The following is a 63,052-nucleotide window of genomic DNA, read 5'->3' on the forward strand; positions in this document are numbered from 1 at the left end:
ACTGTAAGTCGCTCTGGATAAGAGTCTGCTAAATGGCTAAAATGTAAAAATGGAACGCTCCAGACAGGACCAAAAAAAGACGTCCAAAAGACGTTGGTCCGTGTTTAGTGGGGTGTGTGTTTGTGTGTACTGTTATTTCATGTCGTGCCATCTCTGCCCATGTGTGACATGCTTAGTGATCAGCCCAGTACATTTTCTAAAGACTACGAGTAATTGTGCGTGCCCTACTCCCTGCTGTGTGCTTGAACATACACAAACAATTAGGGTTGGGTAGGTTACTTTTTAAATGTAATCCGTTACAGTTACTAGTTACCTGTCCAGAAACTTTTTGGATGGCTGTCCACTGGGGCGTAGGCCTATTCATTACGTAGATTCTGTTGCAAAATGTTCTAAAACGGATGCAAACGGAATGAAACTGGGAGAGACCTAGCCTACCTCAATTTGTCCAATAGAAACTCTTGTTTTGCTCCCGTTTGGTTAAACAGTAAACAGTTTCCGCAATGAATACACCACTGGTCGCAAAAACAATGATTGATAGGCAGCTTAAACTTAATAAATTCAACCATTATTGGGTTAAAATACACATATAGGCCTACATTTTTGAACAGCCATCCACAACAACCCCAATCTGTAAGGCGCAAATAGCTAAATGAGAAAGCAGTGTGATTCACATCAATGCACTATGTAGCCTAAATATCAATAATAAGTGATAAGCTATCCATATTGCCCATAGGCTGCACACCTGCACCATTGCTGTCATCCTTACCTCCAAGCATTTATTCAAGTTGGATCATCTTTGGATGCTGACAACAGTCGCACCATTGGAAGACAGCTTGGCTGTAGCATACAAAAGCCTATTCCTGCTCTTTTCCTGTGATCCATCAAACACATTTGGTGTGTCATCATAGTGGTCTCTGACTTGTGGTCAGACTCGCTCGGCTGAAAAAACTTTAAACTTGCACCTTTTTTCTATGCTGATTGAAATATCATTGAGAAAACAGAAAGGTGTCAAATAATTTAAAAGTAATCCTAGAAGTAATCATCGTTTTTCAAAAGTATCTGTAATCTGTTTACAATATTTTTGCTGGTAATGTAACAGATTACTGTTAGTTTTTTTGTAATTACATGTAATGGATTGTTACTCCCCAACCCTGCAAATAATGAGACAATAATGAGACAATTTGTAAGTCCCTCTGGATAAGAGCGTCTGCTAAATGACTTAAATGTAAATGTTCAGTCTGTCGACAAGCATTTGTCTTAGATTCTAACACCCTAGTCTAAAGGGCTAATGCATCAATATTAGCTACAATTAGTGACACAACACATATTGTATACAGCAGAGCCTTGAAATTAGTTAGTGTTTCAGTTGGTGTTTATATCTCACCACAATGTCAAACATTAGCATATTGTGTCACATCATCATTCAGTTGCACTCTTATTAAAGGCTTTGACAAACTAATGACTAGATGAACATTGGTGGACTTAGCAAGTGTGAAAAAATAAGGTTTGGTGTGCTGAAACACTTTTTAAACCACAATTTATATATTACTTACACTTAATTGATGTTTTGATGCCTGTACCTGGCCTCCTTGGATTCAGTGACACAAAATATCATGGACACCTATAAGAACAACAATGTGAATATTGGTGGGGAAACACACAAATGGTAGTAAAAATGTGCAGGTAGATAGTATGCATAGTAAACGAAATACCCCCTTGAAAGGTAAACCGTCTGAATTCAGATAGATGACAAGCTGCCATCTTGTCTCACCCTCTCAAAGAGAATGCCTTTGAAATGGGAACCCTGATTTAAGCTTGTGACCATATTCAGGTATTGTGTCAATGTGGGTGTATGACACTAATGGTTGCCTCTTCCTGCTGCAGGTCCTTTCATGATGTGATCTGAGGGTGACTGTCGTATCATCCCCCTACTCACCACACTACCTCAGCGAGAAAGAGACTGTGTCAGAGAGAGAAGAGACGAAGAAAGCAGCCATGGGGTAAGGAGCGAAACCTCAACAAACATAGTATCATTATCATACTGTAAAATATAAATATATGTTAAATGGATAGTTCACAGGTATTAGAATAATTTACATGGTGCCAATCTTTTCCATTATGTTTTTCATTGAAGCCTGCATATTTCTCCTTATGCTTGTGGAGAGGAATATACACAAAAATGAAGGTGGAATATGGACTCAGTTCAACATTAGACAACTTTTGAGGCACGATAATGTCAGACTAATTTAGATTAGTGTTATTTTTTAAATTAGATTTTTTGGCAAAAACAGTGGCGTCGACAAATTCGAATTGGGGCAGCTTTTCTATCAAAGTGGCTGGTTTCCTTGAAAAAATCATGAAAGAAATACATATCCTTACAAATGTTTACACAATTCACTAATTTCATGACATCAAGCTTAGCTTGCTCATTTGAGCAAATTTACTGGGTTCATTATTCTACATCAACCAAGACACTCTGTATCTAATTGCCCTCCTTTAAAATGACTTACCCAATATGTAAATGCTCAGAGAATGTAGGTCTCCTTTGATCTGTTCAAATGCAGCACTATCATTTCTGATTCACCCCCAACAGAGACACAGTAAGGGGTCTGGGGCTTTTAAAATTACAACTATAATTTTTTCCCCCTGTTTTGTCTGCAATGCAGGAAAAAGCCCCTGATAATGTTTATTCCCCCCAAAAAAAAAATGACAAAAAAAAGATAGAGAAACGGTTCCACTTTGGGACCAAAGGCTTAGGATGGAGTTGAAGATGTTCCTTTATTAAATATATATTGTACTTTTTACAGTTTTTCTAAACAGTTTGAAATGCTTCCTCTTCTGGGTTTTAGGCTGGGTAACTGTAAAGCACTTTGTGACAACTGCTGATGTTAAAAGGGCTTTATAAAATGCATTTGCAAGGGAGCAGTGTATGTGACTGAAGCCGGGAGTGTTACAGCTAGACCAAGGACTCTGTAAAATATTTTTACAACAACATTTGTCACAAAATTATTTCCATTTAGACCGTCATTTTTGTGTATATGAGTAAGTGGATGAGTGAGTGAGAAAAAGAGAGTGAAAAATTCAGCCACCACAAACCAACCAAACCAGCACTTCCTACCCTCTGCGGAGCAGGCTTCTGCACTTTAATTGTGCTTTGTCAACCTCTGACCAAAGCTCAATCAAAACACTGTGAATAAAACAATGAGGCCATTCTGGAACAATAGTAATCCCGTCATGCACTGGTGTATTGTGAAGTTACCCTGGATGCTGATATTGGGTCAGTTTAGCATTTTCCCCACTAATAGTTATGGTGAACTAACACTCGCACTTGACTTTTTCCCTCCTTACTAGCTCTAACTTTGCTGATAGCTACTTTATTGAGGAGAAATGTACTTACTAGACTGTGATCTGTGGTTGTCCCAAAGCCACTCCTGCGTTGGCTGTGTGCTTAGGGTTGTAGTCCTGTTGGAAGGTGAACCTTCGCCCCAGTCTGAGGTACTGAGCGATCTGGAGCAGGTTTTCATCAAGGATCTCTCTGTACTTTGCTCCATTCATCTTTCCCTCGATCCTGACTAGTGTCCCAGTCCCTGCCGCTGAAAAACATCCCCAAGGCATGACGCTGCCACCCCCATGCTTCACAGTGGGGATGGTGCCAGGTTTCCTCCAGACGTGACGCTTGGCAGTCAGGCCAAAGAGTTCAATCTTGGTTTCATCAGACCAGAGAATCTTGTTTTTCATGGTCTGAGAGTCCTTTAGGTGCCTTTTGGCAAACTCCAAGCAGGCTGTCATGTGCCTATTACTGAGGAGTGGCTTCCGTCTGGCCACTCTACCATAAAGGCCTGATGGGTGGAGTGCTGCAGAGATGGTTGTCCTTCTGGAAGGTTCTCCCATCTCCACAGAGGAACTCTGGAGCTCTGTCAGAGTGACCATCGGGTTCTTGGTCACCTCCCTGACCAAGGCTCTTCTCCCCCGATTGCTCAGTTTGGCTGGGCGGCCAGCTCTAGGAAGAGTCTTGGTGGTTCCAAACTTCTTCTATTTAAGAATGATGGAGGCCACTGTGTTCTTGGGGACCTCCAATGCTGCAGAAATGTTTTGGTAGCCTTCCCCAGATCTGTGCCTCGACACAATCCTGTCTCGGAGCTCTACGGACAATTCCTTCGACCTCATGGCTTGGTTTTTGCTCTGACATGCACTGTCAACGGTGGGACCTTATATAGACAGGTGTGTGCCTTTCCAAATCATGTCCAATCAATTGAATTTACCACAGGTGGACTCCAATCAAGTTGAAGAAACATCTCAAGGATTTTCAATGGAAACAGGATGCACCTGAGCTCAATTGTTGAGTCTCATAGCAAAGGGTTTGAATACTTATGTAAATAAGGTATTTCTGTTTTTCATTTTTAATACATTTGCAAAAATTCCTAAAAACTTGTTTTTACTTTGTCATTATGTGGTATTCTGTGTAGATTGATGAGGGACATGTTTTATTTAATCCATTTTAGAATAAGGCTGTAATGTAACAAAATGTGGAAATAGGGAAGGGGTTTGAATACTTTCCAGAATACACTGTAGGTAGGGATAAAGTGACCATGCAACAGGATAGATAATAAACAGTAACAGCAGCGTATGTGATGAGTCAAAAGAGTTAGTGCAAAAAGGGTCAATGCAGATAGTCTGGGTTGGTTAACTATTTAACTAACTATTTAGCAGTCTTATGGCTTGGGGTAGAAGCTGTTCTGGGTCTTGTTGGTTCCAGACTTGGTGCATCGGTACTGCTTGCCAAGCGGTAGCAGAGAGAACAGTCTATGACTTGGATGCGGTGTCCTGCTACGCACCAGTGTGTTCTGTGCACCACATGCGTATTACTTTAGTATTCTCCCAGCACAGTGCACAATACATTGTAAAGTTATAATCTGTTCTGTTTAGGGGTAGGTAGGGGAGACAGGCCTGCACCTTCACAGACACCCCCCCACTCCGAGCCAGCTTGCTTCTTCTCTTTCTGTCACTATCAAACTATCAAGGAATTCAATAATAAAAAAGGAATGAAAATAACTTCTTCCTTCTTTTCTTTTCTTTTTTAAGTATCTGAAAGGGGCTTTCATGGACTGCTGCATAATGTAGGTTGTCATAGCAACAGCCTCCCTCCTGGGAGGGGAGAGGCTGCAGAGAGTGATCCCCTTAGTAACCAAGGCCACGCTGCAAGTTGAGCACGCACGGGATAAAGTTGAACATCGAAGTGAACAAAACTTTTCACAATTGGAGTGTCAAAAGAATTGCCCAACATGTGTAGGCCTATGTGATTTTAGAGTCAAAGTTTGCAAACTTTCATGAGTTTGATTAGGCTATGTGAAATAATTATTGTGGGAAGGAGCTATTTCGAAATTATTAAAATAAAACAAATCTATATATAATATTTAATATTTATCATCTAAATATTTGTATGTTAAGGCATAGGCTACAAATAATAAAATAGAAAACAAACAAACAGTCAATTCTCCACCCTGTCACAAAAAAATTAAATGAAATCACAAAAGCAGCATACACTTGAATAATGTATGAAATATAGTCTATTTTTTTACATCTGCTGCGCACATCCAATGAATGTAATATTCATGGCCTTTTTAAGCGGATTGGGTTAATGCATGTGTGTATTCCACTGGGATTGCCTCCCTGCCTCGCTTTTTTGTCACAACAGATATGCATTTAAAGCTGCAGCGTAGAACCAACCCACTGCTTCATTTCCACTGAAATTGACAGAGAAGGCAGGGTGCGCACAGTTTTTGCTCCTCTCTCGTAAATATTGCCCTGACGAGACTGATTGACCATACACAAATGCTCTAACAAAACGTGAGTATTTCTCAGTTTATTCTTGGAGGGATACTTCGAGATCTGTTCAATGTGTTCGTTGTTTGATGCGTCATTGTAAATTATTGCAATTTGTTTTATCAAACGATGCATGTAGTCTAGAGCGCATGCATGGGACACTTGCGTTATTGTATGAAGATTGAAATAGGCTACTCAAACAATGTTGAAATGTTGTTTCAGTCACTCGTCACTTGCTTTATCAGCACAAGAAATCAATGCGTGTCATATGCAGTCTTGTTTGATTTAATATAGTTTTATGGTTTGACTTGTTGTAGGCTATTCTCATACATTGTTGCCATATAAAAACATTTCTCCACCCATCAGCTACTGGCAACATTTCACCACCCACAGCTTCTTGAATGGCACTCAGGATGGTTTTGAAGGGCCATCCTCTGTCTGATTGGGTAACATGGCATCATAGGTGAGGAGGGATGCATGGATGAAATGCATCTGGGGCCAGATATATCAAGGTTCTCAGAGTAGGAGTGCTGACCTACGATCAGATCAGGTCCCCCCCTGTCCATGTAATCTTATTTATGGTGATCTAAAAGGCTAAACTGACCCTAAATCAGCCCTCCTACTCTGAGATGCTTGATCCATACAGCCCAAGGACAGGACTAGAGTATGTAGGCCTGCGCTGGATTAGAACTATTGATGCTATGTTAGCATTTTAGGTTATTCATTTCTTGTACTCCTTGTTTTTGTTGAATCGTTTTACTTGCAATGGTCATAATATGTGATAGCTTCAGCTGACTTATTTCACTACTCGGTCATTGTAGGTTGCTGGATAAGATGGTATGTCTGTGGTTGCACGTACTACTATCTCATTTGTTGTTTTCTTTCATTTAGACTCATTCATGAAGTTTGTATGAAATCCATTCTTCCATTCACACAGTACTTTGGTATGCTCCAGTAGTCTTCACATGAATTAATAACATTGCTTCAGTCACGGCTTCATACAGTCATTCAATTTACATTCCTTTTCCTCAGACCCCCAGTTCCTCTAAGCAGATTCTGTAATTGAATGCACTGTAAAGTCTTATTACATAACCCTCTCACTTTCTCTCGCTCTCTTTTTGTCTATCTCTCTCTTTTCATCTCTCTTGCTCTGCCTCTCTCTCAATTCAAAGGGCTTTATTGGCATGGGAAACACGTTTACATTGCCAAAGCAAGTGGAAAAGATAACAAACAAAAGTGATAAACAGTCTGAAATTAACAGTAAATATTACACTTACAAACGTTTAAAAAGAATAGACATTTCAAATGTTATATTACTGGCAATGTACAATGTGCAAATAGTTGAAGTACGAAAGGGAATATAAATCGACAGATAAATATAGGATGTATTTACAATGTGCTCTACTGGTTGCCCTTTTCTTGTGGCAACAGGTCACAAATATTGCTGCTGTGATGGCACACTGTGGTATTTCACCTAATAGATATGGGAGTTTATCAAAATTGTATTTGTTTTCAAAATTTTTTTAGGTCTGTGTAATCTGAGGGAAATATGTGTCTCCAATATGGTCATACATTTGGCAGGAGGTTAGGAAGTGCAGCTCAGTTGCCACCTCATTTTGTGGGCAGTGGGCACATAGCCTGTCTTCTCTCGAGAGCCAGGTCTGCTCACTGAGTCTGTACATAGTCAAAGGTTTCCTTAATTATGGGTCAGTCACAGTAGTCAGGTATTCTGCCACTGTACTCTCTGTTTAGGGCCAAATAGCATTCCAGTTTGCTTAGTTTTTTGGTTAGTTCTTTCCAATGTGTCAAGTAATTATCTTTGCATTTTCTAAAGTTTTGGATGGGTCTAATTGTGTTGCTGACCTGGGGCTCTGTGGGGTCTGTTTGTGTTTGTGAACAGAGCCCCAGGACCAGCTTGCTGAGGGGAATTTTCTCTAGGTTCATCTCTCTTTAGCTGAGGGTTTTGTTATGGAAGGTTTGGGAATCGCTTCATTTCAGGTGGTTGTAGAATTTAATGGCTCTTTTCTGGATTCTGATAATTAGGGGGTATCGTGGCTCTCGCTCTCGCTCTCGCTCTCTCGCTCTCTCTCTCGCTCTCTCTCTAACCCCTCTCTCTCCCCATCTCTTTTATTGGATGGCTTCCCACCACACAGTGGCAAAGTCCTCCCTGTGACATCAGTGGCTCATGAATGCAGTAACTATTTCTCAGAAACAGGAAGTAGCGTGGGACGGGTGCCGCAGTATGTTAGCAGGATGCGCGTTCCTCCACTACTGCACCAGTGCAGTGCAGCCCCAGAGCTGGACCTGAGGGATTGTTTTTCTCTTCTCATGGCCTACATATATTGTATATGCAGTGTTTCTCATTTCAGGAGTAGGGAGAAGTTGCCCCTAGACACTGATCTAGGGTCAGTTTATCATTTTCTCCAATAATGGTTAGGATTAGGGGTGGTAATACCCAGGAGGTGCAGGTTTTTGTTATTTCCTAGTATTAACACACCTGATTAACTTCATCAAGAGATTGGTGATTAGTTGATGAGTTGAATCAGGTGTGAATTGAGAGTGTTGGGCTAGAACAAAACATTTGCACCCCTGGCGGTTCCCTCCAGGAATGTATCGAGAAACTGCTATATAGGCAGGAGGAAGGTACCAGTAACTATGCAGTTCACTCCTTTATATGGGCCCTTGTAGATTTTAAGGATCGAATGGGTATAAGAAAGTTGTAATAGCGCTGCCTAGCCTTCTGGTTAGCTAAATGGAGTTTCTGGCATATTGCTTATTCACATTATCCTCTCACCAGATCTAAAAGGAGACATCAATAAGACTTAGTGTCTAGGTTAATCTCTCTAATGCATGCATGGAAAATAGTGATATCCATTGCATGTTGCTCAAACCATGCTGCAGTGTGGCAATATTGCCTTGCCGGTATTGATAGTTAGTAGTGGCTAGGCTACTGGACGGTTGACCACTTATTGACTTATCCAGTTTGGACACAGCCTGTGGGCCCTAAAGGCTTACAACACTGGTGTCCTTTTGACGTTTGGTGACCCATGTGAGGATGTGGGTCGATGGCAATGGTTGCTGCTGGAAGCCAGGCTGGTTCTGGCTGGGGGTTGTTAATGTGCAGGGTGACTAGCTGGTGGTAATTGGTTGCAACACACACACTCACACATGCAAATACCCACTCACAACAAGTGTATTTCCCACTCATACCAGTAGGGGATGTCAATGGCTCACAAAAGAAGCATGAATCAATGCATGAAATCCACCATTGTACTGAAAGTCTCCCACACACCTTCACAACAACAAATTAGATGGTTATCTTGGGTCAGTTTTGCATTTCCCACAGTAATGGTTAATGTAAGGATTGGGGGAGGGGAAGCTGATCTTATATCTGTAGCTATATGAAACCAACCCAGAGCATGATGGAGATGCTGGAAGCGTAACACTGGAGAGTTCTCCTGCTGTTTGTTATGCAGTGTATTATGAGTGAACACACACATTGGAGAGGTTAAAATTAATTTGAATATGGTGGTGCTGGAGACGTAGCAGCATGTCATTCACGGGTGGCCTACTACCCTCTGTACTGTATTACTTACATACAGTACCAGTCAAAAGTTTGGACACACCTACTCATTCAAGGGTTTTTCTTTATTTTTACTATTTTTTATATTGTAGAATAATAGTGAAAACATCAAAACTATGAAATAACACATATGGAAAAAAGTATTTGATCCCCTGCTGATTTTGTACGTTTGCCCACTGACAAAGAAATGATCAGTCTATCATTTTAATGGTAGGTTTATTTGAACAGTGAGAGACAGAATAACAACAACAAAATCCAGAAAAACGCATGTCAAAAATTTTATAAGTTGATTTGCATTTTAATGAGGGAAATAAGTATTTGACCCCCTCTCAATCAGAAAGATTTCTGGCTCCCAGGTGTCTTTTATACAGGTAACGAGACTCTTAAAGGGAGTGCTCCTAATCTCAGCTTGTTCACTGTAATAAAGACACCTGTCCACAGAAGCAATCAATCAATCAGATTCCAAACTCTCCACCATGGCCAAGACCAAAGAGCTCTCCAAGGATGTCAGGGACAAGATTGTAGACCTACACAAGGCTGGAATGGGCTACAAGACCATCGCCAAGCAGCTTGGTGAGAAGGTGACAACAGTTGGTGCGATTGTTCGCAAATGGAAGAAACACACAACTCTCAATCTCCCTCGGCCTGGGCTCTCACCTCGTGGAGTTACAATGATCATGAGAACGGTGAGGAATCAGCCCACAACTACACGGGAGGATCTTGTCAATGATCTCAAGGCAGCTGGGACCATAGTCACCAAGAAAACAATTGGTAACACACTACGCCGTGAAGGACTGAAATCCTGCAGCGCCCTCAAGGTCCCCCTGCTCAAGAAAGCACATATACAGGCCCGTCTGAAGTTTGCCAATGAACATCTGAATAATTCAGAGGAGAACTGGGTGAAAGTGTTGTGGTCAGATGAGACCAAAATCGAGCACTTTGGCATCAACTCATCTCGCCATGTTTGGAGGAGGAGGAATGCTGCCTATGACCCCAAGAACACCATCCCCACCGTCAAACATGGAGGTGGAAACATTATGCTTTGGGGGTGTTTTTCTACTAAGGGGACAGGACAACTTCACCGCATCAAAGGGACGATGGACGGGGCCATGTACCGTCAAATCTTGGGTGAGAACCTCCTTCCGTCAGCCAGGGCATTGAAAATGGGTCGTGGATGGGTATTCCAGCATGACAATGACCCAAAACACACGGCCAAGGCAACAAAGGAGTGGCTCAAGATTAAGCACATGAAGGTCCTGGAGTGGCCTAGCCAGTCTCCAGACCTTAATCCCACAGAAAATCTGTGGAGGGAGCTGAAGGTTCGAGTTGCCAAACGTCAGCCTCGAAACCTTAATGACTTGGAGAAGATCTGCAAAGAGGAGTGGGACGAAATCCCTCCTGAGATGTGTGCAAACCTGGTGGCCAACTACAAGAAATGTCTGACCTCCTGTGATTGCCAACAAGGGTTTTGCCACCAAGTACTAAGTCATGTTTTGCAGAGGGGTCAAAAACTTATTTCCCTCATTTAAAATGCAAATCAATTCATAACATTTTTGACATGCGTTTTTCTGGATTTTGTTGTTATTCTGTCTCTCACTGTTCAAATAAACCTACCATTAAAATTATAGACTGATCATGTCTTTGTCAGTGGGCAAACGTACAAAATCAGCAGCGGATCAAATACTTTTTTCCCTCACTGTACATACATACAGTTGAAGTCAGAAGTTTACATACACTTAGGTTGGAGTTGTTAAATCGTTTTTTCACCACTCCACACATTTCTTGTTAACAAACTATAGTTTTGGGAAGTTGGGTACGACATCTACTTTGTGCATGACACAAGTAATTTTTCCAACAATTGTTTACAGACAGATTATTTCACTTATAATTCACTGTATCACAATTCCAGTGGGTCAGAAGTTTACATACACTAAGTTGACTGTGCCTTTTAAACAGCTTGGAAAATTCCAGAAAATGATATGGCTTTAGAAGCTTCTGATTGACATAATTTGAGTCAATTGGAGCTGTACCTGTGGATGTATTTCAAGGCCTACCTTCAAACTCAGTGCCTCTTTGCTTGACATCATGGGAAAATCAAAATAAATCAGCCAAGACCTCAGAAAAAAAATTGTAGACCTCCACAAGTCTGGTTCATCCTTGGGAGCAATTTCCAAATGCCTGAAGGTACCTCGTTCATCTGTACAAACAATAGTACGCAAGTATAAACACCATGGGACCACGCAGCTGTCATACCGCTCAGGAAGGAGACGAGTTCTGTCTCCTAGAGATGAACGTACTTTGGTGCAAATCAATCCCAGAACAACAGCAAAGGACCTTGTGAAGATTCTGGAGGAAACGAGTACAAAAGTATCTATATCCACAGTAAAATGAGTCCTATATCGACATAACCTGAAAGGCTGCTCAGCAAGGAAGAAGCAACTGCTCCAAAACAGCCATAAAAAGCCAGACTATGGTTTGCAACTGCACATGGGGACAAAGATTGTACTTTTTAGAGAAATGTCCTCTGGTCTAATGAATCAAAAATAGAACTGTTTGGAAGAATAAGGGAGTGACTTGCAAGCCAAAGAACACCATCCCAACCCTGAAGCACTGGGGTGGCAGCGTCATGCTGTGGGGGTGCTTTACTGCAGGAGGGACTGGTGCATTTCACAAAATAGATGGCATCATGAGGAAGGAAAATTATGTGGATGTATTGAAGCAACATCAAGACATCAGTCAGGAAGTTAAAGCTTGGTCGCAAATGGGTCTTCCAAATGGACAATGACCCCAAGCATACTTCCAAAGTTGTGGCAAAATGGCTTAAGGACAACAAAGTCAAGGTATTGGAGTGGCCATCACAAAGCCCTGACCTCAATCCTATAGAAAATGTGTGGGCAGCACTGAAAAAGTGTGTGTGCGAGCAAGGAGGCCTACAAACCTGACTCAGTTACACCAGCTCTGTCAGGACGAATGGGCCAGAATTCACCCAACTTATTGTGGGAAGCTTGTGGAAGGCTACCCAAAACGTTTGACCCAAGTTAAACAATTTTAAAGGCAGTGCTACCAAATACTAATTGAGTGTATGTAAACTTCTGACCCACTGGAAAAAAAGCTGAAATAAATCATTCTCTCTACTATTATTCTGACATTTCACATTCTTAAAATAAAGTGGTGATACTAACTGATCTAAGACAGGGAATTTTTACTAGGATTAAATGTCAGGAATTGTGAAAAACTGAGTTTACATACACCTTAGCCAAATACATTTAAACTTCCGACTTCAACTGTACATACATACATGCATGTATGCATGCATGCATGCATGCATGCATACAGTACCAGTCAAAAGTTTGGACACACCTACTCATTCAAGGGTTTTTCTTTATTTTTACTATTTTTTATATTGTAGAATAGTAGTGAAGACATAAAGTATGAAAGAACACAAATGGAATCATGTAGTAACCAAAAAAAGTGTTAAACAAATCAACCTATCTTTTATATTTGAGATTCTTCAAATAGCCACCTTTTGCCTTGATGACAGCTTTGCACACTCTTGGCATTGTCTCAACCAGCTTCATGAGGTAGTCACCTGAAATGCATTTCAATTAACAGGTATGCCTTCTTTTAAAGTTAATTTGTGGAATTGCTTTCCTTAATGTGTTTGAGCCAATCAGTTGTGTTGTGACAAGGTAGGGGGTATACAGAAGATAGCCCTATTTGGTAAAAGACCAAGTCCATATTATGGCAAGAACAGCTCAAATAAGCAAAGAGAAACGACAGTCCATCATTACTTTAAGACATGAAGGTCAGTCAATACGGAAAATGTCAAGAACTTTGAAAGTTTCTTCAAGTGCAGTTGCAAAAACCATCAAGCGCTATGATGAAACTGGCTCTCATGAGGACTGCCACAGGAATGGAAGACCCAGAGTTACCTCTGCTGCTGAGGATAAGTTCATTAGAGTTACCAGCCTCAGAAATTGCAGTCCAAATAAATGCTTCACTGAGTTCAAGTAACAGACACATCTCAACATCAACTGTTCAGAGGAGACTGTGTGAATCAGACCTTCATGATTGAATTGCTGCAAAGAAACCATTACTAAAGGACACCAATAAGAAGAAGAGACTTGCTTGGGCCAAGAAACACGAGCAATGGACATTAGACCATTAGACACCTCCAGGCTGTGTAAGGGCTATTTTTTCCACAATCCCCCGACCTCAACCCAATTGAGATGGTTTGGGATGAGTCGGACCGCAGAGTGAAGGAAAAGCAGCCAACAAGTGCTCAGAATATGTGGGAACTCCTTCAAGACTGTTGGAAAAGCATTCCAGGTGAAGCTGGTTGAGAGACTGACAAGAGTGTGCAAAGCTGTCATCAAGGCAAAGGGTGGCTATTTTGAAGAATCTCAATTATAAAATATATTTTGATTTGTTTAACACTTTCTTGGTTACTACATGATTCCGTGTGTTATTTCATAGTTTTCATGTCTTCACTATTATTCTACAATGTAGAAAATAGTAAAAATAAAGAAAAACCCTGGAATGGGTAGGTGGGTCCAAACTTTTGACTGGTACTGTACATGCATACACACACACACACACACACACACACACACAGAGAACAGCTTGTTTCCATGGCACCCGTAATGTAATGGTGTGATTTGGTGTGCTCCTCTGAGTAGAAAATGGGTTAATGTACCCTGAAAAGCTGGCTCGTAATTGATTACATTCAGAGAAGCAATAGAGTAGATTTAGGAATAGTGAATGGACTGATGAGTTGTCTTAGCGAAGAAGATTGTTGTGTAAATGGACGAGCTATGCCTGACCGCAATGCCGTACCTAGGATAATCGTGTGTGTGTTTGCATGCCTGTTTGTGCGTTTTTCTGTCTGTACATGTCTAGGTCTGTGTATGTGTACAATATTTCCAGGGCTCTCATCTTGCAGCCAATCCAAGCATGAAATAGCATGTATGCTCTCTGCCCACTCCTCTCATCCTCTCTGGGTTCAATGCTAACAGTCTGCTATCGCTCTCTGTCTGCGTCCCAAATGGGCTCTTGTCAAAAGTAGTGCACTATATAGGGAATAAGGTGTCATTTGGGACGCAGGCTCTGTTTCTCTCTCTCTCTCTCTCTCTCTCTCTCTCCAAGCAGATTTAGACCAAATCACTTATCTAATCTCATCTACCGCTGAGGCCAACATACGTGAACTTGCATACATTGAAGTGGCTCCTAACCACTGAATCCTGATCAGATATTGTTCCATTCACATCATGGTTAAGGTTAAAATGGGGATAATTTTTTGTATGTGAAGGGTGATTCTAGGGGTTGGTCTCAATAGTCTAATATGGATTCCTCTCCTTGTTTCCTCTCCTTATTTTGTACTAATCTCCAATGAATGTGGTAAATGTCCACTCAAATGTTGCTTTTGCCCGGCTAGTTATTTCATGTCAGTGCAGATGAAGGAAAATGTAGACTATTGAGATACACCCCAGACACCTTGTACACCATGTTTGGCATGATCACTCAACTATCTCTATATTTCACACTTGCTGTTGTATCCCAGTAAGTGTATGTTTGTGTTCTGCAATGACCAGTGGACATTATCAGAGAAGCCCATCTACCATCTATTAACACAGAGGCTAGCTAGACTGAATGCAAACCTCTGAGTCAACCAAGTACACTCTGTCCTAATGTGTCTAAGTACACATTGTACGCTGTATTCTGTGATGTCATGATGTTTTGTGTTTTCCCAGGACCACAGATGGAAATTAGCTATTTGGCTACATCTGATTTAAATACAGTTCTTGTGCATAGTCCCTGACAAATAAACGAAAATAAAAATAGGCTAAACATTATAACTGTGTATGTTGTTGTAGGCGTGTCCTGGTTATGGCTATGTGATGGTGATGCTATAGGTCATAGTAGGCCTGTGTCTCCATAGACCCTTCTTTAAGAGGGTCTTAATCCATTTAAGTGAGGGTGGAAGTGGTTAGGGAGGATACAAATGCATTTGGTGATTGCTGCAGACATTATTAGGCTCTGCCAATAGCATTACAGTAGGAGAGAGAGAGGAAATTCCCAAGGGCAGGTCTGTGGCATAAGGACATATTGGCTAGAGAGTGTGTGTGTGTGTGTGGAGGGTGTTTTTGAAGGGGGGAGGTAGGGCTAGGGATCTCTGTATTTTTCTATGTCTGCATACGTGCATAGGGTGTGTGATGAGTCACCAGACAACATAAGTGTTTCTTTCATTGTCCAGTGCCGTGCTGCAGTTCCAATGGCTGTGCTGTGAGAGATATAGAGATGGAAGGCTATTTAAGAGGAAGGCTTTATTGGTATCAGTGGCACCAGACCAAAACAGGATAGACTGAGTTTGCCCTACTCCCCTCTGTGCCAAACACTGCAGAGAGGGGTCCTTCTGCTGTCTGACATATACATTCACACAGCACTGTTCACCAGACTCGTGCTGTGTTGTTTTCAAGACCCCAGGGAGCTTCAGAGTGGCATGTTATTATGACCAGTGCTCCCTTGATCATGGTGATTGGTGGGTAAAGTAGTTTTCTGGAAGTAGTACTGTATTTCTCTTCCCCCGTGCCTCAACATCCTGTCTTTGTTTGGGGAGATGGACTGCATTTCATTTCAAAACAGTGGTCCCTGTCCCTGTGCCCTTGTTCACTCCCCTTCACACATCTGAGACAGCTGGATGGGTAAAGGCAACATGGCCAAAAACGAGTTGGAGCTGTTGCTTACACCTACCCTGTCGTTTCAGGTCTGTGAAGGGGAGTGAAGGGGGGCATAAGGAGGGAGCATCTTTCTGGAATGAAGCCCAGCCATGCTCATCTGGGTGTTGTTGCATCATCGCTGTTGTTTACAAAGCTGTAGACTACAAACCCCAGGGCTACTTTGACAACCTGTTGGTTAATGAATGAATAAATAGCCTATGATCTTTGTCCTTACATAAGGGGTGTCAAACTCAATTCCTGGAGGGCTGTGTTTCTGCTGGTGTTTGTTATTTCCTTTCGATTTGTGTCCAGTTAAGACCTAGACAACAAGGAGGGGAGTTCCTAACTATTCAATTACCTTAAATGATCAATCAATGACAAGGGAGTGAGCGAAAACCTGCAGACACTCCGCCTTCCAGGATTTGAGTTTGACACCCCTGCAAGACAAACACGCAGAAAGTGAACTTTTGGACAGCCAAATAATGTATATAAAATTGGTGCTCAATTAGCTCTCTACTGTATTTTAGCATGTTATTCATGAGTATGGCCTTTTAGTAAAGACTTTACAAGAAGTGACAACATAATTCTTAATTGGCACAATTTTAGTCAATAGTCTGCATATTCATTCATCATCCGCTAGTGTTTTGCTCCAGGTCTAATTGTGAGGCCAACAACACTTTCAGCTTTCAGCTGTGTAGCGGCATTGCTTCCTGATCGATAACTGTGTTCAGACTGCCCACACAACTATACCAATGTGACTCAGTACTTTCCCAAAGGATGCTGGGATGTCAGCTGGGTCGTGTTCTTGGTGCATGGTCATTAGGCATCGAACTGAACAAATGGGACTGAAACTGGGAGGGAAATTTGATTTGACTTCCTGAACTCCAATAAAAAAGGCTTGTTTTTGTTTTCTGTTACAAAATGTTTTGCCGCTTTGTACCCCTAATGAACACGACCCAAGAAGGGTCTGAGGGGCCTGGTGCTGGACTCCTAGGCCCTGTTCCATTTTGGCCACTAGACCCTTCCCTTAGCCCCTACCTCTGCTGTTCACAGATCTGAAATTACTTGATCGGTGAAAACAAGTTAAGCATAGCATATTTAGTGAGTTAGGGGAAGCCATTGCCGCATTGCTTCCACTTATCCAGTCTGTCCACATCTGTGAACACTGAATGGGTAAGAATATGGGGTAGAGGCTAGGGACTTAAATAGAACCGAACCCAAAACCGCCACAAAACACTCCCCGTCGATGTAATAATCTACTGATAAAGGCCTATTCCACAAGGACTAGCTTTTCGACTCTCTTGCCCCTAACTTAACAACCTCTTTTGAACCCTACATTTCCCCAGCCTCAGGGGCTTTGCCTTCTATTTGGTACTGTTTAGCTCACTTTGGTTCTTGTATTCAATTTCTCTGGTATAATTAATAACATCATTGCTGAGTCCTTCTCCCGCTGGCCTGCCATATAACAAATAAATGGAAGACACGTGCAAAAAGCAGTTAAGGTTGATTATCTTTTCCTGTTTCTCCATTAAAAAACTGTGCTGTTGCTGCAAGGCTTATAGTGAGTTATTTGACACCACTTTGTGTAGATACCTTTGGGAAAGACATTACTACCATCTTGTGGTTAGTGAATGGTTGGCCAAAACCCAGGAAATGGTTTTTGCCAACCATTTACTCAGACCTATCGTCAGAGGTGTGGAGAAGACCATGAAACCGTAATGGAGGAGAACTCAACGACCGCTTGTTTGGTTTTGAGGGCTAATGGAGCGTGCAGATGTTTTTACCCCCACTCCTCATCAGGGACTTTATGTAGGAGTCCTGAAGTTTAAACCAGTTATTTACCTCAGCAATTACATAAATTCAATGTGCTGCAATGTTGTTGTTTTTAGGCACTGGAAAAGGTGCCTGATTCATTCAGTACTGTACTATATACAATACATTTATGTGAAATAGGTTCCCATACTGGTTCTACATCTAATGAAAATGCATGTATTATGTACGGTATCATAGTACTTTTACCTTGGATTGAATAGAAGTGAAATAAATAGCTTTACTATCATTTTCACCTGGAGAGAAACACCATTGTAAATACAAATATTATCATCCCTTTCTAACCATGCAAAACATGCTCTTCTAAAACATGACATTCAAATCAACAGTGGCTTCCGGCCTGTCCTGTTTGTTTCCCCCTCTCCTCTCCTCTTTTTACACATCCCTTCCTCTCTCCCTCCTTATCTAGTGAAGTCTGTTGTTTTCTGCCTGTGACGCCTCTGGCCCTGTGGGGAGCAGCCAAACACACACATGTGGCCACCCCCAAGCCTCACTGAGCTCTGCGATTGGTCAATGCCTCTCCCCTGACAGTGGGTCCCCTCCCCCCTCCCGCTCCACTCAGCTGGTGGTTTCTCTGTCAGTCTGTTTGCATTATTGTAACAGCTCCAGCCTCTCACACACGCTCCCTCACACACACACACACACACACACACCGTGTCAGAGATGAGAGGGATTATGTGACAGGGAAATCTGTGTGGACGTTCTCACATACCGAGAGAGGAGATAGAAACAGAACAGCCATGGAGTTCAAGTAAGTGGTGTTTTCTGGGCATGGAGAAGGGAGGATGGAAAGAGAGAGGGGAGAAAAATTGGGACATTGACAAGAGAAATGAAGAAGGGAGGAAGTTGTATTATATGCGTAGTGTCTCCTTTGGGGTGATAGAGGTGTGTGTGTGTGTGTGTGAAGTCTCCATGTATGTCACTAAGTGTGCGTCTCTGTAGGGCTGCCCCTCTAGCACCTACAGTCAGAGATAATGAGTTGACTAGACACATACAATGTCAAGGGAAAGATCGATAGTTGACTTCCTCATTTCACTCAAATACCATATATCTCTTGAAATATTACTGGAACCATTTTCTTGAATAGGAACATCCTATCACAACACTACGAGCAATTGTGTGGTGGCTGAATGTTGAACTTAGATCTTACTGTGTGTACACATAGCACGTGTGTGTGTGTGCGCTCATTCTTCTACAGTATTTTTGTTTGTCAGGTGTTTGACACTTGCACTTGTTCTCCCATTGTGTGTGTGTGTGTGTGTGTGTGTGTGTGTGTGTGTGTTGAGTTTTATCAGCATGGGCAGGCTGTAGACTGACGCCCATGCGAGGAAACCAGACACTGATGATACATTGATAGGAGGAGGGCTGTGAGAGTGTGTGTGTGTGTGTGTCCAAAATGGGACCATAGTCCCTACATAGTGCACTACTTTTGCCCAGAGCCATATGGGCCCTGGTCAAAAGTGGTGCACTAAATAGGGGGGCTCTGGTCAAAACTAGTGTACTACATTTGGGACACGGCCTGTGTATCGATTGCTGTGGTGATGAAACTTGATATCTGGCGGTTGCACTGGTCCACTGTTCATCATGCAGACAGTTATGGGCAGCTATATGGGCTACAATGGGTGTGGGGCTCTGTAACAAGTCAAGCGCTGAAATCTTCAGTGAGATATGATGCGATACAATTGTAATTAAATGCTATTTTAATGATTATTCCCCATTTTCATGCTTAGAATATATTTGTGAATTAATTAGCTATTTTATTGAGGTCTGCCTTTTATTTCATCTTATGAAATTATGTTTCCTTTGCCTATTTCCCTTATTGTTCCATGAACTGTTTTCTTTATATCTATCTGATATTCTGATGGTTGATATTGAGCCAAGTGGATTATATTGTGTTCATGTTAGCTCTGAAACGTTTAGCCTTTTTATTTGCATTTAGCTAATACATTTGTGGTTGAGTGTGCTAAAGGATAGTTTGCTCAAAAACATGGGATAGTTTGCGTCAAAAACATGAAAACATGCAAAACACAATCATCATCACAGTTTTTGCTCTGTACTAAACGTGCTCTATCTTGAAAACTTTTACTGCTGACATGCACTGTTTTGGAGGATTGTATTAACAGTGGACTAATGAATAAAATACCAAAATACAGTTTTTCAGCAAAGTGATCCTTTAACAGTACTGCTTTTCAGTCTCACAGATGCAGTGTATTTCGTGATATGGCTGACTGGTCAGTGAGGGTTGAAGTGGGAAGTGTATCTGACTCTGGTTGACAGATTTTCAAAGTCTATGTTTTCTGTTGCCCTGACGCTAGCACAGCTGCAGGCCCTAATTTAAGGTCACTGGAACACACACACACAGACTCTTCTCATTGACATATCTGCTATCCTCAGACAGTGCTGTCGCTAGATGTGTAGAGTGAGTGTGGGCCACTGAAGGAGTACCATTCTAAAGCACATCCCCTTTTCTCCATGTTACTGTCATGGACAGACTGCTTATCAAAAAGACAGGCTTTCACCCATACACAGCCAGCAAAGGGGGAAAACAATGTTCAACATTGAGTACAAAGAACAGTAGGCAATGTTTGAGGATTCTTCTCAGTAAAGCATGCATACCGGTATATAGCTATATTCCTCTGACTGCCAGGGAGTGGGAGAAGAGATGCAGTATATTGAGCACTCAGAACATTCCCTGAACTACTAGGGGTCAATATTGCCCAGCAGGCACAAACATGGCTGCCGTGGCATTATGTAACAACATCTAACAGCATCAGGATGCTTTTTGGTTTAGACCAAGGCCTCTATCTATAGCTGTGGGTGGGAGATGGTGGTCTTACATTCTTGAGGGCAGTGGGGGTGGGAGGATGAGACAGACCTCTACCATCCCCCTTCCCCTCCCTATATCTCCATAATCTCTCATCATCCCATCCCTACTGCGTGGGCCCAGTGGATGCTTTAGATTTGTGTATGTGTGTCCACGCACAGAGCGGGGGTGGGGGACTTAACGCTCCCTTTCCAACAATAAACATACATTGAACCGACAAATCCCTCTCAACAGAGAGAGATTGAGATGAAAACACCAAGGTATAGATAGCCCAGATGAGGATTATCCTAACAATTTCAACATAATAGATTTAAAGGGACAATCAGCAGTTGAAACAATTACAAAGCATACTCCCTGCCCCTGTTTCGATAAAAAGCTGAGGGATGGGGCAGGAGAAATGTAACCACTCTCAAATTCATAAACAGAACTATGGATGCAAGGACTGACCATCCATGATATCAAAAGTATAATTTTAACCATGTTTTGACGCTATGCAGTGTTTGTTTACGTTTATTTTATTTACAAACATTGGAGTAAAACAAGCTTTTATTTTGGGTTATGAAGGGGATAGGACAGTTGAACCAAGCTCATGAGGTTAAGTTATATTGTGTATATATATATTAAGTTATATTCTTCAAGAAATAAAACGAGTACATATCATTAATTTATAAATCCAAAAATTGATGTAGCAACGTCAGATTGCCCCTTTTTGAAGGAATAATTACATATGGTATTCAGCGCTATGGATTCTATAGTCACTGATAATCGTGATAGATGCCTCAGATTGTATCTTTCATGTCTGCCTCACAAACTAACTAAATGGAAACTGGCTAGAATAATTCAATATAATGAAAAATACCTGCTATGTTGGTTAGATTCATATGCTCTAATTGCTCTGATAAGTGGTCTTGTGCTAATGATAGTTAATCATTTGTAATTGTGTTTGTAATTGCATCACTATCCTGCCCAATTCATCTGAATGATACGTGCTTTGTGCTAGTTGTTGTTCTACAGCAGTGCCGATGTTTCAGGATTTATGTAGTCTTCATGGACTGTTGTCATTTTCATTGTCCATTTAAGATCAATGCTATAATTTAGCTTTGTTGCCTTCCATTGAACAAGACTTGTATTCCCCAGTTAACGAAGACTAATCTTAAATCAAATTAATACTCACAGAAATGGCTGTTATTTCACCCCACGCTATAGCTGCGTCCCAAACTGTACCCTATTTCCTATGGTTGCACTACTTTTGACCCTATGGGCCCTGGTTAAAAGTAGTGCACTATATAGGGAATATGGGATGCACACTATATCGTGGGAGGACTTTAATGTCAGTCATTAAGTCCATAATGTCCTTTGTCATTGGTGATTTCAGAGCCCAATTACCATGTGGGGGCTCCGGTCGTTGCTCAGGAAAAACAAAGTACACAGCAATTGGGTTCGGTGCGTCCATTTTATGTTCCTTGTTTGTGTGGCCATTGAAAATATGTACCCCCAGCCAGGTGAAGTGTGTGTGCGTGTTCTGTGCACGTGTGTTTGTTTGTGCCTGCATGCGTGCGTGTTTGTGTGTATGTTCAGTATTTGGCACTGCTAATAAACCCAAGCAATAAAAACCTTTTAGGATTCCCCTTTGGAACACTGGGCCTCTTCTAACACACATTCTCTACAGTTCTGAAAAGATTCTACAGTCTCAGACAGTTAGCTGACTGTTAGCATGATGCTAATGCTACTAGTGATTTCATTATGGAGCGTTGGGCCCCCTACTCTACAATGTTGTGTCCCTTTTTAGTCGTGTGTGTGTGTGACTGCATGTTTGTGTCCCTCTCACACTGGTTTACATTTAGAAAATGTTGCCGGCGTCACCGTTGTGATGGCGTGACAAGGCAGTTTGTGTTGTTCCCAGAGAGAGATGGAGAGAGATAGGGAGTGTAGGGGGAAACAGCTGAGGTCAGTGCTCTGGAAAGAGCTGTGGGATGGAAAGGGTAGCAGAGCGGAGCGGAGTATTGACATTGGGCCATATTACGCCAGTAACCCCAGGTCAAGACTTAGAGGGACGAGACAGGGCTGCCAACCAACACTGCTTTCCATTGAGACTGGTGAGTGGTAGATTTTATTGATATATATGAGGATTTGATTTTGGAGCTTGGGCTGTGGTCCAATACTACTACTTCCCTTCCCTTAGGTATTGTGGGTCAAACACATAGACTGTAAAAAATAGGTCAAACAACATTGGATAGATTGAAACTGGGGTTTCCAGTAAATGGCTTTCACATTTTTCCAATTATGTCAGATCTGATATTATTTGAAGGAAGGAAAAAATAAAGACTTTATAAACTATTTAAACAGGGTTTTGGCCTACATCTAACTGTAAGTCGCTCTGGATAAGAGCGTCTGCTAAATGACTAAAATGTAAATGTAAAATGTAATTTGCTGTATAAGTAACATAACTGAACTGGGTGTGTTCAATTTGAGAGTTTGACAGTTGAGAGCATACTGTACCACATATCCTTGCTCTGAGAGGCAGAAACTCCAGTTTGCCTTTTTTATCGATGTCTAAATGGTGAAGTAGGCTGGATACTGATTCTACAGATGTGAACGCTGGAGCAGAAAAAGCAGGTTAAGCGAGTGTTCTTTCCAGCCCAGTGTCTTCGTGTCCAGGGGGGGCGGGGGTGGTAGGGTAGGGGCGGGGGTCTACAGATGCCAACAGTCATGCAGACCTCCCTCTGGATGGGGTGATGTAATCCTCAATCTGGCGTCTGGAAGAGGAGAGGGTGGACACACATTTTAGAGATGCACACACACACACGCATACACACACACACTGACTTAAACACACACACACACACACACACACACAGAGCTCACAGCTGGAATGGTGAAATGAACAGACTGGGTGGTGTGGGTGCACGAGCATGCATGCACATGTACGCAAACGTAATGATTGGGAATTACCATCCCTGTTCCTGTTATATCCAAGCCAATCGTCCTACATCCCCTTTCCAGCGTCCTCATCTCCTCCACAACCCCTGTGATCTGTTCTTTTTTTATTCTCAGTAAGGGACTAGTTTCTAGTCTGAGCTCTCTCTGGTTCTCCCTACTCTGTTGTGGTTACACAGAACTAGTTTATTTCCTAGCAGCCCTATCTCCTAGCAGATACACACAGACCAATGACACAATTTGATTGCACTGACAATGAAAACGTATATCCATAAACCCTTCTGCTATTGACTCATGTTTGCTGATAGAAAAACAGGCCATATTCTCTTGATTAGATTTAGTTTCATGCTGCTAATAAGTTATTATTGAAATATTTTAATCTGCTACGTGTTCATTCCCCCTCGTTCGATTCATGATTTAATTCATGTAGTGTGAAATTTTGAATTAGTGGCCTGATAAATGCTACACTACATTTTTTATTTGCCACTAATTATGGTAATTATTATAAACGATAGAGCTGTTCACGCTTGTTATGCTTTGCCACCTGTGATAAATAGTACCAATAATATATTGGTTTAACTGTAGTTTCATCAGCTTTGTTGGTTTGGTCATTGTTTTGTTTAGCATCCCAAATGGCACCTTATGGCTCTGGTCAAAAGTAGTGCACTACTACTCCTTTCTACCCCTACTCCCTATTCCCTTATGGGCCCTGGTCAAAAGAATAGGGTGCCATTTGAGACGCAACGTTGGGGTGTATCCACCTTTTTAAATTGACTTACTGTAGAGACATCTCTTTTTATCTTCTTTGGAACTCAAACATGGCTCAAACAAACTAGATTTGGTCATTTCCACGTAGAAGGAGCCATGAGCACAGCACCAACGTGAAGTTCATAGGAGCATGTCAAATTGGCCGTCTATATTTTTGAGAAATTAAGGCATGTATAGATTTTTCAACCATTCTCCAGGAATAATATTTTTGGGGAATAAGCAAAGGCTTTTGATTTCTGGTCAAACAGATGGAAACGGCGTCTTAGAAAACGTCTACCAGGAAAAAGTCTTAAAAGGTATTAGAAATGCATCAAAACACAATGTTGAAGTAAAGACCCTTGCCAACTAATATCAACACTTCTATTTAGTTTTGGACAAATTTTTCTGCCTTCTGTACGTTTAAGAAACATTGCTTTGTGCTTTGAAATTCTATTACCAAAAACCCACATATCTTTAAGATATTTTCTATTTTCTTTCCCTCGTGAGGAGGGAGGATAATGAAAGTAAAATAAGTAACAAGTAAAGGTAAACCTATCAATTAGTTAGTTTTTACTAATATCTATTTTGTTTATTAATTATTTTTATGATAAATTGGTAACAGAATTTCTGCAATTGAATTGGCTACAATGGGAAATCAAAGTAGTCAGAAAACACAGTTGGGTTCACAAGTTTGGACAGCACAGTAAAGTACAGTGCAGTAAAGAAAAGTATAGTACTGTAGAGTACAGTACACAGTAGAGCACACTAGAGTTAAGTACACTAATGTACTGTACTGAACTCTACTGTACTGAACTCTACTCTACTGTTCTGTGCTGTACTGGACTCTACTGTATTCTACTGAGCTCAACTGTGCTGTACTTTGATGTCCAAACTTGTGAAACAGAGACGTCTATGATTGGTTCATATTTGGTCCGGACCAACCAAATTTGGTCTTGTTTTGGGGCAGAGCTCATTTAAAATAATAGCCAGTGTGTAGAATAATACCCAGATATATTGCATATATTATACCTTTGTGTACCTATTTAGGATACATCACCATGAAGAGAGTTACATTAATATCCACAATTATTGATTTCTGTGTAGTACAGATAAGGGACCCTTGATGAAATTCTGTTAATATTTTTTTCAAAGTCAATGTGCCATGTCATAGCTGACACCCCATTCTTTCTGCAGACGTCGTTGAATCTTAATTCGGAGCAGATATTTATACACATTTAAAATGTTTTAGATATTTTAACATGGACACATAAAAAACTGAAGGAGATTTTACCGAAATTCTGTTACCGAACTTCCCAGTAAATGTGTTTTTGTAAAATGTTCAGTGTAAATTGTTAAAAGTAGTCCTTGTGCATAGAGTTGTATGTTTTGTTAAACTTTGAAATTAATGGTCTTTATTTGGCATACATTTTAAGTGAAAAATCTGAGACTCAACGCAATTCCGTTACAGTGGAATTGCCAATATCAAGCTATCCTACTAATCCTTGTAGAAAAACATTATTTTGCAGTGCACGTTCTTGGCATTCCACATGCGCTTTTTGGCACGGTTACTAATGTGTTGATGACTCCTCATTCTGAGCTGTATAGCTTTAGCAGCAAGAACTCCTTTGAAAGCCAGATAATAAGTGTGCGGCCCAAATGACACCTTATTGCCTATATAGTGCACTACTTTAGACGAGCTATGGGCCCTGGTCAAAACTAGTGCACTTTACTATATAGGGAGTAGGGGACTGGGCCGTTGTGTCTAAAGCACTGGATTGGAACGCTCCCCATCGGTATGCTATGCTATGAGCCTGTGGCTATGGGTCAAGCTTTGGTCGAGTGAGTTCGGATTCAGACCCAATAAAAGGGTAGAATCCTTTCGTTGATTACGGTGTCTTAGCAGATTTTCTTTCTTTAAACCCTGTTTTGTCTTTGCATATGCTCTGTTTTTGGGAGGCATTGAGGTATAGGAAAGTGTAGCATGTGCAGCAGCATAATTGCCTCGGACGAAACACTTGTTCAGTCTTCTCTCTGCACTTCTTGGAAGAGAGACTGTGTTTCTTGGTGTGCTGCATCTCAACTTGAATTTTGCGGGCAATGCATTGGACCTATGCTTGTGCAATTGTACAATTGCCCTTATTGGTACAGCTAGCTCAATTAAGTTTTCCAAGCTTCTACAAAAGCCTTCCCAGTCTGTCTGTTCATACATCCATCACACATTGGCCCACTTGACCTGACTCTAATTTGTCTAGACGTCTACCAGCCTCCCAAGCATCCTGGTAATCATGCAGTACTGTCCAGAGCCGTGGTCAAGTGGGTAACACTCCTGGCCAGTACATAACTCCTCACTGGAGGCCAGGCTTCAATCCTGATCTACACCCTTCCTCCTGTGTCTCCTTTTTATCTCCTTATCGGTTTCATGCCTGAACATACTAAAGATAAGAGTGAAATTCTAGCCTGAGTACCAGTCTGTTTGTTCCATCATGCCACTCCTTGGCATGACAAGGACCAGGCTAGTGGCATTCCACTCTTTTTAATCATAGTATGTAAAGACCTGCTCAATGAGGTGACAGTGTCGCCATAATAATGAACTCCGTGTGAGTGAGATGAAACCTGGCGTTTCATTACGCAAGAGCAGAGAGGGTGGTATCATGACCCAGCTGTGTCCCAAATGGCATCCTATTCTCTATATATTCGCATACTGTCATGTTTCTGGATGCCCTCACAATATTTTGTAGTTCTTCACTGTAAAATGTTATAGGCTATGTTATCTAGACAGAAGCCAGCATCTTTGCCATATCTTAGTTATTTTGTGATCAGATGAAGTGTCTTGTCATTTCTAATGCTCGTACTCCCCACCGAGTTGCTGTTGACCTCAATTCCCCGCTGCCGCTGTTTAGTGTTGACATTTGCATGCGTGTGTGTCCCCGGCTGTGTCTGTGAGTGACTGTCTGTGTGCGTGTTTGTCTAAGTGTGTGTCTGTATTTGTGTGTCCATGCATGCATGTGCCAATGAGGCTGCCTTTTTGATCTAGGCCGACTGGCAGCACACTGCCTCTCTCTCTCTCTCTCTCTCTCTCTCTCTCTCTCTCTCTCTCTCTCTCTCTCTCTCTCTCTCTCTCTCTCTCTCTCTCTCTCTCTCTCTCTCTCTCTCTCTCTCTCTCTCTCTCTCTCTCTCTCTCTCTCTCTCTCTCTCTCTCTCTCTCTCTCTCTCTCTCTCTCTCTCTCTCTCTCTCTCTCTCTCTCTCTCTCTCTCTCTCTCTCTCTCTCTCTCTCTCTCTCTCTCTCTCTCTCTCTCTCTCTCTCTCTCTCTCTCTCTCTCTCTCGTCGTTTTGGTTTTTGCCTTAGCATTACACAGCTGATTCAAATAATCAAAGCTTGATGATTAGTTGGTTATTTGAATCAGCTGTTTAGTGCTACTGCAAAAAACAAAACATGCACCCAGGGGGATCCCCAGGACCGAGTTTGGGAAACACTGCTCTAGTCTTGTCTCTCTCTATCCTTCTATATATTTTAATCTTCTTCAATATCTCCCTGTCTTTCCCATGTCCTAATCCCTGTCTCACTCTTCCCTGCTCCCACCTTTCTTTTTCCCTACATTTATCTCCACCTTCCTGTCTCTCTCGCTGCCTATGCAGTGAGTCAGCAATATGGGTATATACACACACACACTGCCGCTCCCTTTGATCCTGTTATCTTCCGCCCCGTTGGTTGCCGAGCTGACCCACGCCGGCTGTTCCCTGTTTCATTGGTTGCTCTTCAAGATGCCAGCCAATCCGCTCCCTGCTGCTTACTGACGCTGCTGCATCCCTTTCCCAGGATCCTTTGCCAGCTCTTCTGCAGTGAGCCAGCATTAACTTGAGAGAGGGAGGGAGGGATGGGGGGAGGGAGGGAGGGAGGGAGGGAGGGAGGGGAGATTTGAGGGAGGGATGGGGAAAGGGGATGGGAGGGAGGGAGGGGAAGGGTGAGTGAAAAGAGGGGTATAGAGGGTGAGTGGGAAACGGAAAGAGGGTGAGGGGGAAAAGGAAAAGCGACAGTAAGAGGGAAGGGAGGAAAGCAACAGAAGGAGGGAGGGAGGAAGAGATGTAAGAGATTGATTGGCTACGAGTCCAGACATAGGTCCACACTGTTGGCTCTCGCAATTAACTCTCTCACTCTAACTCTCTCCTCTTGATATGTGCCGTCATCTCTTTTCAAGATTAGCAGCTCTTTAAGCAGATCGTAATTTCTCTGCTACCTGGACAGGAGCGTTTTAGAGGGCAGAAGCATGCGCTGCGTTTCACTCTGAGGATGACTCGGCGATGGTAGGGCTCCTACAGAACGTGGTGGGTAGATGGCACGGTGGCACAGTCTTATGTTGGCATGAGTAGCACTGGGTGGGTGACAGTGTCACTTACTATATCGGCTTGGTGGTGACGCCTGTTGATTGCTTCACAGATGCTGTGACTGTGAGTGTTTGGGATAGGGATTTTAGAGTGATTCATATAGTGTCTTAGCAATGTCGTCATATATTCGGGGGATGCACTGTATATGCTGGAGTAATGGATTTTTGTTTATTGATTTGATTGATTCATATTGGGCATTTTCAAATAGGGTCAAGGATATTTTAACAAATATATGTTTTATCATGTAAATTGCACTCAGCTTCTCTGATTGGTCAAGATCATTTTACATCTTTAACAGAAATCTACCTTTGTCATCTGTCATCTGTGATATTTTGCCTATGACACTCTGCTAGAAGCATATTGATGGATTAATCAAGCAGGATTTATTTAGTTCCATTTCAAGCTGCCTTACATAAAGATTATGTAATGGCGAGACCTCCCTTTGTGAGATGACAGGAGTTTTGGATGTGTTCTGTCTGTTGTTTGGTGTTGTCTTAGCTGTGTCCTTTGTCTGTTGTGTCTGAGTCTTGTTGTGCCCTTGTTGTGTCTGTGCTGTGTCTGTGTCTGAAAGAAGGATTTGTGGAACAGTTTCATAATCACTTCCATCTTTCATGCGCAGCAAATGCAGCGATGTTTCATGGAATTGATCAATCAGGGAAGGAGCTGGATTGTGGTTAATCAAATCATCTATTTGATTGACAAGGCTTTTGTTGTGCTGGGTTTGTGTTTGCATGTACTGGTTGATTTTTCTATGTAAAAATTGTGATCAACAGTATACTGTATTCTATTAGATTCCCTTGAGGTATTGAGTGTTATGATAAAATGCATGAGCTGACGCCCACCCCAAAATGTTCCTACATAACCTGGTTCAAGCATTCATTATGTGACCCTGAAGAAGGCACTGCGTTGCCGAAACATTGGTTATTAGGTTTACCCATTCAATTGTTAGAAGCATATAAGAGTGTCTCTCTTTCCTTGTTTATTGAGTGTTATGGTGTCATAAATCGTCGGCGGTATCTCAATACACCATGAACCATATTGTCATCCTCTTTAAGGTCCCCAGTCCCCACATGTGGATAGTTAACCCTTAGTTGATCCAGGAAATGAAAAGGACTGTGTAATGACATCACACCAAAGCTTTCCAGATAAATCTAGCTTGATTTGACCTCAAATTGCTTATTTTTTTCTCAATCCACCGCTTGGCTAAAACCCACTAAGCTTCAAGGGCCGCACAACCAAAGTTATGTAAATATTGTAGCTTAGATAAGCTAGCGACAGACATTATGAATGACTTGACTTCTGCTGTGCACTGCCGTGTAGTCAGCATTTAAGATTTAAACCAAGTGGGTTAAACCAAGTGAAGGGGCTGACCTCTTCTCCATCCCGGTAGCTATGGCAACGGTCTTCTTTTTTCCTGTCAAGCTATTTTCTGGCACATACTGTACGAGACATCAACGAGGGAGGGAGAGTCTCCCTCAGGGCCTTTTTCTACAAGCGGCAGAGGCGTCCTGTTTCTTTGCCTGTCTTAAATACAACCTGAGACAGCTAGCTAGCTGACACACATGCTTTGCTCACACTAAGTCCACCCTGGCCTTGATGTTGACGGACCGGACTGGACCAAATTTGAACCTATCATGGACACATTTCACAAGACTGGATAGCACAGTACAGTGAGTAGAGCACAGTAGAGTACAGTCCCGTACAATACAGTAAAGAAAAGTACAGTATATCGTACTGTACTGTACTGAACTATATTCTACTGGAGTTGAATTGCCCAGTATCAACTGTATATATATGAGGCACACCCGTGTTAGAGGAATCCCGTGAATCTGAGGCCTGCTGTTTTTGCCTTGTATTGAACAGTATATTGTACTTTACCTTTCCTATGGCTCAGCACCCAACTCTGTCCTCAGTGGCGTCACTGTAGCTGCACTAAGCTTATACTGTACATGCACTGCTTTGCTTTCACTTTATCAAATATTTATGACTCAGTGCTTTTTCTGGAAACATCCACCTAGCATAGCACTGAAGCCATAACAAAAAGCTTGGCTGCATGAAATAGCAACTCTCCTCAAATCTATTTTGAGATCATCCAGGACTCCCATCTCTCTTAAAACCGAGCCCCAACTTGAGTTCTTGATCCTGGGTAGGGATGCCAGATGGCCAGCCTAGGCCTGGGGCTCCTGGAAAGTTTATACTTTGAGGGGTACTGACAAGGGCCAAGGCCCCAAAACCACAGTGGATGTTTTTTTATTTCTCTTTTTCGGGGACGTTCTTCCCTTCTGTGGCTAGTATCCGTAGCCAGAATTGCTTGGTCTCGGGTTGTTGGCTCTATTGTTGCTATTCAGCTGGTGCCATGACCTGAGACTGACCTCCTACCTGTCTCTTTTCCCCCTACCAGCCATGGGTCATGTTCGCCTGGTCCCAAATCTGTTGGTGCTTTTGGCATGGTAATGACCATAGTAGTTGGCAAGGTGGCACAAATAGGTCTGGGACCAGCCCCTGGGGATCAGCTCTGTTCCCCAAGCAGCCAAAGCCACAGTGTATGTGTCTCATTTGAAATTACTGTGATTTAGCCAAAATGCTAAAAGGCTAACACACTTGAGTGGATTTCATTTGGATGGTTGTGGTTGTGAATCTGTATGCTCGTTTTATGTAAGTCATTGAGTGAGCACTTAACTTCTTCTTAGGTCTTATTCCATGTGTTTGAGGGTGATTTATTTTATAGACTTGTTGATGACTACTACTAAGCATTACAATATCATAATACCATTGTGTGTGATGGTTATGTCCTTAGCTTTATAGGCCATAAGCCATATTGTGGGAAATATTATGTAAGATAATACATTAATACTTGGACCCTCTGCTGTTTATATACATACTGGTATGTGGACTATGTTGAGATATGTTTGTCTCAACATAGTCAAAAGCACCAACAGATTTGGGACCAGGCAAACATGACCCATGGCTGGTAGGGGGAAAAGAGACAGGTAGGAGGTCAGTCTCAGGTCATGGCACCAGCTGAATAGCAACAGTAGAGCCAACAACTGGGGACCAAGCAAGTCTGGCTACGGATACTAGCCACAGAAGGGAAGAACCTCCCCGAAAAAGATGGAGAGAAATAAAAAAAGATACACTGTGGTTTTGGGGCCTTGGCCCTTGTCAGTACCCCTCAAAGTAGAAACTTTCTAGGAGCCCCAGGCCTAGGCTGGCCATCTGGCATCCCTACCCAGGATCTCAAGGCCATCAGACTGTTAAATAGCCACCACTAGCACATTAGAGGCTGCTGCTGCCTATTGAAATCACTGGCCACTTTAAGAAATGGAACACTAGTCACTTTAATAAGGTTGACATATCTTGCGTTACTCATCTCATATGTATATACTGTATTCTATAATATTCTACTGTATCTTCGTCCATGCCACTCTGTCATTGCTTGTCCATATATGTATATATTCTTAAATTCCATTCCTTACTTAAATTTGTGTGTATTGGGTATATGTTGTGAAATTATTAGATATATTACTGCACTGTCGGAGCTAGAAGCACAAGCATTTCGCTACACCCGCAAAACATCTGCTAAACACGTGAATGTGACAAATAACATTTGATTTGATTTGAAGCGTTCAGCCTGTGACAGAACTGTGATTTGTGTGTTTGTTTGTGTGTTTGGCATTTCCTGTCTCTGTGAGGGGCAGGATGGGAGGAAGAAAGCAGCTGACGTGTGTCTCGTCCTTTTACCTTTATCTCTCTTTCCAGCTGATTTGTGTGTCTGTGAATTTGCCTTTGATCCCTCTCTTTGGCCGTGTGTGTGCGCATGCATACTGGTTGGAAATGCGAACAACATTTTGGACACTTTTGTATGTGTGTGCATACCTCCCAAACCCACTTCCCTCTATGTCCAAGTCTTAACATGGGCATCAGTGCGTATGTGTGTGAACCCCTCTAACCCCCCTCTCTCTGTCTCTCTCTGTAGGGTGCAGGGTGAGAGGAAGAGGGAACTTTATGACCGAGTATTAGGATGGCCAGTGAAGGATCCAGTAGCATCCCCAGCCCTGTGGTGCGACAGATCGACAAGCAGTTCCTGATCTGCAGCATATGCCTGGACCGCTACGACAACCCCAAAGTGCTGCCCTGCCTCCATACCTTCTGTGAGAGGTGTGTGTGCGTTGCCTGCCTGTCTGTCTGCCTGCCTGCCTGTCTGCCTGCCTGTCTGTCTCTCATTTTGTTCTATATGTCCAGTTTGGGAGAGTGTGTGAGCTTGATTGTCTTTGAGAATGAGATTTATCGGTTGGCAAACGTGTGAATATTCTGCCAATTAAGGGTGATAGAAAGTGATGCTTGCTCATCACGCAACCTTAGATTTGAAGATGACCTAACTAAAGATTAAAAAAGTGTCTTTCCTTTTGTCATGGACAGGGAACTCCGCTGAATATAGAAACTAAATACTGTAGCTTCACAAAATGTCTTTATTTTCTGTGACTACATTTGGTCTGTCCGTGTCACCCTCCTAGACTAGCTGTCTTTGTCCCTGAGAGAAGAAGGGAGAGCTCAGTGCCTGTCTCTGCGTTCTGTATAGCATCTAGAGCGTGACATTACTCAATTAGATTTGATGATGCTGTTGTACGAAGATGCTTTCTTTCGCTCATTTTCTCTCTCTATCGTTCTCTTTCGCATTCTCTCTCTCTCTTTCTCCTTCTGTCTCTTTGTCTCTGATTGTCTCTCCCCATCCTCTTTTTCCTCACTCTGTCCCTCCATCTTTCAGTCTAATCTCTCTCTGTTCATTTCGGACTCAGTATGATGCAGGCAACTGTGTGGTGAATCTAAAATGTGACTTTGATGAGAAAGGTAAAGATTTCATTTAGTTGAGGGCAGTGGTGTAAAGTACTTAAGTAAAAAGACTTTAAAGTACTACTTAAGTAGTTTTTTGCGGTATCTGTACTTTACTTTACTATTTATATTTTTGACTACTTTTACTTTTACTTCACTACATTCCTAAAGAAAATCATGTACTTTTTACTCCATACATTTTCCCTGACACCCAAAAGTACTCCTTACATTTTGAATGCTTAGCAGTACAGGAAAATGGTCCAATTCACGCACTTACAGTATTAAGAGAACATCCCTGGTCATCCCTACGGCCTCTGATCTGGCTGACTCACTAAACACAAGTGTTGGAGTGTGCCCCTGGCTATCAGTAAACATTTTTTTTTAAACATGAAAATGGTGCTGTCTGGTTTGCTTAATATAAGGAATTTGAAATGATTTATACTTTTACTTTTGATACGTAAGTATATTTTAGCAATTACATTAACTTTTGATTCTTAAGTATATTTAAAACCAAATACTTTTCAACTTTTACTCAAGTAGTATTTTACTGGGTGACTTTCAGTTTTACTTGAGTCATTTTCTATTAAGGTATCTTTACTTTTACTCAATTGGGTACTTTGACAATTGGGTACTTTTTCCACCACTGGTTGAGGGGCAGAAAACTTTAACTTGATTGATGTTAGGTTTTTCTTCCATTTTAATTCACAGTGTTGACTGATGACCATCAGTCAACTTAATTAATCAGGGAATTCAACAGTTAATTAATTAATTAATTAATTAATTAATGACTGTCTCTGTGAAAATTGTGTATGACTGGATTGGTTTAATTCTAACTAGCAATTCAATATGGCATTTTAAAGTTTGTTTTATATATTTTGTGCAACTTAAAAATAAAATATATATGTATGTTCTTCTGCCATATATCAGGTACCCAAACGTATTGCAGGACACATTCATAGGCTATCTAGGGCTAGGCAGTGTGTGACTGTGAATCCCACCCCTTCATACAATGTGTTATAGTCACTCACTAGTATTATAAGTCAGTGTTGTTGGTGTATGGTGGAAATAACCCAATGTGTGCATACTACAACATTTTAGGATTTTGGTAGTGTTTTAGTCCTGTAAAGCCATAGAATGTAATGAAAACCCCCTTTTCCTGACAAGTAGAATATATATACGAGACTAGAGTCATAATTACATAGAAGTATGATAAATACATGTATGCCTGTTTGTGCATCCCAAATGTCAACCTATTCCCTATTTAGGGCACTACTTTTGACCAGGGCCCATAGGTGCCATTTTGGAGGCAGGCATGTAGCCTGTATTTTCTGTGAAGACATACATATACATGCTAGGTATTAGGGCTGTGGTGGTATATAACTAGTCTAGAAACACTAGTAGGTAAATCCACATCTGACGTTTAACTCTACCCTCCTCTCTCCTGTCCAGGTGTCTGCAGAACTACATCCCCGCCCACAGCCTGACGCTGTCGTGCCCCGTGTGCCGCCAGACGTCCATCCTGCCGGAGAAAGGCGTGGCGGCGCTGCAGAGCAACTTCTTCATCACCAACCTGATGGACGTGCTGCAGCGGCCCCCCAGCGACAGCCGCAGCCAGGAGAACGCCGTGTTGGAGACCATCAACTCTGTGGCCACGGGACAACCGCTCTCCTGCCCCAACCACGTAGGAAATGTAGGCTATAACGACAGACAGACTCAATCGCGCGCGCACACACACACACACACACAGCTAATAATTTCCATCCATCAGTGTCCATATAACGCTATTGCGGGAGGAAATGATTCTACCGATAGGTCACCTTGTTGAAATTACAGTGATGGTCGGGGGTGATATCGATGTCATTTAAGTCTAGACATGTCTGTGGCACCTCGGCAGTAGTTTCCGTGACATTCAACTCTCTTGCAGCTCTTGCGCTCTTTTGCTCTCGCGCTCGCTCGTCACCATAGCAACGTTTATTTTTATGGGCTACTGGAACAGGGGCACTACCACACTGGCACTGCACTCCTAAGTGGGGATAATGACTTGCTTCAAAGTTTACTACAGGGTGATGTTTTGGAGGAAATACATATTTTAGATTAATTGTTTGGTGTATTTTTTCAGTTAAGAGGAAATAAATGTTAGGGTTAGTAGATTTCGACAGTATTTTGTACATTCATGTACATACTTTTTCTGGGAGTATGTGGTTAGTGCAGTGCTTCTCAATTATTTTCTGTTACGCCCCCCCTAGGAAGAAGTAAACATTTCGCGCCCCCCAACTCTCCGCAGCGACTGTAAATAGTATAATTTGTCTATAAAATTGTTATAAGTACACCTCTGCATAACATTGTATCCTTATTAACATTAAAGAAAAGAAAAAAGAGATATAGATCAATTTACAACAAATAATAACTTTATTAACATTGTTTTTTAGTCTGTAACAGAAAATACTTAAAGTGCATCAATTTGCCTGAAATTTAAAAAAAATAATGACAATTTTTTGACCATTTGGTACTGAAAAATAAAATATAATCAATAAATAATAATACATTCAAATTGATCAGCAACATTAACTCAGGAGCACAATATATGAAACACTTTGACCTATAAAACAATTTGTGCTGATAAAAAAAAAAAAAGAGGAAGTCAGGATTAATGGCTACAATGAGCACGTTTTGCAGTGCACAGCTTTTCGAAGCGGGGTTTGAAGCATGATACTGCAACTCTCAGCTCCTGCTCAATGTTTAGCTGGGACCTGTACTTGGTCTTCAGTGCAGCAACAGCAGAGAAGCCAGTCTCACAAAGATAAGATGTTGCAAAAGGGAAGAAGAATGCCCACTTGGCCCTCTGCCCTAAGAGTGGATACTGCCTCTCTACACTCAGCCAGAATTCACTCAGTGTCTGTGATGTGAACCTCATTCTCAATGTGGAGTCAGATGTCATATCAATGAACTGGTCCTCCTCTGCAGAGCTGAAACCAGTTGGAGCTGGTGCCTTGAATGGATCTCTCACCCAGTCATATTGGGAACTGTTTTCAGGGAAGTACTTTTTAAAGAATCCCATCAGTGATGAAATATGCTCCTTAATATATGGAATCACTGAGGTGGCATCATAGTCAGTAGTGTCAACAAATTCATGCAGGTTCTCGAATGAATCAGTATTTCCTTCATCAAGTCGCCTGCCCCACATTGCAAGCTTTCGAGTGAAAGATCTTGTCTGTGACCTGAGGGAGGTGTTTATCTTTCCCTTGAAGCTGTAGATGTAGTTCATTTAGCTTTCCAAATATATCACTCAGGTAGGCCAGCTTTGCCAGGAAGTTCTCATCACTAAATTTCTCTGCGAGGTCATACTTGTGCTCCAGCTCCGAAAACATTCTTATCTGCTCTCTGAGCTCAAAAACTCAGGACAAGACTTTTCCTCGTGACAGCCACCTTGCTTCACTGTGAAACAGCACAGCTTGATGTTCAGCTCCAATCTCCTCACAGATAGCAGAGAAGACTCTTGTTTTTAGTCGTCTGGTCTTTATAAAATTGACTACACCTACAATGTCAGTCATAACCTCACTTAATTCAGAGGAAAGGTGCCTTGATGCCAGTGCTTCTCTGTGTATAACACAGTGTGTCCACTCAGCATTAGGTGAGGCCTTCTTGATGAGTGCCCGAAGTCCTTTTCTCATCCCTGCCATGGTCTGTGCACCATCACTGCAAACACCAATGCAGTTCTCCCACTTTAGCCCATTCTCAGTCAGGAAGCAGTTCAGCATTTTGAATAGCTCTTCAGCTGTGGCTCTGTCTCTGACATATTTACAAAAAGTAGATCCTCACACTGGGTGTTTGTCATGTCAAACGTACATGAGCGATAAACAAACAGTCTTTGTTGCTTCGTCAGTTGCTTCATCGAACTGTAAGGCAAAACGTTTGTCTTTGAGTTTATCTACCAGCTGTTCTTTAAGATCGTTAGCAATGTCATTTATACGTCTGGCGACAGTGTCATTGGACAGAGGGATAGTTTTTATTTTTGCAGCACTTGCGTCATCCAGCATGACAGAGACCATGTCTAATGCTGCAGGCAGTATCAGCTCCTCTGCTATGGAGTGTTTTTTTTTGCACTTAGCCACCTTATATGATGCTAACAGTGCTCGCTGGTTTACTGAAGTAGCATTCACAAAGCGGGACGATTGTTGGCAATATTCGGCAAGTTTTCGCTGAAAAAACTCAAGCGGCTTATCAGCGTGATTGGGGTGTAATGTCTTTAAGTGACGCCTTAATTTATTTGGCTTCATGCTGTCCGCTGCCAACATCTTTAGACACCGTAAACATACCGGTCTTTCCTCGTCTCCCACCGTAGTCACAGTGAAGCCAAGCGCTACATACGCTTCGTCATATTTCCTCGTCTTAGCTTTCGGGAGACTTACGTTTGTCTCATTATCTCAGTCTCTCTCCGCCTTTCTTTTCATCCCTGTTAAATATTTTTCCATGGTGTCTCTTAAGGGTTTGTTATCTGCACTTCATATCTCCTGCTCTGTGCTGTGTGCTCTTCTTCGGTGCAAAAAAAACCTACTCCCTGCGGCAAAAAAAAGCCACTATTTGAGAAGGACTGGGTTAGTGCTTTCGCACACCTGCACAGTATGCATTTGCAATCATGTCAGGGGGAAGGAAAAGGAGAGAAGAAAATGGATTCTCATACCATTTCTTGACGTTGACCTTTTAAACTCTTGCTTTGCTCTTGCCTAGGTGATGGAGTTCTACTGCCCGCCGTGTGAGACAGCCATGTGCCAGGAGTGTACGAGCGGCGAGCACGCCGAGCACCCCACTGTGCCCCTCAAAGATGTGGTCGAACAGCACAAGGCCTCGCTGCAGGACCAGCTTGACGCCATCAAAAACCGGTAGGGTCCAATACATACCCCTGTGGGACATGTTATATAACTTATTTACAACCAGAGAAACAAATTACAACCAGAAAATAACCATTTAATAATAATTATGACATCCCATCGCACACTGGACACAGTCAAAAAAAAGGTAATGGCCCAACACACACCCCTGGGGAAAGTGGGTTAATGGCGCCATCTTTGGTTGTATTTGTACACAGAATACATTATATGTTCTTCCCCAATTTGCACTAGTGTATAGATTTTTCCTATGAGACTCAAAGTCCTTCATCTACCTATTTTGGACCTTAGGCTATGTATATGTATCAGAGGCAACCTAAGCATTATCCCTGATGGCCCATTAGTTTGAGGGACAGAATGCTCCATTCTACAAAGTGATTTAGTCACAGTCAGCTAATTTTGACCTAAGACTGATCTCTCCCTCCCTTCCTTCAGGCTACCTGAAATCGACTCGGCCCTGCAGGTGCTGTCGGAGATCCTGCAGCAGCTGACCAATCAGAAGAGCTCCATCGAGGGGGACATCCACACCACGTTCGACGAGCTGCAGAAGACCCTGAACGTCCGCAAGAGTGTCCTGCTCATGGAGCTGGAGGTCAACTACGGCCTCAAGCAGAAGGTGAGAACCCCCAACATTTTGGTTGAGTGAGACGTTTAGAACCTTTTCTTGTGGGTTTCTGATTGTTTCATCAATCTGTTTGGTGCACACAGACAATATGATACGGAATTAGAGGCAGGTGGTCAATGAAAGTAAATAGATATATGATTAACAGATAAAGGAAAGACATTTCTAAACATGGGCATAGTTTTAAAACCAATAATGAACGGCATTATACTCAGGATGTGAACAAGAAAAATACTGAAAATAGATTCTTCCCAATCTGAAGAACTGAAACGTTTTCTGATTCCAATGTGCCTTCCTAGAAACAAATCTATCTCCTAAAAGAGATTTGTTTGTTTAATCTCAATTAGAAATATAAATAAATTCCTCAGTTCTACTATCCCACACAGCAGCAGAGGCTCTGTTTCTACTTTGCGTGCCAGTGGCTCAGCTGTGGATCAGGCAGTTCTCTGATAAATTATTAAATAAAACATGGATTGGTAGGGCTGGAGGGGAGGAGAGACAGACTGCCAGGGCAGAGAGCTGACGCCCCACCCAGCCCAGCGTACCAATCACCCAGGCTGGCCTAGCGCCCAACGCCCTCCCCTTAGGGAGCAGAACACCATCACATGGGAATGATTCACCAGTAGGACCGGCGGCTAGAGCAGACAGAGTGCTGCACAAAGGAAGGGAGGACTTTTCTCTGTCTGCCCTTTTCTATAGGGTGTGGACTGTGCATACTTTTTATCTTTCTATATCTAGGCTTTGGTGTTGTTGTGTCTATCTATCTAGTTGGTTATTTAGGCTTTGAAAGTGCTGAGCTGTTCATGTTTAAAGAGAGGGGGTGAGTCTTGAAAGCAGAGAGGGGTTGATACAGTGGGGTAGGTACAGTGGTGTAGGTTTCCACAGTGCACTGCACTACGTGAGTGTGCACTGTATCTCCCTGCCGTTGGGGCGTCCTCTTTCTATATATATAATATCTTTGTGTTAGTCTTTCAGAGGGTGAGTCTTATACAGTATGAAGCAAGGGTTGATGTAGATAGTGGTGGATAAATTAGTTTTGGTTGGGGACTTTGATAGCTCAATGGCTGCTCTTGTTGTCGAAGAGGAGGAGTGTAATAGCCAGATGCAGGTGAGTGTGTGTGTGTGTGTGTGAGAGACTGTATGTGCATGTGCGTGCGATGCTCAGTGTTTCGACCCAGCCCTGTAGCAATTTTGTGCTGTGGTGTTATGTTAACAAGTGATAACTATGATAGTTAGTCAACACGCTACAGTATGCCTATACCAGTTGATGTGTCAAAAGTCCACTTAGCTTAGTCTGCAATGATTTTTTCTAAAATGGATTCAATAAATAAAAATCCTCATCAATCTGCACACAATACCCCATAATGACAAAGCGTAAACAGATTTAGAAATCTTTCATAAAAAATAAAAACGTATTTACATAAGTATTCAGACCCTTTGCTATGAGACTCGAAATTGAGCCCAGGTACATCCTGTTTCCATTGATCATCCTTGAGGTGTTTCTACAACTTGATTGGAGTCCACCTGTGGTAAATTCAAATGATTGGAAATGATTTGGAAAGGAATACACCTGTCTATATAAGGTCCCACTGTTGACAGTGCATGTCAGAGCAAAAACCAAGCCATGAGGTCGAAGGAATTGTCCGTAGAGCTCCGAGACAGGATTGTGTCGAGGCACAGATCTGGGGAAGGGTACCAAAAAATGACTGCAGCATTGAAGGTCCCCAAGAACACAGTGGCCTCCATCATTCTCAAATGGAAGAAGTTTGGTACCACCAAGACTCTTCCTAGAGCTGGCCGCCCGGCCAAACTGAGCAATTGGGGGAGAAGGGCCTTCGTCAGGGAGGTGACCAAGAACCCGATGGTCACTGACAGAGCTCCAGAGTTCCTCTGTGGAGATGGGAGAACCTTCCAGAAGGACAACCATCTCTGCAGCACTCCACCAATCAGGCCTTTATGGTAGAATGGCCAGACGGAAGCCACTCCTCAGTAAAAGGCACGACAGCCCGCTTGGAGTTTGCCAAAAGGAACCTGAAGGACTCTCAGACCATGAGAAACAAGATTCTCTGGTCTGATGAAACCAAGATTGAACTCTTTGGCCTGAATGCCAAGCGTCACGTCTGGAGGAAACCTGGCACCATCCCTACGGTGACGCATGGTGGTGGCAGCATCATGCTGTGGGGTTGTTTTTCAGCGGCAGGTACTGGGAGACTATCGGATCGAGGGGAAAGATGAATGGAGCAAAGAGAGATCCTTGATGAAAACCTGTTCCAGAGCGCTCAGGACCTCAGACTGGGGCGAAGGTTCACCTTCCAACAGGACAACGACCCTAAGCACACAGCCAAGACAACGCAGGAGTGGCTTTGGGACAAGTCTCTCAATGTCCTTGAGTGGGCCTGCCAGAGACCGGCTTGAACCCGATCGAACGTCTCTGGAGAGACCTTAAAATAACTGTGCAGCGACACTCCCCTTCCAAGCTGACAGAGATTGAGAGGATCTGCAGAGAAGAATGGGAGAAACTCTCCAGAAACAGGTGTACCAAGCTTGTAGCGTCATACCCAGCTGTAATCGCTGCCAAAGGTGCTTCAACAAAGTACTGAGTAAAGGGTCTGAATACTTATGTAAATGTGATATTTCTGTTTTTGTTTTTATACATTTGCAAACATTTCAAAAAACATGTTTTTGTCATTATGGGGTATTGTGTGTAGATTGATGAGGGGGAAAAAACTATTTAATCCATTTTAGAATAAGGCTGTAACGTAACAAAGTGGAAAAGTTCAAGGGTCTGAATACTTTCCGACTGTACTGTATTTGTATGTGTTTGTGTGCGCACATTTGTTAGGTGAATGTGTTAGTCAAACAGATGTTTGACAGATGTTTGTGTTTTACATTGACAGATTGTGTGTGCGTGCGTGTGTCCGTGCGTGTGTCCGTGTGTGCGTACAATGACAGATTGTATATGTGTGTGTGCAGCCGTGTGTGTGTGTTGTGTCAGCGCCTCACAGATGTTTGTGTCTACATTAACAGTCCGTACATGCATGCCCACATGCATCTCCATTCACACCCCACCTGACACCCCTCTACACCCTCTCTACTATCCCGCCCCATCACTCTTTTCCCCTCTCTACAATGTGTTTCTCCCAGGTGCTCCAAGCCCAGCTGGACACATTACTCCAGGGCCAAGATGGCATCAACAGTAGCTGCATCTTTACCGAGCAGGCACTGAGCCACGGCACCGAGGCCGAGGTCCTGCTCGTCAAGAAGCAGATGAGTGAGCGGCTCAGCGAGCTGGCCGTGCAAGAGCTCCCCCTCCAGCCCGGGGAGAACGACCAGCTGGACTTTCTGGTGGAGACTGAGGGCATCAAGAAGTCCATCCACAACCTGGGTACTATAGTTACCACGAACGCCGTGGCGTCCGAGACGGTGGCCACGGGCGAGGGCCTGAGGCAGTGCGTGGCGGGCCTGCCCACCTCTGTCACCATCACGACCAAGGACAAGGATGGTGAGCTGTGTAAGATGGGGAAAGCCAACATCACGGCGGAGATTGCCACTCCGGACGGTAGTGTGGGCGACGGCGAGATACTGGACAACAAGAACGGGACGTACGAGTATCTGTACACGGCGCCGAAAGAGGGTAGTTTGACGCTGTCGCTGCGTCTGTACGACCAGCATATTAAAGGTAGTCCCTTTAAGATTAAAGCGACAAAGTCGGCGGATGTGTCGCCCAGTACGGAGAGCGCTAAGAAGAGGTTGAAGTCGCCGGGGAGTAGCCACGTCAAGCAGAAGGCCATCAAGAGGCCAGCCAGTATGTACAGCACAGGGAAGAGGAAAGAGAACCCCATCGAAGATGACCTAATTTTCAGGATCGGTAATGGTTGCTTTATCATTGGTGTTTTAACAGATTTAAAGGGAAGGTTCAACTAACACATTTAAAGGGACAGTTCATCTAAGACATATAAATGGACAGTTCACCTAATACATAATTATATTTTGTAGTGTTGCACGGTATACCAAAACTTTGGTACTTTTTCAATACTAGAACATGAGACAAAAGAAGAAACCTGCACACTGCTCTTGCTAGTATCACTGCTCTTTAATAAGCATTACGTATCGGTCTCAAGGCCTTCGTCAGAGCTTTTGTTTTATTAGCACCCTTATGTAGACATAGCTTCACCCACATCTGTTCCATGCATCAAATGGGGTTGGAGTCGAGGGAAAATAATTGTTACCAAATATAACAATGTGCATTTCATAAATATTCGAATAAAGTATGTACATAAAACGTATTAAACACGTCTGTAAAACCACAATGAGGACATCGACCCACCAAGCAAGTTTCCATTAATCATTAGGTACAGCACAAGAAAAATGTCAGAGTAATCTGAAATGGGGGCATTCATTCATGTTCACATTTATAACATAACATACATAGGCACTTCATCATGAAGACCTTTAGGAAATAATGTCTGGAGGGTGAAAATCGAAAAACATTCTCTTTTGCTCAGAGTATTATTTATACCACCTCCCCTGTCTGATATCTAAACTTTCTCTATGCCACAAAATCTAAAGGTAGAAATGTCATGTTTTCTGGTCATTAAAATTGTGTTTAACAGATTTAAAGGGAAGGCTCAACTAACAAATGTATAGGGATAGTTCACCTAATACATAATTATATGTTGTAGTGTTGCACGGTATACCGAAACTTCTGTACTTTTTCGATACTAGAACATGAAAATCGGTTCGGTACTTGAATTTTGGTTACTTTCTGTACTTCTGTCAAAATGTGTCTCACAGATCAACTCTATCAGCTCAGCGATGTCCCCTTATAGCGTGAGGCGCACCGTGCCTGCTCCACTTACTCATTGCTAGCCTGCACTGGGAGTCTGGACTGCATCATGTTAGCTCCCCACTCTGCACAGAAGTTAACACACTTGAATAATGCGAAACGGCATGTCGAAATGTTTAAACTGTTAATTAGTGTTCGCAAAACAATGTCCAAACAGGCTAGAACACTTTACAATGCAAGAAGATACGGTTAGCGTCAAGCTTTAATAATAAAATAATACCGTATTGGTCCGAATATAAGACGACCCTGATTATAAGACGACCCCCCGTTTTTCAACACAAACATTTAGAAAAACAGATTTGCAGACTAGATTTGCCGAACAAAGAACTTCATTTTATTTTAAAATAACAATATTAAAAACACAGTGAATTAAACACAAAGGCAAACTATGTACAGTATGATTCAAAATTAATATCAAGCAATAATAAAGCAACATTTTTAAATAACAGAGAAAATACAGGCCACACATTTAACTAAACTTAACAAAATTCGCCAAACTTCTCCTCCGATGTCTCTCTATCCCTCACACACGTCCTCTGCCCCGCTGTGTTCGCTCTCGCTGTCATCGCTCCCCAGCTGCTCCGCTTCCACCGGCTCCTCCCAAAGCACGTCGTCCTCGCTGCCGTCCAATGCATTTGAGATGCAACATTTTTTAAAGCCATCGATGATGCTCTGTGAGGAGAATAGCATCCCATGCATGCAGGATCCATTCACACAGTAGACTTCTCTCCGAAGTCTGACGGCAGGCGTTGGGCCAAACTCGTTCTCCGTCTAAGTGACAGTCCATTACGCCGCATCATCCTACGACACCAGCCGAGGCTGGCTTTAAATCCAGTGATGTTGAGCTCTCTCTGGCGATTTCCAGGGCCTTAACCTGGATGACAGCTCTGGTAATGGGCATTCCCCTCACTTCTTTTTTCCCTGACATATTCAAAAACCCTCCGGTCAACCTCAATGAAACGACCACTTTGAGGACCACGGAAGGGATTTTCGCTGACTGTTAGCATCTTTTAGACGTTGTTTTTCTGCTCGCCATCTTCTTACATTACACTCAGTGACCCCGAATGTCTTGGCAGCTTGGCAGTTGTTAGATGACTCTGCCTTATTGACAACCATTATTTTGAAATTGGCATCATAGCTCCTCCGCTGTTGTTTATTGACCTGGCCCACTTTTTGAGCCACTTGTCTCTAAATGGTCAGCCTGTCTTTCCATCTTTAAACACCGGTAACGGGCTGGTTGTTAAGGACGCCTCTTCCCTCCGTCCGGAACGAATTTTTGGCGCCATCTGTGCCCGCGAATGTGTATTGACATTTAAAGGGAGCGCCGAAGAAGAGAAACTGCGCTCTGAATACTAGACCCCGAATATAAGACGACCCGACTTTTTTGGACCTATTTCGAGGGGAAAAAAGGCCGTCTTATATTCGGACCAATACGGTAATAATAATATGCCATTTAGCAGACGCTTTTATCCAAAGCGACTTAGTCATGCGTGCATACATTTTTGTGTATGGGTGGTCCCGGGGATCGAACCCACTACTGGCTAACTTTCCTTGCTAGCTTACAGCTGAAGCTAACATCATTTTACTACCATAGTACTTTGTTTGTGATTTAATATGCAAACTATAGCGCAAAATGTGCTGATTTCAAAGCTGATTGCCACCAAAACTTTATTCATTCACTTAATCGGTCTCCCTATTGAATATGCATTCACCTGTATTGTGATAGGCCTAAGCTACATTTACATTTTAGTAATTTAACAGATGCTTTTATCCAGAGCGACTTACAGCAGTGAATGCATACATTTTCGTACTGGTCCCCGTGGGAATCGAACCCACAACCCTGGCGTTGCAAGCGCCATGCTCTACCAACTGAACCACACGGGACCAAACTGTTATTTACCCAGTTTATCAATAGAGATTTACCATTCAAATAAATTGTTACCATTTATGTTATGTAGTTAGATTGGTAAAAACAAAGTCAAATATAGATATTTATGATTCAACATTTTGATGTAAAACAAAACTCTAAAGATGCCAAACGATTGAACAGAGCAGTAGCTGAGTTTATCTGTCTGGATCAAGTGCCATTCTGTGACTTTGGCTAATATAACCTTTTTTGCTGTGGTATCATTTTGGTGTCGAGTATCGTGATGGTATTGAGTATCATGATACTAAACCTAGTATTGGTATCGAAGTCAAAATTCTAGTATCATGACAACACTAATATGTTATGAGTTACTAGTCAGAGTTATACATGGGTGGAATTGGAAAAAGGTCACTCCGGGAACTGACCATTGTAAGAATAATACAGTTCGTCAAAATGTTTTCACTTAATAAACTCTTAATCTACACTCATATGATGAATAAGCATTACGGGGGAATTTGACGCTTGTTTATTTCATGCCTTCCAGGTACAAAGGGAAGAAACAAAGGGGAATTCACCAATCTACAGGGTGTGGCTGCCTCCTCAGTAGGAAAGGTGTTGATAGCAGACAGCAATAACCAGTGTGTTCAGGTAAGGGAACTGGAGAATGTCATCTCTAGCTATATATCATAGATCATTAATTAAACCCATGTCGTTGACGCGACTTAAGACCATGGCTGAATCCCAAAAAGCACCCTATTTCTAAGTGCACTACTTTTGACCAAGGCCTGTTGAGCTAATGCTCAGGCATTACTATTACTGTTAGAGCTAACAGAGGTCTCAAGGCAAGGTTACTCGTCACACAAATGTAGTTCGGCCAACTACCTCACTAAAAACATTTGCCTTCAAAAGGTAACTAGCAGTCATATAATGGATTGCAATAATAGATTGCGTTTACATAACACTTTTCACTAGTTCTCGAAATGGTTAACACTGTACAGTAGAATGTCTTATATTCCGATGATACCAGTTGTTCAGGGTAGGATCAACAAGCACATTATGCTTCTTCTTCTCTTGGCCTGAGGGAAATAGCAGAGGGAATTGTGGGATGCTGGTGGGCTGAGCACAATGACTCATCATCGCTATTGAACATAATTAGCTTTGTCTTCTCCATGGAGACCAACCATCAGCTGTCCATCCTCCCTTTAATGCATTTGAGTTGAAAAGGGCTGAGAATATGTTCAATCAAATGAACATACAAGCACTTGTGTTTTTGTAGATTTGCTTTGTTGATCTGTGGATTTACATGGCTTGAATACCAGATGTTTTTATTTATTTATTTACCACAGCACACATTTATTTTTGCGTGAGCACATCATTTGTTATTTCATGTAATACAAGTTAGGCATGATAAAATACTTTTCTACTGTAGTTAGACTCTTTCATCCTAATATTTAAAACATTTACATAAGAGTGGTAGTTGGTATCTAGCTCAGCGCTGTTCAATTCTGGACCTGGAGAGCCAAAACATTTTTTTTCTACCTGGTAGTTAATCGCACTCACCTGGTGTCCCAGGTCTGAATTAGTCCCTGAATGGAAGGAGAGGATGAAAAACTGAAGTGTTTTGGCCCTCCAGGACCGGAATTGAACAGCCCTGCGTCTAGCTCATATCTCTGAAGTCGTTCTGCCTTGACTTAGTCACAGTGGTATCTTTTGACTGTGAGTTCTCACCAGAGCTCTTTGAGGTGTGTCTGAAGAGATTGTCTGAAGAATATTCTTCTGATATAGACTGGATGAAAACAAGACTCGGTTAAGAGCTCTGACTGCTCAGATGTTTTGTATTGATTTGCTGTATATCATGGTGCTTTTGCAAATGTGAAAATATGGCAAAGATACCAACTGTAAATTGGCATCAGGACAGTAACAATTCCAGTTCAATAATTGAAAAGTGTCATTTATTTATCATATCAAAGAGGATTTTCAAATCATTTCCTTAAAGGACTGAATAAAAAAAGAGCCCTGACTATCCATTGATTACGTTTTTTATATTTCAAAGCATTTTGACAATCAGTCCATCTTCAGTCATGTGATTCGGCCCCGTGTTTCTTTCGCAGATCTTCTCTAACGACGGTCTGTTCAAGAGTCGCTTTGGGGTGCGTGGACGGTCTCCAGGGCAACTGCAGCGGCCCACAGGAGTGGCGGTCCACCCCAACGGTGACATCATCATAGCCGACTACGACAACAAGTGGGTTAGCATCTTCTCCAGCGACGGAAAGTTCAAGGTGAGTTAAAAGTTTATACAATGCCGTCATTTATCCTGGAATCCACACTAGATATCGCTCTGTTCCACTTTACTGATTCAGTCTGGACCTGCCTTCATTGAAATCGTTTGTGCTGCTTTCTAGCCGCCCCAATTGTCGGCCCGAGTGCCTCTCAGTTGGAGCAGGTCCAGACTTCATAATTGAAGTGAAAATATATTGAAATGGAGGGCTATTCAGTTTGGATTCCAGACTGTTCTGTCATATCAACTAATAGCTGCTGTCAGAATTGCTTTATCCTATGTGATGCTTTGCATGGCTGATGCTCACTGATAATGGATAACTCAATGTGGGTATGCTTTCTGACTTGATTAGTCTTTTTCTACCCAGCAGAACCAGAAAAATAAGGTCCCATGCCACAGACTTTGACGTTAGCCTGAATTGAAACATTAACTTGAGATAACCTGTTTGTTATTTCTTTATATAAAATACCCAACAGAAATACTGGGGTATTATCCACTGTCCTTCCTGACTGTCCCTCTATCTCCCCCAGAATAAGATTGGCTCGGGCAAGCTGATGGGCCCCAAAGGCGTGTCGGTAGACAGGAATGGCCACGTCATAATCGTGGACAACAAGGCGTGCTGCGTCTTCATCTTTCAGCCCAACGGCAAGCTGGTCACCAAGTTTGGTAACCGCGAAACGGGCGACCGGCAGTTTGCAGGTACACTCAATGGTAATGGTGTTGCACTCCCCTCTCCGCTCCCACTCTTTTGCTCCCACCACCTGCATGCGGAATGAGGACTCCCCCAGGCGAGTGACCTTTAGGACGTGACCGTGACCTTTGACCTTTCGAGCTATAACATTTTATTGTATTTTATCCTGCATGCTCTTCCTACTGTGTCGAAGCCCATTGCTTTTGTCAGTCGTGTGTGTGTGTGTGTGTTTCTCCATTCAATTCAATGTTTCAATTTTCAGTTAGCCCAACCTTATCTTAAAGGGGCAATCAGCAGTTGCTACATCCACTTTTGGACTTATAAATTAATTATATGTACCCATTCATTCTTGAAGAATATGAGCTTACTTCAACTGACATACCCCAATAGAACCCAAAATATAGCTTGTTTTACTCCAATGTTTGTAAACAAAGTAAACGTAAACAAACACTGTATAGCCTCAAAACATGATTAAAACCATCATGAGGGAAGCCCTACAATATTACATTTGTCTAAGTAGTGAGAGCACTCAGGAGCAGGCAGTGTTGAAAAGTAATCTTTAGACATGTTGTACTTTTCTTACATATCGTTTTGTAAATGACTAAAATAAGCAGACAACAAGAAAATTGTTGGAAAAAGGTGACGTTTTTGCTGTGAGCCAATGGGGTAACCTAGGTAACCACAGGTTGTTTTCCCCACAGGCTATTTACATGTAAATAAATAAACAAATAAATAAAATGTGAAAACAGTAAAAAATTAAAAGATTTAAAAAAACACAGTAGGCCTAAGCGTACACATAAATAGCGAATAACCTGTCAAAAACAACCATTTGTACAGCAGGACTCTCCAGTAGGGGAGAGTGGGGTAAATTGAGCCATTTTTTATATTCATCATCACTCTGTCAAGGGAAATATAGTATTCTTTCTAACAAAAATATCTACATACACTACCGGTCAGAAGTTTTAGAACACCTACTCATTCAAGGGTTTTTCTTTATTTGTACTATTTTCTACATTGTAGAAAAGCTGTCATCAAGGCAAAGGGTGGCTATTTGAAGAATCTCAAATCTCAAATATATTTTGATTTGTTTAACACTTTTTTGGGGTTACTACATGATTCCATATGTGTTATTTCATAGTTTTGATGTGTTCACTATTATTCTACAATGTAGAAAATAGTCAAATTAAAGAAAAACCCTTGAATGATTAAGTGTTCTAAAACTTTTGACCTGTAGTTTATATTTCGGGATGTTGTGTATCCCTGGAAATAACGAGAATTAATGTAAACACTACAGTTTTGAAAACATAGCTTGTCCAAAAGTGGTCTCTTGGCACAACTTGTTGAGCTGCGGGACAGGGTAAGTTAAGCCGCCTACAATTTTCTGTACTGAATGAAATATTACAATTACCTTTTTAAAACCACGTCTCTTTATTTCCCAAACACAATCCAACACAATTACGATCGCGTTTTTGTCAAAATGTTTTTATAGAAAATTGGGACCTAACTTGCTTACCACTTTTTCCATATGGTTTCTTCCTTCACAGACTCCATGAAATGATGACCCTTCTTAAATATTTGGTCAAATTATTAATTTTGTGTATGGTTTCCTAGAAACAAGGGTGGCTCAATTTACCCCTTTGGCTCAACTTACCCCACTCTTCCCTATAGCTTTCCTTTCCTTCATTTTAAAATGAATTTATGATTACATTGTTTAATATGATATTTGGTTACAGTTTAACAGAATAAAATACATACAGTGGAATCAGTTTCTACATGTGTTTTGGCAGGCGTGTTTTGGCAGGTCTTTTCATAAAAACATATCACATCAAATGATACATTGTTTTAAATCAAGCCATTTGTCTTTATTAGTTTTATTACATTTACATGTAGGCTGTGGTACATGGCAGCTTAAAGCTGAATTATGTACACAGCACATAAAAGTAATTAAACAAGGAAACAAAAACAGTAAATCAGGAAGTCAGCATGGGAGCTGAAGCAGTTTGTCTTGGTAGTATCAGACAATGGCTTAAGTGGTGGAAGGCAGCGTCACAGGAATATGGGTCAGGATCAGACAGGTCCGGAGCCGTTTAACAGTGCACCTCGATGTCCCCGACGTCCGCAGCCGTCCGTAGCCGTCCGTAGCATAGCAGCTTGACTTTTGTAGCCATTCCTCCATACAAACAAGTAGCACCCACTTGGGTGATGTCCCGGCAGCCCGTCGCCAGAAAGTTCACTACTCATCGGTAGTACAGAGTAGGCTATTACAATCCTCAAGCCTCTGCCATCACCGCAAGACATCTCCACTTTCCTTTGTTTCGTTGTTTACATTGCCATAGGGGCAGGGTTAAATGCATGTACTATCTCTCTGTTTGATCCAGGTCCTCACTTTGCAGCAGTCAACCATAACAATGAGATAATTGTTACAGACTTCCATAATCATTCTGTGAAGGTAAGACCATCTCACCAATTACAAATTATTTGTACCCTTGTAAAAAAAGAATGGTGTAACTTTTTTTTTAAGGATGTGTACCCTTTCTGAAAAAGGGATATAATAATAATAATAATAATAATAATAATAGTAATAATAATAATTTATTCAACTTCTATAGCGCTTTTCATTACAAAAATAATCTCAAATCACTTGAAAAAGCTGTAAAATAGTGTGTACACTTATTAATATGAGATGATTAACGGAGCACCAGTCCAGTATTGGACAAAAATTGTATTCTAAGAAGACCTGGCTTACGAGTTAGTATAGCAATAACTATATAAGACTAACATTTTAACAATAGTAATTATTGGCTTATCTGAAGGAATGAATTATTTTGAGAATCAATTGGACTTCTTTACCAGAATAACATTTCTTTATATAATCAACATGTAATAACACTAATCAAAATATTTACATACATAATGAGAATGATAATGAAAAGATAGGAAATAGATTGGAAGACGAGGTGAAGACCTCGAGATCCTGAACATTAAATTATGTTATACTCAGTCTGTGATCAAAGTCTGTTGTGGCTTCTTGCTGATTCAGGCCGCATGGAGGAGAACAAAGGAAGAAGATGGCTGCGTGTCCTTTCTTGTTGAATTGTCCTTATGCTTGTCGCTCTTCTCTGTTGGCTCCTTGCTTGAGTTGCAGAGGCTGTGCTCTAATTGTCTTCTCCTTCTTTCCTTGAAGACAGTTAGCTTAAGTGTACCGTTCAGGCTACACTAGCTCTTTTAAGTCTTATGTTTTCTTCTGAGACTAAGTCTTCTTCTGAGCCTGTTTAGTGTGTGGGCACTTCCTTCCCAATGTCTGTACTGGTGGCTATACTTTTCCCCTAAGTTATCAGTTACCAGTTCTGGCCATTAAAGGCAAAGGTCCAGGGCCTATGGTCAGCCTGCTGGAGATGGAGGTCCAGAGTAAAGAGGGTAAAGATAGGGGAGCAGTACTTTTATAGTCCTGCTAGGTCACATGGTTTCACCCCTAGGTGTCGAGCCATTTGTACGACCCATTGTCTTGGAGATGGAAAGTATTTTGGGGAGAAAATCTAAAGTTGGTTAAGGTCAATTCCACATTGTGTCCAGCATTGTTCAACATATGACATTCAAACGACACATTGCTACAAAGCAAAACAAACAGTGAATAAAATAAAACAGCTATAGGATAGAGTAGGTCTGCACTATGATTTTCAGACAGTGTTGAAAGTTTTGAGTGTTTCAAGCCTCCAACAGATGGTGCGACAGTCAATATGGAACCACATTGCTTGAGCAGAGGAAGGAGGTCAATGTGGGGAGATGAGTAGGTCCTCCGGAGACTGGCAGGCAGACAGCACAGGTCACTCTCCATTGAAAGCATCTCACTGGCGCCTCGTCCCCCTGCCGTCTGACTGCGATTTCTCCATAGCCGTTGACTCTCTGGTCTTGTAGTGTAGAACGAGATGTTGTTTTTGAGCTCCCCAGTCTCCATTCACTCAGGATATTATGATGACAGGCCGCTCATAGGAAACCTCCCCGAGCGATGAAGTCGTCACTGCCAGCTCGCCATGCATTAGTCCTCCTCATTGGGTCATGAGACCGCAGAAATAATTTGTAAAAATAGGCAGGGGGTATTCAAATCGAAATACACTAACGTGGTAGCATCGCTAGCTAGTTATCATGAGACGGCTGATTTGCAATGAATTCATGGGCAGGAAACAAATAGACGCAATCCAGATTTAATCTATAAACATTTGGCTATTCAAAACCAAAAATAAAGAAAAAAGATTCAAATAAAAAACATGTAGTAATTATTAAATATTTACAAAATGTACAGGAGCTCTCTGCCTAGGCGACCTCTTGGCAACATGGCACCCACCGAACCAAATGATGATGATGATGATGATGATATGTACCTTTTCTTTATATAAAAAGGGATTGTGTACCCTTCTGAAAAAAGGATGTGTACCTTTCTGCAGGTGTTCAACCCTGAGGGGGAGTTTCTTCTGAAGTTTGGTTCCAACGGGGAGGGGAACGGCCAGTTCAACGCCCCTACGGGGGTGGCGGTGGACGTCAACGGCAACATCATCGTAGCAGACTGGGGCAATAGCCGAATACAGGTGAGGCCAAAGAGCATGGAAGTGAGACCAAGGTCAGGGAAGTGGGAGACATTGTTTTGGTGTTAACTAAACTGTAAATGAAAACATTTTTCTTGTCCTCTAGAATGCTCTTTAAAATATAATTTTATTATCAAATCATTTTGTTAGATTTATTATATTTGTATCTAGAGTAGTCAGTTAAATTTGAATACCACTACCCCCCCTCTGTCTCCTCTCTCTCGCGCAGGTGTTTGATGGCAGTGGTTCGTTTCTCTCCTACATCAACACATCGGCAGACCCTCTCTACGGTCCCCAGGGCCTGGCCCTCACCTCCGATGGCCACGTGGTGGTGGCTGACTCTGGGAACCACTGCTTCAAAGTCTACCGTTACCTGCAGTAGCCCTCGCACACTTAGTAGACACACACACACACACACACTTATGCGTACACTCACATTCACAGATTCGCACACACGAAGACTTGCGCACACACACACACACACACCATCCTCAGTACGGAGTAATGGGTGGATTTGCACTCATCCACTAATTCAATCCCGCCATCCATCACCGTGCCATACAGAACCTCTCTCTAACCGTTCACCCTGACATGTGCCTCTGTAGCCTCCTTCATGACCTCTGACCTTTAAGCTTGTCCTCCACTGACCCCCTGGAGTTCACAAGAGAAACCCTGTATTTCCCCAGAAACGTTTATTTTCTACTGTCGGCCATGGGGAAGAGGAAGAAGAGAAGGAGAATTGGTCATGTGATGTAGGTGGGAGGGAGGGACTATGATTGAGATCTCCATGGATTGGAGGATGACCCCGCCCTAATGTGATATACAGAAGTAGTAGTCGGGTGAAGTTGCCCCTAGATGCTGATCTTGGGTCAGTTTTGCATTTTCCCCACTAATCGTTAAGGTTAGGATTGGTGGCGTGGAAGCTGATCCTAGATCTGAATTTAGGGGAAATTTCACCCCAGAGCTGATATACAATACATTCCTTTTGTTTAAAGGGATCCTTGTTGGGACGATGAAAAATTATAACTGGGTATCATGGTTAGGTTGGACAAATTCTTCCTTTCGTTATTTATTGTTGTGACATGGCACTTGATGTAAAACTGGAAGTTAATGTTTATCATGCAATGAAATTAAAGTATGGAAGTTGTTGCTAATATTAGTTGACGGTCACCAATGTGTATGGAAGTGAGATTGAAAGGAAGTAAAAATCTAAAATAAAGTGCCTGGACTTTGACACAGACTAGCTCCAAAAATATCTCATTCCCCAATTTCAATTAATTAGATTGTTTCACTTTCTTGGCATCCCATTATTATTATTATTTGGCATCAATGATCACCACAAAGTAATCTCCGGCTAAAGTAGCTTCTAGTAAAATGTTCTCAGTGAAAATGAGAGTTATCTACAGGTATCTCTACCCACCTCACCTGTTCAATTTCATACGTAGGACCTAAAATATATCAGGGTATTTTTTAAGCATGGTATATATAACAAGTGCATGCAACGCTGTCCGAAAAACCTTCCCACAAACATTTGTGAAACATTCCCAAACATCTGCGAAACATTTGTCAAAGATTGCAGACATCTACAGGAAGCTATATTTTGTGACATCGCCCATTGGTTACATTTTGCTTAGGAGATAGTTCTTTGTATTTGTGGGAGTGTTTTTTTTCAATCTACACACCACCACTTGATATTTACATATATTAACAATAAGGAGTTCACTTACTGCTCAGTGTATGATATAGTATCTTATCTCCTCTACTCCAGTGGTTTTACACTTTGCTTCTCTTCCACAATAATAACAGACTAGATATTGTTGCTCAATGCAAAGGATTGTGTGTGTGCGTGCGTGCGCGTGGTGTAAAATACGATAAGGGACAATTCACATTAAACTCTTTATGATACTACTTATGGCTCAAAGCATTCTGGGATGTTTAGTTCACTTTCAATGAGTCCTGAAAATTAACAATAGTTATACATCTGTGTTGTTCTTGCTACTCTGCACTCTAGGTAATTGTAGAACTGTTAGAAACAATAACGACAATATTGAAACTGATATTACAAACCTGTCATCTTTTACCTCCCATCCTCAATTGTTGAGCCCATTTGTTTGTTGTCACACAAAACTATTGATACTACTCAGGTGTAGTATTCTGATACTGTAGCTGACACTGTCTAATAGTTTATCTAAAAAACATACAATGGCTTAACAGTCGAGATGTAATCTGTGTAAATAAACTGCACTGTATAAAAAGGTAATTAGCCTACATCTTAATAGGTTCAGCCTTCAAAAATGCTCTCCTTATCTTTTTTTTCATGCGTCCGTTTGGATTAATTTAGATTCGAAAGCACTTGACTCGCATCAATTCATTACTTTCATGTACATAGTTTCAGGCAGCCATTTTGTATTTGTCCTTGTTAAGTTATTTGTTGTCCTCGTCCATGTTGATACCCTGATGCCAAATGGAAGAAGTGCCCATATACTGTATGTTTAGCTCTCAGTAATGCAGCAAGTGTGATATGCAACTTGTACATTTTTGTACAGAAACTAAGTTTTAGTGGCATTGCAATGACTGTGCTGTTCCATTCCACCCCCTAAATGGGTATGTAAAACGTTTTTGAAGATTGTGTATTGTTGCAAGTGTTATGAATGTCATGCACATTGTTAATGTCAGACACACAGACTTAGAATGTTTTTTTCCCCCCTCATACATTCCAACTTTACGCAACACCCTGTTAAAAACGGCAGTGTTATTCCCTTTCACTGTATCGGAACATTCATATTTAAAGTCAGATTTCCCAAAGCCCTAATATGCTTGCAGTGTGTGAAAACATTTCCTAAAGTTTGACCATACCATAATTTGTTTATTTGCTCTTTGTGTACAGCACAGAAATAAAGTATTGCATTCCTGAAAAAAGTGTTTTGTCAATCCACTTCAATGAATGAGAAAGAAATAGCCTGTAGATAAGAAACTTAAATGAAGAAACACTTATGTAGTCAAGAAGGCATCAATAACAAACAAAGCTATTTCTGTAGACTTTTCTTGCAGCCTCTGGTAAAATCTTCTCATTGGGGAATTGTCCAGTTGGAAGAATCCTAACCTTTATTATATTCCATCTACCCACTCCTAGTACAAAGACACTTTGCTATTACTATAGAGGATTTGCCACCCTCTTTGGTACTGTCATAACCAATTATTTATACAGTACCAGTCAAAAGTTTGGACACCTGCTCATTCAAGGGTTTTTCTTTATTTGTACTATTTTCTACATTGTAGAATAATAGTGAAGACATCAAAACGATGAAATGCCACATGGAATCATGTAGTAACCAAACAAGTGTCAAACAAATCAAAATATATGTTGAATTTGAGATTCTTCAAAGTAGCCACCCTTTTCCTTGATGACAGCTTTGCACACGCTTGGTATTCTCTCAACCAGCTTCATGAGGTAGTCACCTGGAATGCATTTCAATTAACAGGTGTGCCTTGTTAAAAGTTAATTTGTGGAATTTCTTTCCTTAATGCGTTTGAGCCAATCAGTTGTGTTGTGACAAGGTAGGGGTGGTATACAGAAAATATTATGGCAAGAACAGCTCAAATAAGCAAAGAGAAATGACAGTCCATCATTACAGAACAATTCTAGAAATTTGAACGTTTCTTCAGGTGCAGTCGCAAAAACCATCAAGCGCTATGATGAAACTGGCTCTCATGAGGACAGCCACAGGAAAGGAAGACCCAGAGCCTCAGAAATTGCAGCCCAAATAAATGCTTCACAGAGTTCAAGTAACAGACACATCTCAACATCAACTGTTCATAGGAGACTGCGTGAATCAGGCCTTCATGGTCGAATTGCTGCAAAGAAACCACTACAAAAGGACACCAATAAGAAGAAGAGACTTGGTTGGGCCAAGAAACACGAGCAATGGACATTAGACCGGTGGAAATCTGTCCTTTGGTCTGATGAGATTTGTGATGAACGGATGATCTCCGCATGTGTGGTTCCCACCGTGAACCACGGAGGAGGAGGTGTGATGGTGTGGGGGTGCTTTGCTGGTGACACTGTCTGTGATTTATTTAGAATTCAAGGCACACTTAACCAGCATGGCTACCACAGCATTCTGCAGCAATACACCATCCCATTTGGTTTGCGCTTAGTGGGACTATCATTTGTTTTTCAACAGGACAATGACCCAACACACCTCCAGGCTGTGTAAGGGCTATTTGACCAAGAAGGAGAGTGATGGAGTGCTGCATCAGATGACCTGGCCTCCACAATCACCTGACCTCAACCCAATTGAGATGGTTTGGGATGAATTGGACCGCAGAGTGAAGGAAAAGTGCTCAGCATATGTGGGAACTCCTTCAAGACTGTTGGAAAAACATTCCAGGTGAAGCTGGTTGAGAGAATGCCAAGAGTGTGCAAAGCTGTCATCAAGGCAAAGGGTGGCTACTTTGAAGAATTTAAAATATATTTTGATTTGTTTGATTTGTTTAACACTTTTTGGTAACTACATGATTCCATATGTGTTATTTCATAGTTTGTCTTCACTATTATTCTACAATGTAGAAAATAGTAAAAATAAAGAAAAACCCTTGAATGAGTGTCCAAACCTTTGAGTGGTACTGTATATACATTATGACTGACAGGGGGTGCTGTTTTGATGCCGCTGCTCCTCCATCTTGGCACTCCCCCACCATTGTAAAACATGTTGGAAGCTATAGAAATGCATTTCTTAGTGTCAAAAAAAATTTTGACACATTTATTTTATTACAGACACCGTAATGCATACTTTTAAATTATATTATGAGAGCTCAACATAAAAAAATAATATAAAAACATTTTCCTTAAAATGTATATATATATTTTTTGTTCCCACTACAACAACAAAATACTTCAACACATCAGATGAAGAAGTGAAACGAGAGGTTTTCCTCGACAAAATCGGTCAGATAAACCTAAGCTTGTCGCCTGCCTTCCAGCCATTGAGATGACACATTGTTAGGGCACAGACATGAGCATCTCATCATTATCTATAAATCTTTGAAACATTTTGTCCTTGAAAGATTTAATTGAGGACTGCTTCTTCTGAGGAGTGCCAATATGGCCGAACTGTGGCTTCAAAGCCTATCATTGGCAAATACATCAGCATTTTTCCTATTTTGTTGCATTACAACCTGTAATTTAAATTGATTTTTATTTGGATTTCATGTAATGGACATACATAAAATAGTCCAAATTGGTGAAGTGAAATTTAAAAAATGACTTGTTTCAAAAATTAAAAAAATAACTAATGGAAAATTGGTGCGTGCATATGTAATCAAATCAAATCAAATTTTATTGGCCACATGTGCCGAATACAACAGGTGCAGACATTACAGTGAAATGCTTACTTACAGCCCTTAACCAACAGTGCATTTATTTTTAATAAAAAAAGTAAAATAAAACAACAACAAAAAAGTGCTGAGAAAAAAAGAGCAGAAGTGTAGGGAGGCTATATATACAAGGGGGTACCGGTGCAGAGTCAATGTGCGGGGGCACCGGCTAGTTGAGGTAGTTGAAGTAATATGTACATGTGGGTAGAGTTAAAGTGACTATGCATAAATAATTAACAGAGTAGCAGCAGCGTAAAAAGATGGTGTGGGGGTGGGGGGCAGTGCAAATAGTCCGGGTAGCCATGATTAGCTTTTCAGGAGTCTTATGGCTTGGGGGTAGAAGCTGTTGAGAAGTATTTTGGACCTAGACTTGACACTCCGGTACCGCTTGCCGTGCGGTAGCAGAGAGAACAGTCTATGTCTAGGGTGGCTGGAGTCTTTGACAATTTTGAGGGCCTTCCTCTGACACCGCCTGGTATAGAGGTCCTGGATGGCAGGAAGCTTGGCCCCAGTGATGTACTGGGCCGTACGCACTACCCTCTGTAGTGCCTTGCGGTCGGAGGCCAAGCAGTTGCCATACCAGGCGGTGATGCAACCAGTCAGGATGCTCTCGATGGTGCAGCTGTAGAATTTTTTGAGGATCTGAGGACCCATGCCAAATCTTTTCAGTCTCCTGAGGGGGAATAGGCTTTGTCGTGCCCTCTTCACGACTGTCTTGGTGTGTTTGGGCCATGATAGTTCGTTGGTGATGTGGACACCAAGGAACTTGAAGCTCTCAACCTGTTCCACTACAGCCCCGTCGATGAGAATGGGGGCGTGCTCAGTCCTCTTTTATTCCCTGTAGTCCACAATCATCTCCTTTGTCTTGGTCACGTTGAGGGAGAGGTTGTTATCCTGGCACCACACGGCCAGGTCTCTGACCTCCTCCCATAGGCTGTCTCATCGTTGTCGGTGATCAGCCCTACCACTGTTGTGTCGTCGGCAAACTTAATGATGGTGTTGGAGTCGTGCCTGGCCATGCTGTCATGGGTGAACAGGGAGTACCGGAGGGGACTGAGCATGCACCCTGAGGGGCCCCCTGTGTTGAGGATCAGTGTGGCAGATGTGTTGTTACCTACCCTTACCACCTGGGGGCTGCCCGTCAGGAAGTCCAGGATCCAGTTGCAGAGGGAGGTGTTCAGTCCCAGGATTCTTAGCTTAGTGATGAGCTTTGAGGGCACTATGGTGTTGAATGCTGAACTGTAGTCAATGAATAGCATTCTCACGTAGGTGTTCCTCTTGTCCAGGTGGGAAAGGGCAGTGTGGAGTGCAATAGAGATTGCATCATCTGTGGATCTGTTGGGGCGGTATGCAAATTGGAGTGGGTCTAGGGTTTCTGGGATAATGGTGTTGATGTGAGCCATGACCAGCCTTTCAAAGCACTTCATGGCTACAGACGTCAGTGCCTCGGGTCGGTAGTCATTTAGGCAGGTTATCTTAGTGTCCTTGGGCACGGGGACTATAGTGGTCTGCTTGAAACATGTTGGTATTACAGACTCAGTCAGGGACATGTTGAAAATGTCAGTGAAGACACTTGCCAGTTGGTACACGTCCTGGTAATCCGTCTGGCCCTGCGGCCTTGTGAATGCTGACCTGCTTAAAAGTCTTACTCACATCGGCTACGGAGCGGCGTGATCACATAGTCATCCGGAACAGCTGGTGCTCTCATGCATGCTTCAGTGTTGCTTGCCTCGAAGCGAGCATAGAAGTGGTTTAGCTCGTCTGGAAGTCTTGTGTCACTGGACAGCTCGCGGCTGTGCTTCCCTTTGTAGTCTGTAATAGTTTTCAAGCCCTGCCACATCCGACGAGCGTCAGAGCCGGTGTAGTACGATTCAATCTTAGTCCTGTATTGACTCTTTGCCTGTTTGATGGTTCGTCGGAGGGCATAGCGGGATTTCTTATAAGCGTCCGGGTTAGAGTCCCGCTCCTTGAAAGCGGCAGCTCTACCCTTTAGCTCAGTGCGGATGTTTCCTGTAATCCATGACTTACATTTACATTTTTTACATTTACATTTTAGTCATTTAGCAGACGCTCTTATCCAGAGCGACTTACAGTTAGTGAATACATATTTTTTTATACTGGCCCCCCTTGGGAATTGAACCCACAACCCTGGAGTTGCAAACGCCATGCTCTATCAACTGAGCTACATCCCTGCCGGCCATTCCCTCCCCTACCCTGGACGACGCTGGGCCAATTGTGCGCCGCCCATGAGTCTCCCGGCTGCGACAGAGCCTGGATTCGAACCAGGATCTCTAGTGGCACAGCTAGCACTGCGATGCAGTGCCTTAGACCACTGCGCCACTCAGGAGCACAGAGACTTCTGGTTGGGGTATGTACGTACAGTCACTGTGGGGACGACATCATCGATGCACTTATTGATGAAGCCAGTGACTGATGTGGTGTACTCCTCAATGCTATCTGAAGAATCCCGGAACATGTTCCAGTCTGTGCTAGCAAAACAGTCCTGTAGCTTAGCATCTGCGTCATCTGACCACTTTTTTATTAACCGAGTCACTGGTGCTTCCTGCTTTAGTTTTTGCTTATAAGCAGGAATCAGGAGGATAGAGTTATGGTCAGATTTGCCAAATGGAGGGCGAGGGAGAGCTTTGTATGCATCTGTGTGTGGAGTAAAGGTGGTATAGAGTTTTTTTTTCCCTCTGGTTGCACATTTAACATGCTGGTAGAAATTAGGTAGAACGGATTTAAGTTTCCCTGCATTAAAGTCCCCGGCCACTAGGAGTGCTGCCTCTGGATGAGTGTTTTCCTGTTGACTTATGGCCTTATACAGCTCATTCAGTGCAATCTTAATGCCAGCATTGGTTTGTGGTGGTAAATAGACAGCTATGAAAAATATTGATGAAAACTCTCTTGGTAAATAGTGTGGTCTACAGCTTATCATAAGATACTCTACCTCAGGCGAACAAAACCTCGAGACTTCCTTAGTATTTGATTTTGTGCACCAGCTGTTGTTTACAAATATACACAGACCGTCACCCCTTGTCTTACCGGAATCAGCCATTCTATCCTGCCGATAGCAGTATGTTGTCCATGTTGTCCACGACATTGTCCATGTTGTCCATGTCGTCGTTCAGCCACGACTCAGTGAAACATAAGATATTACAGTTTTTAATGTCCCGTTGGTAGGATAACCGTAATCTTAGGTCATCCCATTTATTCTCAAATGATTGAAGATTGGCTAATAGGATTGATGGGAGAGGCAGTTTACTCGCTCGCCGTCGGATCCTTACAAGGCACCCCGACCTACGTCCACGATATCTCCGTCTCTTCCTCATGCGAATGACGGGGATTTGGGCCTTGTCGGGTGTCTGTAGGATATCCTTCGCGGCCGCCTCGTTGAAGAAAAAATATTCGTCCAATACGAGGTGAGTAATCGCTGTCCTGATATCCAGAAGCTCTTTTTGGTTATAAGAGACGATGGCAGAAATAAATTACAAATAACGCGGAAAAACACACATAATAGTACAATTGGTTAGAGGGCTGTAAAACGGCAGCCATCTTCTCCGGCGCCACTATATTTACCCCCTTTGCTATGAAACCCCTAAATAAGATCTGGTGCAACCAATTACCTTCAGAAGTCACATAATTAGCTAAATAAAGTCCACCTGTGTGCAATCTAAGTGTCACATGATCTGTCACATGATCTCAGTATATATACACCTGTTCTGAAAGGCCCAGAGTCTGCAACACCACTAAGCAAGGGGCACCACCAAGCAAGCGGACAATGAAGACCAAGGAGCTCTCCAAACAGGTCAGGGACAAAGTTGTGGAGAAGGACAGATCAGGGTTGGGTTATAAAAAAATATCTGAAACTTTGAACATCCCACGGAGCACAATTAAATCCATTATTAAAAAATGGAAAGAATATGGCACCAGAACAAACCTGCCAAGAGAGGGCCGCCCAACAAAACTCACAGACTAGGCAAGGAGGGCATTAATCAGAGATGCAACAAAGAGACCAAAGATAACCCTGAAGGAGCTGCAAAGCTCCACAGGGGAGATTGGAGTATCTGTCCATAGGACCACTTTAAGCCGTACACTCCACAATGCTGGGCTTTACGGAAAAGAGGCCAGAAAAAAGCCATTGCTTAAAGAAAAAAATAAGCAAACGCGTTTGGTGTTCGCCAAAAGGCATGTGGGAGACTACCCTAACATATGGAAGAAGGTACTCTGGT

General features: G+C 42.2%; 1 protein-coding gene across 6 annotated transcripts; it reads left to right on the top strand.

Annotated features, from left to right (window-relative positions):
* The first annotated feature begins 5,750 nt into the window (after nucleotides 1-5,750).
* Nucleotides 5,751-54,062, top strand: LOC121560103 (tripartite motif-containing protein 2). Of its 6 annotated transcripts, none has more exons than XM_045214143.1 (12): nucleotides 5,751-5,847; nucleotides 32,821-33,002; nucleotides 35,124-35,364; nucleotides 38,403-38,554; nucleotides 38,996-39,176; nucleotides 42,327-43,050; nucleotides 46,440-46,543; nucleotides 48,007-48,174; nucleotides 48,704-48,884; nucleotides 51,243-51,313; nucleotides 53,307-53,447; nucleotides 53,674-54,062. In XM_045214143.1, the coding sequence occupies exons 2-12, from the start codon at nucleotides 32,866-32,868 to the stop codon at nucleotides 53,824-53,826; spliced, it is 2,253 nt and encodes a 750-aa protein (XP_045070078.1). In that variant the 5' UTR covers nucleotides 5,751-5,847; nucleotides 32,821-32,865; the 3' UTR covers nucleotides 53,827-54,062. The 6 variants fall into 6 exon arrangements, with proteins under 6 accessions (XP_045070078.1, XP_045070077.1, XP_045070082.1 ...); XM_045214142.1 differs by lacking the exon at nucleotides 5,751-5,847 and adding an exon at nucleotides 18,540-18,703; XM_045214147.1 differs by lacking the exon at nucleotides 5,751-5,847 and adding an exon at nucleotides 18,540-18,703 and having other exon boundaries at nucleotides 48,704-48,872.
* The last annotated feature ends 8,990 nt before the right edge of the window (nucleotides 54,063-63,052 follow it).

The sequence above is a fragment of the Coregonus clupeaformis genome, unplaced genomic scaffold (assembly GCF_020615455.1).
Source record: "Coregonus clupeaformis isolate EN_2021a unplaced genomic scaffold, ASM2061545v1 scaf0202, whole genome shotgun sequence".
NCBI classification, from domain to species: Eukaryota; Metazoa; Chordata; class Actinopteri; order Salmoniformes; family Salmonidae; genus Coregonus; species Coregonus clupeaformis.

Coding starts and splice junctions, on each gene's coding strand:
- LOC121560103 (XM_045214143.1), top strand. CDS start 32,866: ATGGCCAGTGAAGGATCCAGTAGCATCCCCAGCCCTGTGGTGCGACAG. Junction 33,003..35,123: donor CTCCATACCTTCTGTGAGAG/GTGTGTGTGCGT, acceptor TCTCCTGTCCAG/GTGTCTGCAGAACTACATCC. Junction 51,314..53,306: donor TCCATAATCATTCTGTGAAG/GTAAGACCATCT, acceptor ACCTTTCTGCAG/GTGTTCAACCCTGAGGGGGA.